At 36.2% G+C, this 72,089-nt stretch overlaps 1 protein-coding gene and 2 non-coding genes across 3 annotated transcripts; 2 read left to right on the plus strand and 1 right to left on the minus strand.

Annotated features, from left to right (window-relative positions):
* Window positions 1-19,423: 19,423 nt before the first annotated feature.
* LOC130952041 (small nucleolar RNA R71) lies at window positions 19,424-19,531 on the minus strand. The gene has a single exon (XR_009074223.1). It is a non-coding gene; the product is annotated as a small nucleolar RNA R71 (small nucleolar RNA).
* A 6,904-nt stretch (window positions 19,532-26,435) lies between these two features.
* On the plus strand, window positions 26,436-26,539 carry LOC130952224 (small nucleolar RNA R71). The gene has a single exon (XR_009074404.1). It is a non-coding gene; the product is annotated as a small nucleolar RNA R71 (small nucleolar RNA).
* A 19,020-nt stretch (window positions 26,540-45,559) lies between these two features.
* LOC130951682 (pyruvate kinase isozyme A, chloroplastic-like) lies at window positions 45,560-51,301 on the plus strand. Its single transcript, XM_057880385.1, has 6 exons — window positions 45,560-46,225; window positions 47,239-47,329; window positions 47,450-47,643; window positions 48,839-48,960; window positions 49,550-50,028; window positions 50,679-51,301. The coding sequence occupies exons 1-6, from the start codon at window positions 45,695-45,697 to the stop codon at window positions 50,978-50,980; spliced, it is 1,719 nt and encodes a 572-aa protein (XP_057736368.1). The 5' UTR covers window positions 45,560-45,694; the 3' UTR covers window positions 50,981-51,301.
* Window positions 51,302-72,089: the final 20,788 nt, after the last annotated feature.

Raw genomic sequence — 72,089 nt, forward strand, 5'->3', positions numbered from 1 at the left:
AGCACACACCAAGTGGGCCCGGAAGTGGATTTTTATGTCATTTACTCATCTATGTACTAGTTTTTCTATAAGTAGGACCTTTTACTATTGTATTTGAGAGCTTTTAGCTGGACTTTGGTAGCTATCTTTGTTTTATGCTATCTTAGACCTTGGGAGGCTGGCCATTCGGCCATGCCTAGACCTTATGCTTATGTATTTTCAACGGTGGAGTTTCTACACACCATAGATTAAGGTGTGGAGCTCTGCTGTACCTCGAGTATTAATGCAATTACTATTGTTCTTCCATTCAATTTCGCTTGTTCTTTATCCAAGATATCACTTGTTCTTCAACATGATGAAGGTGATGATTGACGCCCATCACCATTCTCACCCATGAACAAGGTGACTGACAACCATTCTTGTTCTACAAGCACCTGAGGCTTAGTGAATATCTCTTGGATTTCTGATTGCATGATGCATGGTTGATCGCCTGACAACCGAGTGCTCGCCTGACAAACGAGCCAACCATTCCGTGAGATCAGAGTCTTCGTGGTATAGGCAAGAACTGATGGCGGCATTCAAGAGAATCCGGAAGGTCTAACCTTGTCTGTGGTATTCTGAGTAGGATTCAATGATTGAATGACTGTGACGTGCTTCAAACCTGTAACCTACTGGGCGTTAGTGACAGACGCAAAAGAGTGATTCTATTCCGGTAGGGGAGGGAACCAAACCGGTGATTGGCAGTACTGTGACAGAGTGCGTGCATTAGCTTTCACTGCGCGGATGGGAGGTAGCTGCTGACAACAGTGAAACCCTACACGAGCTTGCCATGGAAAGGAGTAAGAAAGATTGGATGAAGACAGTAGGAAAGCAGAGAGACGGAAGGGAAGGCATCTTCATACACTTGTCTGAAGCTCTTACACCAATGATATACATAAGTATCACTATCTTTATCTTCTATGTTATTTTCGTTCATCATCATATACATTTGAGTTTGCCTGACTAAGATTTACAAGATGACCATAGCTTGCTTCAATGCTAACAATCTCCGTGGGATCGACCCTTACTCACGTAAGGTATTACTTGGACGACCCAGTGCACTTGCTGGTTAGTTGTGCGAAGTTGTGTAATGCCATGGAATTGAACCACCAAGTTTTTGGAGTTCATGACCAGGGATTATGAGAGTTGTGAAAAGTATTGTTCACAATTTCGCGCACCAGGTACGATCATGAGCTTTTATATTACTTTTTTAGTGTTCAGATCTTATATTTTTAGAGTACATACTACTTCCTAGTTTATGAGTTTTTTTTATCATTTACTATACTATTTTTTATGTGTATACTTTGTATGAAATTTTTTATTATTATTTTTATTTGATTTTATTCATATGATTTTTTTATTTATTTTTATTGTATCTTTATTCATATGACAAATATTCTTGTATAAATTCTTATTTTAATTAATTTTTATGATATTTTTATTATTTTTTGTTTATATAAATTTTTTTCCTATCGTTTATTGTACTATATTTATGTTGTGTATACAATTTTTTATTTTTTATTTGATTTTATTCATATAAATTTTATTTACTTCTGTAATATAATATTTATTAAATCTTCTAAACTCGTTGAAGGATTTACGAACAGTCCGACCTTCTTTTTACTATTGAACATTACACCCTCACTTGTGTTTTCATCAATTTTTTTCGGTGATGAACTAGCAAAAATACACTCTCATCCATCTTTCCAAAACCATCAACTCAACTATGTCTCGATATACATTGTTCTCGTTTATTTATAGCCTCTTTTAGCACATAAATCATTTCATGGTCATGAACTTTGTGTTTTTAAATGTAAATCGTTCCAACCTAATGGGTCTTACCATAGTAACACATAAATCGTGCTAGGGTCCTGAGGTGGCTAATTGCACGTAAATCGTACTAGAACAATGAGCTTTAGGATAAGAAAACGTAATTCATGGTGGTGTAGGACGATTTATATACATTTTGTAACACACAAAGGCCTGGGACAATTTATGTATTTTTGAGCAATCCATTTCATGCATAAATCGTCCCAGGGTAACATTATTAGTATATTATTTAAAACACAAAAGGCTAGGATGATTTATATATTATATAATTTAGAAAAATTACGTTTTTGAAATCCATTTAGGAGAATCAGGTAATTTGGTTCTCCTATTAATTTATTTAAATAAAAAAGTCTAAGGTTTCTGAGTTTCGGTTTTGCAATCAAATTACGGCATCCATCGGAAAATCATATAGTTTGGATTCAAGCTTTCATTCCCTATAATGAACTCCCAGATCCTTGCTCTCTGATGAAATCCGTTCTGAGCTGCAAATTTCTTAGTAAAAAAAGTTAAAGAAGAGAGAAATGTGTCTATTGCATTAGTGAAAAATCACACCTTTACAGAGATGAGAAGTACAGCTATATATAGCCAAAAGGAAAGAAAAAAAATAAAAATTATACTAGCTACCTCTTCATATTCTATTATACAGCTGTGATCTACTAATGTCACACAATACCCAATAAAAGAGAGAGTACTGGAGTACTAGTAATATTCATAGATTAATAGCCTCCCTTAAGCTAGGAGTGTACAAATTATACATTCCAAGCTTACTATATATTTCTTCAAAAGGATCGGGTAGAAGTGCCTTTGTAAGGACATCAGCAAGTTGTTCTCTTGATGGAATTGGCATGAGCTTTAAAGAACCGTCTTGAACTTTTTCTCTAACTTTGTGACAATCAATCTCAATGTGTTTTGTCCTTTTATAAAATACTGGGTTAGCTGCAATATATCTAGTAGACTGATTGTCATAAAATAATGTCATAGGACCTGGTACTTTAATTTTGAAGTCATTCAAGATATACATCAGCTAAATTCCTTCACAAGTTGCAAGAGCCATTGCTCGATACTCTGGCTCCGAAGACGATCGAGCAACAATTTGTTGTATTTTACTTTTCTAGGGCACCAAAGATTTTCTAAGAAAGAAGCAATATTCAGACACTGATCTTCGGGTATCCGTACATGTACCCCAATCAGAATCTGAAAAACCACGGAGGGACAAGTCATAAACAGACTCAAAAAGTAATCCTTTTCCAGGAGCTCCTTTCAAGTACTTCAACACATGTAGGATGCTTTGAAGTGCTCATCTGTGCAATAATCTAGAAGTTGACTTAACTTGCTAACAGCAAAGCTTATGTCAGGCCTGGTATTAGTGAAGTATATCAACCTTCCAATGAGTCTTCTATATGGCTTAGCATCATTCAACAATGTTCCTGATGACTTTGAGAGATGAATTGAATAATTCATCAGTGTGCTGGCTGATTTTGAATCTAATAGTCCATACTCTTTTAGGAGATCAAGAGTATACTTCTTTTGATATAAATCTATTCTCCTTTTGCTCATTGCAACTTTCATTCCCAAGAAAAATTTTAGTTCGCCTAAATCTTTGATTTTGAACAAAGTGTCGAATTTCATCTTCACACGTTGGATCTCTTCTATGTCATCCCCCACTAGAACCAAATCATCCAGATAAACAAAAATAGAAGTGAAACCTATTGAAGAAGATTTGGTGAAAAGAGAATAATCTACCTTTGATTGTGAGTAACCTGAAGCAATCAAGACATGGCATAACTTAGAGTTCCACTAGCGACTTGCTTGCTTAAGGCTATATAAGGATTGTTCCAGCTTGCAAACCATTCCTGGATGTGCATTTAAACCCGAGGAAAACTTCATATAGACTTCTTCAGGTAGATCACCATGAAGAAAGGCAGTGGACACATCTAATTGATGAATAAACCACTTCTTACTAGCTGCAAATGCTAAGAGTACACGAAGGATCGTCATTTTGATTACAGGATTAAAGGTATCAAAATAGTCATACCCTTGTGTTTGAGTGAAGCCCTTGGCCACAAGCCTTGCTTTGTGTCTCTCTATAGTCCCATTAGAGTTATACTTGGTTTTAAAAACCCATTTACATTCGATTGCATGCTTCCCTTTCGATAGAGTAGTAAGTTTCCAGGTCTTGCTTTCCTCCAATGCTTCAAGCTCAGCTTTGATTGCTTTCTTCCAACAATCACTCAAAATAGCCTGCTCATAGTTCTTTGGCTCCGAATTTGTGAAAATTGTAATAGAAAGTGCTTTGTGTGATTGTGACAGAGCATTGTAACTCAAGTAATTGGAAAGAGGATACCTTTTTGTGATTGATTATTGGATCATGCTGTCAGAGACAGTGGCTTGCATACATTCATAATCATCAAGGTATCTTGGCTTGTGTCTTTCTCTAAGAGATCTTCTTAGTGAATGAGGTGGATTAATATCAGTGGACTAGGAATTAGATAGATTTTCATCATATGATGGTATAGTACATGATGCTGGTGCTACTGTTAAACTCAAAGACATGGGTAAGATTGGTTGTAGTTGAACATCAATTGTCTTGGAAGGAGTATTTGGCAATGTATGTTGAATAGGATGTATCTAAGGTATGAAAAGATAATGTGCTGCTTGACGAATGGATTTTTGACGGTTTAAAATTTTCCAAATGAAATCTCGTTGTAAAGTATAGTTTCTAAACCAAACAATAATCCTTTCATACAAAAGATTGTTTGTCACAAGTAACAAACCCCTAAATTTATAAACCGAAGTATTCAAACCTCGGGTCGTTCTCCCTAGGAATTACAATAAAGTGTCTTGTTATTGGTTTGAGTTGTTTTGGGGTTTTGATAAGAGGCATGAAAGTAAATGGCAATAAAAATAAACTAACAACTATAAAAGGCTCTTGGCAAGGTATGAAAGTTAGAAGTCCTATCCTAGTTATCCTTCTCAATTGTGATGAGAATTGTTCATTGCTACCACTTAGTTAACCCTTACTAGATAAAGGAAAGTCAAGTGGATGAATTGACTTGAGCCACAAGTTCTAGCCAACTCCCAAGGAAAGACTAGCTTTAGTGCACTCCAAACCAATTAGCAATCTCTCCAATTATCAATCAACAAAGGAATTAGATAACTCAAGTGTCACTAATTACTCTACCTAGGCCAAGAGGAACAAAATCTACACTAAAACTAAAAGAGACATTTTAACAAACACATAGAGTGCAATAAAAGTAAACAACATAAATTGCAAGAATTAAAGAGAGATCTAACTACAAAGGCAAGAGATTAACAATGGAAAAGCAAAGAAGAACAATTATTATGAATTACCTCTTATTGAATTGAAAGAATGTAGAGGGAACAATACTAGATCTACAACAAAATGTAAGAACAACATAAAGGAAATTACAACAAAAGAGTATAAGAAGATGAATCTAACAACAAAGAATTGAAATGTAGAAGTAGAAGAAGACAAAGATTAAAATCTAGATCTACGAACTAAACCTAATCCTAATCCTAATTCTAGAGAGAAGTGAGAGCTTCTCTCTCTAGAAACTAACTCTAACTACTAAACTAAACTAATGGTAACTAACATGTAAAGTATGAGAGTATGTTGATTCCCCTTCAATCCTTGGCTTAAATAGCATCAGAAATGAGTTGGATTGGGCCCACAAGGCTTCTAAAATCGTTGGCCACATGTTGCTTTAAGTGAACTAGGTGGCAGCAACGGCACGTGCACGTACTTTGCGCGTGCGCGCCACCTTACGTGTAGCAACTATGGCAAATCTTATATCGTTTCGAAGCCCCGGATGTTAGCTTTCTAACCCAACTGGAACCGCATCATTTGGACCTCTGTAGCTCAAGTTATGGTCGTTTAAGTGCGAAGAGGTCGGCTTGACAGCTTTCCGGTTCTTTCATTTCTTCATGAGTTCTCCAACTTTTCATGCTTCTTTCTTCATTCCCTTGATCCAATCTTTGCCTTCTAAATCTGAAATCACTTAGCAAACATATCAAGGCATCTAATGGAATCAAGGAGAATTAAATTTAGCTATTTTAAGACCTAAAAAGCATGTTTTCACTCTTAAGCACAATTAAAGGAGAATATACAAAACCATGCTATTTCATTGAATAAATGTGGGTAAAAGGTGATAAAATCCCCTAAATTCAATACAAGATAAACCGTCAAATTGGGGTTTGTCAACCTCCCCACACTTAAACCAAGCATGTCCTCATGCTTAAGCCAAGAGAAAGCAAAGGGATCAACATTTATTCAATGAAAACTAACTAAATGCAATCTACCTATATGCAACTATCTACATGAATGCAATTGCTTGGTCAAAATAAATTAATTCCCAAGAAGCATATATAAGCACAAGGGCAAAAGGTATTAACAACCATGCCAAACCACAATTGAATTGAGCTATTAAATACTTTTACAAACTTGCATGAAAGGAGATGATCATTGGTGGAAACATGTAATTGAGCATCAAACCCTCACCGGATGTATTTGTACTCTATTCGCTCAAGTGTTTAGGGTTGATTCACTCAATTCTCTCCTAATCATGCTTTCTAAGATTTGTTTTTCTTCTAACAATCGACATATATTTCATGCATGCATACAAGTATCATGAGGTCTTTTCTTTAGGTTGTAATGGGGCTAGGGTCAAGGTAGGATGCATATTTGGTCAAGTGAGTTTGAAATTTGAATCTTTGATAAGCTTAAACTTCCCACCTAACCTATGACATCCTATACAATTAAATTCCAACCTAACTACCCATTTTTCACTCTTTCACATACTCATGTATTCCTTTTTAATTTCACAACACCTATGCATTGATTTTATTGGACTATTCTTTGATTTGGGGCATTTTGTCCCCTTTTTATTCCTTTCTTTTTTTTCTTCCTTTTTTTTCTTTCTTTTTTTTCTATATTTTTTTATTCTTTTCCATATTATTTTTTTCTTTTCTTTTTTTTTCTTTTGTTTTTCTCATTTTTTTTACAAGAGCATCAATGCATAAGGTCTATTCATTTGATCAATACACGAGCATGTACCCAATTTCCAATAATTTCAGTAAAAATACAAAACTACCCTTTTATTCACCCAATGTCCCAAGGTTCCCACACTTGAATGGTGCTCACACACACTAGCCTAAGCTAATCAAAGATCCACATAAGGACATTTATTGTTTTTTGCTTTAAGGCTTGTAATGTGCTAAAATAAGAACAAGTGGGTTAATCGTAGGCTCAAAGTTGGCTAACAATGGAAGATAAAAGGTAAGGCTATTTGGGTAAGTGAGCTAATGAAATGATGGCCTCAATCATATAAATGCATGAATATACAAAATAATGGACATAAAGAATCAAACAAATCAAAGATTACAATCATAGAAAGAGAATAATGCACACAAGAAGGAAAATAAATGGTTATAAGATGTAACCACACCATTAGGCTCAAATCTCACTTGCTTGTGTTCTTAGCTCAAAAACATGATCCACAATATATATATGTGATTCAAGCAAGTTTAATGAAAAATTTTCACTCAAATCAATTGAAGTGCCCTATAGATAGAAATCTTGAAAAATTCATTATTTTGACTAAGCTTATTGTGTATATATATACAATAAGAATCCTAAAAACCTAAAATGAAATGCAAAAGTGTTGGGATTAGAAGTTTGTCACCCAAGATCGCCGAACGGTCGGACGACCTCCCCACACTTAAAAGTTTGCACCGTCCTCGGTGCACGCAAAGGAGAGCAAGGTGGACGGGTTGCTACAATTGATGAGCTCCATCAAGAGATTGTGCGGATGACTTGTTTGTTGCCCCATTTAAAGCTATTCATTTCTCCCTTCTTGGTGGCCAACCTAAAAGGGAAGGAAAGAAGAACAACAATTAGGCCTACAACAAAGATATCAAAACAAGTAGAACGTAGGCCGGGGCTAATGCCAAATAAGAGTAAGGTTCTCACGACATGTTAGCTACGCATGTAAGTGAGAGAACAATATAAGTAAATGGCATATTAACTCATACTTGATGCAAGAGTAAGATCGAAGCATGAAGAGCATATGGCACATCAAGTTCACATAAGAAGGAGTGGGTCATGAAAGACAATATGAGGTCATATCAATGCACAAAGACATAAGAGTCATACAAGATGAAGCATTGATTTAAAAGTTTCATCACCCAACAATATCAAACAAATCAAGAGGCACCAAAACAATGCAAGAATTTCTCAACAATTGAGTGTAAGAATCCAACACCATTATTGAAATGACACTTAGAAAAAAACCGAAAACATGCTATAGAAACAAAATGAAAATGGAAAGAGTAGAAGTATGCGAATGCAGTGAACAAAAGAAAATGGAAGATGAGGAAAAAAACTCTTTTTTTTCTTTTTTTTACCGACGCGTGCGCGTCATGCACGCCTACGCGTCGATGTGCATATTGGTTGAAGGACGCGTACGCGCCAGGTGCGCGCACGCGTGCGTCGAGTTAGGCCGGAGGCATAGTGTCGGCCCAAGTCTGGCACAACTCTCGGGTAAAAGTACCAGGAGTGTGGATCGTGCAATCGGCGCGCACGCGCACAGTGTGCGTGCGCGTGCATTGCCAATTTAAGATCATGTGCGCGTACGCGCCATGTGCGCGCACGCGTGCATAGACTTATGCCTTAGGCCCAATGTTCGCACAGTGCAGGCCTAACTCTCGGGTTTTTGGCTGGAGTCGAATTTTTTTTTGCATCCACGCGTACGCGTACAGTGCGCGTCCGCGTGGGTGGTCGAAAAAATGCTCAGGTGCGCGTACGCGTTAGGTGCGCGCACGCGTGGATGGTGTTCTATTTTTCAAAAAATATTTTTCTAAGTTCTTACACCAATCCAAGCCTTTCAATCCTCTAAACAGCTACCAAAACGCCCTAGAACCTTATTCAACATACTATATTACTAACTAAACTTGATAAAACAATAAAAACAAGAAATTAAACTAATTCTACCAATATTTACAAAAGATAAAAATGAAAATGAGAATCTACCTATAATGGCAACTCAATTCACTTATTAACAAACTAAAAGAGTATGGAAAGAGTTTACCATGGTGGGGTGTCTCCCACCAAGCACTTTTATTTATTGTCCTTAAGTTGGACTTATGGGGAGCTTCTTATCAAGGTGGCTTGTGCTTGTATTCATCTTGGAACTCCCACCAATGCTTGGTTCTCCATTGTGCCCCAAGATTTCTCATGGATTGAGCCAAGTGTCGATGGAGTTCTTCACAAGCTTGGGGCTCCCAAAGTTGATCCTCTTCTTGTGATCCGGGGTCCCACACTTTGTTTTCACACCCGTCTTGAGGTTGATCATCATTATTAGTCCAACCGGGTGGTGAGTAAGATGAATTCTCTATGAAGTGCCCAACAATCCTTCTAGACCCATCTATTTGAGCACTACTCCATCCTTTATATCTCATGTTTGATGCATCAACCATAATGAGCCTTCATTTGCAACGCCCACCACAAAACCTTTTCCGCTTACGCTTCATCCCACAAACTTTCCTAAGTTGGCCATCCGTTTCAAGCAAATCATATTCAAGTGGGATAATAAAACTAATAGAAATGAATTTCACCCACTCAAATGAGGGTGTAGACGGCAACCTAGGCAAAGATGCTTCCAAAGATCTTGACAGAGCATAGCCAACCCTCGTTCTTCTATTTCTAGGGGCTTCCACCTCTTCACAAGATCTCTTGATCTCAATCCTTTGTTCAACAATTTTATCTAAACCTTTTCCTTTACTCGAATCATAATAGGGAGGGTGAGAAAAATTTACCTCCTCAATGATGTGTGGAAAACGATCCAACACAAAACTCACCGGCAAGTGTACCGGGTCGCATCAAGTAATAATAACTCACATGAGTGAGGTCGATCCCACAGGGATTGAAGGATTGAGCAATTTTAGTTTAGTGGGTGGTTTAGTCAAGCGAATCAAGTTTTGATTGAGTGATTTGTGTTTAACAGGAAGTAAATGACAGTAAATGTAAAGGGGGAAGGGAAAAGTGCAGTAAAATAAAGAACAGGAAAGTAAAAGTGCAGAAACTTAAAGAGCAAGAAAGTAAATGACTGAAACTTAAAGTGCAAGAAACTTAAATTGCAGTAACTTAAATGGCAAGAAAGATAAATGGCTTGAATGTAAAAGGGAATTGAGGAATGGGATTGCAAGATCTAAACAAAGAAGAAGTAAATTGCAGCAATTGATTGAGCAGAATTTGAATCAGAAGCAAAGAGCATTCAAACAGAAAGGAAATAAAATGCAGTAAAGGTTCACAGAAGAACCCAAAATGAACTATGATCTCAGGATCCCAAGGGCTTAGGTAGCAGAGCCTAAAACCCAATTTCCTTCCCAGATCTGAATTATCTAAGCAATTGACAGAAAATTAAAGAAGAAGCAATAGAAGAACAGAATTGAAACTGAATTATGCAGAAAACAAAGTGAGAAGAGTTTGAATGGGAATTGGGACAGAATTTCCCCAATTTCACACACCCAAAACTCAAAAACAGAAGAGTAGAATTGCCCAAGGGAAAATGAGGAAGGAGATCAGTCAATTCTCCCTTGATCCTCTTAGTGCTCGGTCAATTCTCTCAAGAAAACTCAAAGAAAGTGAAGCTCAAAAGTAAAAATTCAAAGCTCAAAGTAAAGGTAGCTAAAAGTTCCTAATTACATCAAACTAACTCCTATTTATACACTTTCTATTCTTGGATTTTGGGATTTGGATGGGCTTTTGATTTGGTGAAGAAATGAATTAAAATGGGAATTTAATTTGATTTTTCGGCCCATTAGATTCACTCCCAGGAGGCTGCCCTGCCCTTGTGGAGGGCAGGGCAGAAAAATGAAGCTTGGTGCGGCCATGGTGCGTCTGGCGCGAGTTTGGTGCGCCAAGGAAGAAATTTGGTGCGCGCGGGACAAGCGTGATGCGCCAGGAATGCCAAACGCTGCCCTGCCCGTGCCAAGGGCAGGGCAGGAACGGTTTGGTGCTGCCAGGGGATGTTGATGCGCGCGGTTGGTGCTGCCAAGGGAAATTTGGTGCGCGCGTTTTGCTTCTTGGTGCGCCAAGTCCATGCACCATTTCAAATGCTGCCCTGCCCGCGCCAAGGGCAGGGCAAGGTTCCCAATCTTCATGGCCCGTGTTCGAACCTGGTGGCTTGCAAACACGCTACTTTTTCTTTTGATTTCTTGGCACGCTAGTGGGTCTTAGAGCTTGGCTTCCTCATGGTTCTTTGTTCGAACCTTGTGGCTTGCATAGTTGATATTTTTACCTTGATTTTCTTCCTCATGGAGCCCGATCCTGCCCTCCACAAGGGCAGGGCAATGTTCTCTTCTCTTGGCTCCAAGGCACCATTTTGTGCTCTGCCCTTGGAGTGGGCAGGGCAAGGTTGCCTTTTCTTGTTTGGTCACCTAATGTTGCCCTCCTAGAGGGCATTCTGCCCTTGTGGAGGGCAATGTTGCTTCCCCCACCTTAATGCGGCACGCTTCTCTCCTCTTTGGCCACGCTTTCCTTTTTTTGTGTCACGCTTCTTAGGCCACGCTTTTCATTTTCTTTTCTTTTCTTCACCTATAATAAACCAAACAACCACTCAAAGTATCACTAAAATCAAGAGGCTTATAAATCAATTAAAATTCAATTAAAATTAGCTTAAACCTCATGATTTAACATTAATTTCATAGTGGTTGCTTGATTTAGAGAAGTTATGCATTTTTACTCCAAATCACTAACTTAGGATGCAAGAAAGTGCATAAATGCTAACAAAACAAGTGAAATTAGCTTGAAAAATGGGTATATGATGACTTGTCATCACTCAACGCTTTCAAATCCAACCGGAGAAGGTTCTTCATGCTCAAAGGATTCTTCACTACTAAGACTTGATGCTTGATCTTCATCACCAAGGGAACTCAATTCTTTCTCTATCCCATCCAAGTCTTCATATGTAATATGCCTTGGAAGGTGTGCACTTTCCTCCCTAGCATCAATTTCAATCATCTTGGAGGGGTTTTCATTAACTCTATGTTCCCATGGAGACTCCACATCTCCTAAGTCTTCTACCACTTCTTCCTTGTCTTCAACAATTAAAGCTTCCTCCAATTGTTCCAATACAAAGCAACTTCCTTCATTTCCCACCGGAGTTTCCAATCTCTCCTTCATGCTATGTTCTTCATTCGATTCTCCACATGTAGCCATGGGAGTTCCTTGAGTGTTCAAGCATTGGGAGGCTAATTGATTTGTTACCGCATCCAAGGCGGCCATGAAATTTTGCACATCCCTTTGCATCTCTTCTTGCCCTTGAACAAGAACACCAAGGGTTTCATCCATTAGAGATTGGGGTGGGTGGAAGGATTCATCATTTTGGGGGAAGGGTTCATAATAGGAAGGTGGTTCTTCTTGGTAGAATTGTGGTGGTTCAATGTTTTCCATTCTTTCCACTTGTTGCACAACACACTCCATGGTTGCTTGAAATTGATCCAATGCTTCCTTGAGATGATCCCTTGACTCTTGTTCCTCTTGGATAATATGATTAGGATCATGTGGCTCTTGGATCAATGGATATGAGTATTCTTCCGTGGGAGGTTGTGGTGGAAAGTAGTATTCATCTTGTGGTTAAAAATTTTTGTATATTGGAGGTGGTTCATCTTGGTAATAATATGGAGGGGGTGGCTCTTGAAAATATTGATGTTGGGGTGGTGGTAGCTCTATGTGTGGTTCATATGGCTCATATGGTTGTTGGTAGGATGGATATAGATTAGGGTCATATGAAGGTGGTTGGTGAAAAGAGGCTTGTGAGTATGGTTGAGAGTTATGTTGAGGATATGGTTCATAGGCATATGGTGGTGGTTCTTGAAAGTCACAAGGTGATTCACCATAGCCATTGGATTGATATGCATCATAGAATGGCTCTTCTTCATAGTGCATTGGTGGAGGTTGTTGCCATGAAGATTGATCATATGCACATGGCTCCTCCCACCTTTGATTATCCCATTCTTGATACACATCTTCATTATAGTCCTCATTTCCTACAACATGTTGATAACCAAACTAATAGCCAAGGTGAGAATTCATGATAGCAAGAGGAAAATGAAAACAAAATCAAATAAGAAGCAAGAAAATTAAATCCTAAAACTAGTAAGAGATAACAAAAGCAAACATATTCACACTATTCACATATGTACAATAACCAATAACACAACACCATTGCAACTTCCCCGGCAACGGCGCCATTTTGACGATTGGATTTTTGACGGTTTAAAATTTTCCAAATGAAATCTCGTTGTAAAGTATAGTTTCTAAACCAAACAATAATCCTTTCATACAAAAGATTGTTTGTCACAAGTAACAAACCCCTAAATTTATAAACCGAAGTATTCAAACCTCGGGTCGTTCTCCCTAGGAATTACAATAAAGTGTCTTGTTATTGGTTTGAGTTATTTTGGGGTTTTGATAAGAGGCATGAAAGTAAATGGCAATAAAAATAAACTAACAACTATAAAAGGCTCTTGCCAAGGTATGAAAATTAGAAGTCCTATCCTAGTTATCCTTCTCAATTGTGATGAGAATTGTTCATTGCTACCACTTAGTTAACCCTTACTAGATAAAGGAAAGTCAAGTGGATGAATTGACTTGAGCCACAAGTTCTAGCCAACTCCCAAGGAAAGACTAGCTTTAGTGCACTCCAAACCAATTAGCAATCTCTCCAATTATCAATCAACAAAGGAATTAGATAACTCAAGTGTCACTAATTACTCTACCTAGGCCAAGAGGAACAAAATCTACACTAAAACTAAAAGAGACATTTTAACAAACACATAGAGTGCAATAAAAGTAAACAACATAAATTGCAAGAATTAAAGAGAGATCTAACTACAAAGGCAAGAGATTAACAATGGAAAAGCAAAGAAGAACAATTATTATGAATTACCTCTTATTGAATTGAAAGAATGTAGAGGGAACAATACTAGATCTACAACAAAATGTAAGAACAACATAAAGGAAATTACAACAAAAGAGTAGAAGAAGATGAATCTAACAACAAAAAATTGAAATGTAGAAGTAGAAGAAGGCAAAGATTAAAATCTAGATCTACGAACTAAACCTAATCCTAATCCTAATTCTAGAGAGAAGTGAGAGCTTCTCTCTCTAGAAACTAACTCTAACTACTAAACTAAACTAATGGTAACTAACATGTAAAGTATGAGAGTATGTTGATTCCCCTTCAATCCTTGGCTTAAATAGCATCAGAAATGAGTTGGATTGGGCCCACAAGGCTTCTAAAATCGCTGGCCACATGTTGCTTTAAGTGAACTAGGTGGCAGCAACGGCGCGTGCGCGTACTTTGCGCGTGCGCGCCACCATACGTGTAGCAACTATAGCAAATCTTATATCGTTTCGAAGCCCCGGATGTTAGCTTTCTAACCCAACTGGAACCGCATCATTTGGACCTCTGTAGCTCAAGTTATGGTCGTTTAAGTGCGAAGAGGTCGGCTTGACAGCTTTCCGGTTCTTTCATTTCTTCATGAGTTCTCCAACTTTTCATGCTTCTTTCTTCATTCCCTTGATCCAATCTTTGCCTTCTAAATCTGAAATCACTTAGCAAACATATCAAGGCATCTAATGGAATCAAGGAGAATTAAATTTAGCTATTTTAAGACCTAAAAAGCATGTTTTCACTCTTAAGCACAATTAAAGGAGAATATACAAAACCATGCTATTTCATTGAATAAATGTGGGTAAAAGGTGATAAAATCCCCTAAATTCAATACAAGATAAACCGTCAAATTGGGGTTTGTCACTGCTATCAAAGACATCTGTAGGATCATAATTATGTAATGTAGGTTTAATGTCTTGATTAGAATTGGAAACATATTCAAATTGATGAGAAACTTGATCATTCTTATATGGAAAGAACTTTTCATAAAAAATTACATTTCTAGATATGAAAAATTGTTTATTATTTATGTCCATCAAAAGATATCCGTTTGTTCCTGTTTTAAAGCCAAGAAAAATGCATTTTCTTTCTTTTTTTATCCAATTTCTTTCTATTTGCAACTAAAGTTGAAGCAAATGCAAGACCTCCAAAGATTTTGAAGTGTTGAATATTTGGCATTTTACTAAAAGAATCTGATAAGGATTTTTATTATTAATAGATGAACTAGGCACTCTATTGAGAATATGTACAGCATGAAATGCAGTATGTCTCCAAAAAATTTTAAGAACATGAGCCTTAAAAATGAGTACTCTAGTAATATTTAAAATATTTTGATGTTTTTGTTCTACAATCCATTTTGTTGAGGTGTCTCAACACATGAAGTCTGATGAATTATTTCCTATTTTTCATAAAAAGAATTCCTGTTGAATTCAACTTCATTATCAGTTCTGATGTTTTTTATTTTTGTTTGAAATTGGGTTTCAATTAGTTGCACAAATTGTTGAATAAAAAAAAAGTTTCACTTTTATTTTTCATAAAAAATAGCCAAGTAAACCTACTTTTATCTTCTACTATTGTTAAAAAATATTTATGACTAGCAAAAGATGGAGTAGAAATAGGTCCCTAAATATCCATGTGCACTAAATTAAATAAATTGACAGATTTTGTTTGACTCAAATAAAAAGGCAATTTTCTTTGTTTTGCATAATGATATGGTTCACAATATTCGTCTTTTAATGGACATACAATAAAAGGATAACTCTTTTTCGTTTCTTGTAACCTATCAATTGAGACATGTTGATGAGCGGATAATTTATACACTTTTTGGCATTGTTTTTAGTATGTTTTTAGTAGTTTTAGTTGAGTTCTTAGTATATTTTTATTAGTTTTTAATTAAAATTCACTTTTCTGGACTTTACTATGAGTTTGTGTGTTTTTCTGTGGTTTCAGGTATTTTCTGGCTGAAATTGAGGGATCTGAGCAAAAATCTGATTCAGAGACTGAAAAGGACTGCAGATGCTGTTGGATTCTGACCTCCCTGCACTCGAAGTGGATTTTCTGGAGCTACAGAAGCCCAATTGGCGCACTCTCAATGGCGTTGGAAAGTAGACATCCTGGGCTTTCCAGCAATCTATGATAGTCCATACTTTGCCCAAGATTTGATGGCCCAAACCGGCGTTCAAAGTCACCTCAAGAAATTCCAGCGTTAAACGCCGGAACTGGCACCTAATTGGGAGTTAAACGCCCAAACTGGCATAAAAGCTGGCGTTTAACTCCAAGAAGAGTCTCTACACGAAAATGCTTCATTGCTCAGCCCAAGCACACACCAAGTGGGCCCGGAAGTGAATTTTTATGTCATTTACTCATCTCTGTACACCCTAGGCTACTAGTTTTCTATAAGTAGGACCTTTTACTATTGTATTATAATCTTCGGACATCTAGTTCTTAGATCATTTGGGAGGCTGGCCATTCGGCCATGCCTAGACCTTGTTCTTATGTATTTTCAACGGTGGAGTTTCTACACACCATAGATTAAGGTGTGGAGCTCTGCTGTACCTCGAGTATTAATGCAATTACTATTGTTCTTCTATTCAATTCCGCTTGTTCTTGTTCTAAGATATCACTGTTCTTCAACTTGATGAATGTGATGATCCGTGACACTCATCATCATTCTCACTCATGAACAAGGTGACTGACAACCATTCTTGTTCTGCAAGCAATCAAGGCTTAGTGAATATCTCTTGGATTCTTTAATCGGAATCTTCGTGGTATAGGCAGGACCTGATGGCGGCATTCAAGAGAATCCGGAAGGTCTAAACCTTGTCTGTGGTATTCTGAGTAGGATTCAATGATTGAATGACTGTGACGTGCTTCAAACCTGTAACCTACTGGGCGTTAGTGACAGACGCAAAAGAGGGATTCTATTCCGGTAGGGGAGGGAACCAAACCGGTGATTGGCCGCACTGTGACAGAGTGTATGAGCATTAGCTTTCACTGCGAGGATGGGAGGTAGCCACTGACAACGGTGAAACCCTACACGAGCTTGTCATGGAAAGGAGTAAGAAGGATTGGATGAAGACAGTAGGAAAGCAGAGAGACGAAAGGGAAGGCATCTTCATACGCTTGTCTGAAGCTCTTACACCAATGATAGACATAAGTATCCCTATCTTTATCTTTTATATTATTTTCGTTCATCACCATATCCATTTGAGTCTGCCTGACTGAGACTTACAAGATGACCATAGCTTGCTTCATACCACCAATCTCCGTGGGATCGACCCTTACTCGCGTAAGGTATTACTTGGATGACCCAGTGCACTTGCTGGTTAGTTGTGCGAAGTTGTGTTTATGCCATGGTATTGAGCACCAAGTCTTTGGAGCCATTACTAGGGATTGTTTATGTTTTGAAAAGTATTGATCACAATTTCGTGCACCAAGTTTTTGGCGCCGTTGCCGGGGATTGTGTTTGAGTATGGACAACTGACGGTTCATCTTGTTGCTTAGATTAGGCATTTATTTTTTTTCGAAATTCTTGAAGATGAATTCTAGAGTTTCATGATGATTTGCTGAAATCTGGCTGGCTGTAAAGCCATGTCTAATTTCATTGGACCGAGGTTTCAACTTATCATCACAAGAGCTTGTTGATCTTGCTTTTGGAGCAGTGATCTGCTAAGGCTTGGCTGGCCTTTGGCCATGTCTAGTGTTTTGGACCGAAGCTTTCCTTAAAAGCTTGGCTGGCTGTGAAGCCATGTCTAATTCCTGGACCGGAGTCTTAGACTAGCATTGCACTGATTCCTGGAATTCTCATTAAGAATTTTTATGTCTTCACTTAATTTTCGAAAATCACAAAAAAAATTAGAAAATCATAAAAACCAAAAATATTTCTTGCTTGAGTCTAGTGTCTCATCTTAAGTTTGGTGTCAATTGCATGCATTCATTCATGTATCTTAAGGATCTTCAAGTAATTCTTGATGATTTCTTACTCTGATCTTTGATTTCTTTTGACTTGAGTGTTTATGTGTCTCATGTAGTGTCAGTAGTATTCAAACTGCTAAGTTTGGTGTCATGCATGCATTGTTATTTGATGCTTGTTGCATTTTAATTATTAAAAATCCAAAAATATTTTTATTTTGTGTCTTTTCAAGTCAATAACACAAAGAATTGAAAATTCAGAACATACTGCAGAGGAATTATACAGAAAAAGCTGAGCATTCGAAAATGCCCGGTGAAGAAGGCAGACTGGCGTTTAAACGCCAGCCAGGGTACCTGGTTGGGCGTTTAACGCCCAAAAAGGGTGCATTTTGGGCGTTAAACGCCAGAATGTATACCATTCTGGGCGTTTAACGCCAGGATGGTGCTAGGGGGAAGATTTTGTTTTCAAATCAATTTTTTTTCAAGTTTTCAAAGTTTTTCAAAATCAAATCTTTTTCAAATCATATCTTTTCAATCAAATGCTTTCAAAATTAATTTCTTTCCTTTTTCAAAGATACTTACTAACAATTAATGATTTGATTGAATATTTTTTGCCTTTTCTGTTGAGGAAGGTTTTATGCTGAATCATATCTTTTCTTGTTAGGCAAGTCATTAATTTTTAAAATCATATCTTTTCAAATTGTTTTCAAATCATATCTTTTTAAAATTGTTTTCAAATCAAATCTTTTCAATCATATCTTCTTAACCACATCTTTTTCAAAATAGTTTTCAATCAAATCTTTTTAATTTCTAATTTCAAAATCCTTTTCAAAAATCACTTGATTTCTTTCTCACTTTGATTTTCGAAAATCAATTAATGTTTTTCAAAAATGTTTTCAAAATATTTTAATTAATTTTCGAAAATCTTCTTCCCCTCTTCCCACAACCTTCTATTTATGGAGTACCACTCCTTCTCAATGCACAATTCGAACCTTATCTAAGTAAAGTTCGAATTCTTCTTCTCCTTCTTCTTTCTATTTCTCTTTTCCTCTGACACCTCAAGGAATCTCTATATTGTGACATAGAGGATTCCACATTTTCTTGTTCTCTTCTCTTTCATATGAGCAGGAGCAGAGACAAAGGCATTCTTGTTGAAGCTGACCCTGAACCCGAAAGGACCTTGAAGAGAAAGCTAAGAGAAGCCAAAGCACAACTCTCTTTAGAGGACCTGACCGAATTCTTCAAAGAAGAAGAAGACATGGCAGCCGAAAACAACAACAATGCAAACAATGCAAGGAAGGTGCTGGGTGACTTTACTGCACCTACTCCTGATTTTATGGGAGCATCTCTATCCCTACCATTGGAGCATTTTGAGCTCTATCCCTACCATTGGAGCAAACAATTTTGAGCTTAAGCCTCAATTAGTTTCTCTAATGCAACAGAATTGCAAGTTCCATGGACTTCCAATGGAAGATCCTCATCAGTTCTTAGCTGAGTTTTTGCAAATCTGTGACACAGTCAAGACTAATGGGGTTGACCCTGAGGTCTATAGACTGATGCTATTCCCTTTTGCTGTAAGAGACAGAGCTAGAATATGGTTGGACTCACAACCTAAAGAAAGCCTGGACTCTTGGGAAAAGCTAGTCAATGCCTTCTTGGCAAAGTTCTTTCCACCACAAAGATGGAGTAAGCTTAGAGTGGAAGTCCAAACCTTCAGACAGAAGGATGGCGAATCCCTCTATGAAGCTTGGGAAAGATACAAACAATTGATCAGAAAATGTCCTTCTGACATGCTTTCTGAATGGAGCATCATAGGTATTTTCTATGATGGTCTCTCTGAACTGTCCAAGATGTCTTTGGATAGCTCTGCTGGAGGATCTCTTCATCTGAAGAAGACGCCTACAGAGGCTCAAGAGCTAATTGAAATGGTTGCAAATAACCAATTCATGTACACTTCTGAAAGGAATCCTGTAAACAATGGGACTAGTCAGAAGAAAGGAGTTCTTGAGATTGACACTCTGAACGCCATTTTGGCTCAGAATAAAATATTGACTCAACAAGTCAATTTGATTTCTCAAAGTCTGTCTGGAATGCAAAATGCACCAAACAGTACTAAGGAGGCTTCATCTGAGGAAGAAGCTTATGATCCTGAGAACCCTTCAATGGAAGAGGTGAATTACCTAGGAGAACCCTATGGTAACACCTATAATTCTTCATGGAGAAACCACCCAAATCTCTCATGGAAGAATCAAGAGAGACCTCAACAAGGTTTCAATAATAATGGTGGAAGAAACCGGTTTAACAATAGCAAACCTTTTCCATCATCTTCTCAGCAACAGACAGAGAATCCTAAGCAGAACCCCTCTGACTTAGCAACCATGGTCTCTGATCTAATTAAAACCACTCAAAGTTTCATGAATGAAACAAGGTCCTCCATTAGGAATTTGGAAGGACAAGTGGGACAGCTGAGCAAGAAAGTTACTGAACTCCCTCCTAGTACTCTCACAAGCAACACAGAAGAAAATCCAAAAGGAGAGTGCAAAGCCATTAACATGGCCGAATTCTGGGAGGAAGAAGAGGCATTGAACGCCACTGAGGAAGACCTCAATGGGCGTGCACTGACCTCCAATGAGTTCCCCAATGAGGAACCATGGGAATCTGAGGCTCAAAATGAGACCATAGAGATTCCATTGGACTTACTTCTGCCTTTCATGAGCTCTGATGAGTATTCTTCCTCTGAAGAGGATGAGTATGTCACTGAAGAGCAAGTTGCTAAATACCTTGGAGCAATCATGAAGCTAAATGACAAGTTCTTTGGAAATGAGACTTGGGAGGATGAACCTCCTTTGCTCACCAAGGAACTGGATGACTTGTCTAGGCAGAAATTACCTCAAAAGAGACAAGATCCTGGGAAATTTTCAATACCTTGTACCATAGGCACCATGACCTTCAAGAAGGCTCTGTGTGACTTAGGGTCAAGTGTAAACCTCATGCCTCTCTCAGTAATGGAGAAGCTAAGGATCTTTGAGGTACAAGCTGCAAAAATCTCACTAGAGATAGCAGACAACTCAAGAAAACAAGCTTATGGACTTGTAGAGAATGTTTTGGTGAAAGTTGAAGACCATTACATCCCTACTGATTTCATAGTCCTAGAGACTGGGAAGTGCATGGATGAAACCATCATCCTTGGCAGACCCTTCCTAGCCACAGCAAAAGCTGTGATTGATGTTGATAGAGGTGAACTGATCATTCAAGTGAATGAAGAATCCTTTGTGTTTAAGGCTCAAGGATACCCCTCTGTCACCATAGAGATGAAGCATGAAGAGCTTCTCTCAAATCAGAGTCAAGAAGAGCCCCCACATTCAAACTCTAAGTTTGGTGTTGGGAGGCCACAACCAAACTCTAAGTTTGGTGTTGAACCCCTGGTGCACGAATTTGTGATCACTACAACTTCGCACAACTAACCAGCAAGTGCACTGGGTCGTCCAAGTAATAAACCTTACGCGAGTAAGGGTCGATCCCACGGAGATTGGTGGTATGAAGCAAGCTATGGTCACCTTGTAAATCTCAGTCAGGCAGACTCAAATGGATATGGTGATGAACGAAAATAACATAAAAGATAAAGATAGAGATACTTATGTATATCATTGGTGTAAGAGCTTCAGACAAGCGTATGAAGATGCCTTCCCTTCCGTCTCTCTGCTTTCCTACTGTCTTCATCCAATCCTTCTTACTCCTTTCCATGGCAAGCTCGTGTAGGGTTTCACCATTGTCAGTGGCTACCTCCCATCCTCGCAGTGAAAGCTAATGCTCATACACTCTGTCACAGTGCGGCCAATCACCGGTTTGGTTCCCGCTCCTACTGGAATAGATCCCTCTTTGCGTCTGTCACTAACGCCCAGCAGGTTAAAGTTTGAAGCACGTCACAGTCATTCAATCATTGAATCCTACTCAGAATACCACAGACAAGGTTTAGACCTTCCGGATTCTCTTGAATGCCGCCATCAGTCCTGCCTATACCACGAAGATTCCGATTAAAGAATCCAAGAGATATTCACTAGAGCCTTGGTTGCTTATAGAACAAAAGTGGTTGTCAGTCACCTTGTTCATGAGTGAGAATGATGATGAGTGTCACGGATCATCACATTCATCAAGTTGAAGAACAAGTGATATCTTAGAACAAGAACAAGCGGAATTGAATGGAAGAACAATAGTATTTGCATTAATACTCGAGGTACAGCAGAGCTCCACACCTTAATCTATGGTGTGTAGAAACTCCACCGTTGAAAATACATAAGAACAAAAGTGATCATTGGTTTCGGCCCCAGAGAGGGAACCAGAAGAACCAAGATCTGATCTAAGAACTAGAAGTCCGAAGATGAAAATACAATAGTAAAAGATCCTACTTAGAAAACTAGTAGCCTAGGGTGTACAAAGATGAGTAAATGACATAAAAATCCACTTCCGGGCCCACTTGGTGTGTGCTTGGGCTGAGCATTGAAGCTTTTATGTGTAGAGACGTTTTCTGGAGTTAAACGCCAGCTTTTATGCCAGTTTGGGCGTTTAACTCCCAATTAGGTGCCAGTTCCGGCGTTTAACGCTGGAATTTCTGTAGGTGACTTTGAGCGCCGGTTTGGGCCATCAAATCTTGGGCAAAGTATGGACTATCATATATTGCGGGAAAGCCCAGGATGTCTACTTTCCAACGCCGTTGAGAGCGCGCCAATTGGGCTTCTGTAGCTCTAGAAAATCCACTTCGAGTGCAGGGAGGTCAGAATCCAACAGCATCTGTAGTCCTTTTCAGTCTCTGAATCAGATTTTTGCTCAGGTCCCTCAATTTCAGCCAGAAAATACCTGAAATCACAGAAAAACACACAAACTCATAGTAAAGTCCAGAAAAGTGAATTTTAACTAAAAACTAATAAAAATATACTAAGAACTCAACTAAAACTACTAAAAACATACTAAAAAAATGCCAAAAAGTGTATAAATTATCCGCTCATCACAACACCAAACTTAAATTGTTGCTTGTCCTCAAGCAACTGAAAATCAAATAAGATAAAAAGAAGAGAATATACTATAGACTCCAAATTATCAATGAAACATAGCTCCAAATTAGATGAGCGGGACTAGTAGCTTTTTGCCTCCAAACAGTTTTGGCATCTCACTTTATCCTCTGAGGTTCAGAATGATTGGCTTCTTTAGGAACTCAGAATCCAGATAGTGTTATTGATTCTCCTAGTTAAGTATGATGATTCTTGAACACAGCTACTTTATGAGTCTTGGCCGTGGCCCAAAGCACTCTGTCTTCCAGTATTACCACCGGATACATACATGCCACAGACACATAATTGGGTGAACCTTTTCAGATTGTGACTCAGCTTTGCTAAAGTCCCCAATTAGAGGTGTCCAGGGTTCTTAAGCACACTCTTATTGCCTTGGATCACAACTTTATTTCTTTCTTTTTCTTTCTTTTTCTCTTTCTTTCTTTTTCTTTTTTTTTCGTTTTCTTTTTCTCTTTTTTTTTTGTGTTCACTGCTTTTTCTTGCTTCAAGAATCATTTTTATGATTTTTCAGATCCTCAGTAACATGTCTCCTTTTTCATCATTCTTTCAAGAGCCAACAATTTTAACATTCATGAACCACAAATTCAAAAGACATATGCACTGTTCAAGCATACATTCAGAAAACAAAAAGTATTGTCACCACATCAAACTAATTAAGCTAGTTTTAAAGATGAATTTAAAATTCTGTACTTCTTGTTCTTTTGTAATAAAAACAGTTTTCATTTAAGAAAGGTGATGGATTTCATAGGACATTCATAACTTTAAGGCATTGACACTAAGACTCTAATGATCACAAGACACAAACATAGACAAACATAAGCATTAATTTTCGAAAAACAGAAGAATAAAGAACAAGGAAATCAAGGAACGGGTCCACCTTAGTGATGGCGGCTCTTCCTTCCTCTTGAAGGTCCTATGGAGTGTTTGAGCTCCTCAATGTCTCTTCCTTGTCTTTGTTGCTCCTCTCTCATGATTTTTTTTTATCTTCTCTAATTTCATGGAGGAGGATGGAATGTTCTTGGTGCTCCACCCTTAGTTGTCCCATGTTGGAACTCAATTCTCCTTGGGAGGTGTTTAGTTGCTCCCAATAGTCTTGTGGAGGAAAATGCATCCCTTGAGGTATCTCAGGGATCTCATGATGAGAGGGGTCTCTTGTTTGCTCCATCTTCTTCTTAGTGATGGGCTTGAGGTCATGCCTTCTTAGTTGAACCGGCTTTGGATGCCATAAATGGTTATGGAAAAACAAAAAGCAATGCTTTTACCACACCAAACTTAAAAGGTTTGCTCGTCCTCGAGCAAAAAAGAAAGAAGAGAGTAGAAGAAGAAGAAATGGAGGAGAGGGAGATGGCTTTGTGGTTCGGCCATAAGGGGAAGAAGTGGTGCCTTATGAAGGATGGATGTGAGTGGTGAAGAGAAAGAGATGTTGAGGTGATTGGTGAATGGGTGAAGAAGAAGAGAGAGTGGTTGGGTTGGTGGGGATCCTGTGGGGTCCACAGATCCTGGGGTGTCAAGGAAAAGTCATCCCTGCACCAAATGGCATCAAAAATCACGTTTTGACCCATTTCTGGCGTTAAACACCGGGCTGATGCCCATTCCTGGCGTTTAACGCCAGGTTCTAGCCCTTTTCTGGCGTTTAACGCCAGTCTGGTGCCCCTTTCTGGCGTTAAACGCCCAGAATGGTGCCAGACTGGGCGTTAAACGCCCAACTGCTAACCTCACTGGCGTTTAAACGCCAGTGAGTTCTTCCTCCAGGGTGTGCTGTTTTTCTTCCTGTTTTTCATTCTGTTTTTGCTTTTTCATTGGATTTTGTGACTTCTTATGATCATCAACCTACAAAAAACATAAAATAACAAAAGAAAATAGATTAAATATATCATTGGGTTGCCTCCCAACAAGCGCTTCTTTAATGTCAGTAGCTTGACAGATGGCTCTCATGGAGCCTCACAGATACTCAGAGCAATGTTGGAACCTCCCAACACCAAACTTAGAGTTTGAATGTGGGGGTTCAACACCAAACTTAGAGTTTGGTTGTGGCCTCCCAACACCAAACTTAGAGTTTGACTGTGGGGGCTCTGTTTGTCTCTGATTTGAGAGAAGCTCTTCACGCTTCTTCTCTATGGTGACAGAGGGATATCCTTGAGCCTTAAACACCAAGGATTCTCCATTCACTTGAATGATTAGTTCACCTCTATCAACATCAATCACAGCCTTTGCTGTGGCTAGGAAGGGTCTGCCAAGGATGATGGATTCATCCATGCACTTCCCAGTCTCTAAGACTATGAAATCAGTAAGGATGTAATGGTCTTCAATCTTAACCAAAACATTCTCTACAAGTCCATAAGCTTGTTTTCTTGAGTTGTCTGCCATCTCTAGTGAGATTTTTGCAGCTTGTACCTCAAAGATCCTTAGCTTCTCCATTACTGAGAGAGGCATGAGGTTTACACTTGACCCTAAGTCACACAGAGCCTTCTTGAAGGTCCTGGTGCCTATGGTACAAGGTATGGAAAACTTTCCAGAATCTTGTCTCTTTTGAGGTAATTTCTGCCTAGACAAGTCATCCAGTTCTTTGGTGAGCAAGGGAGGTTCATCCTCCCAAGTCTCATTTCCAAATAACTTGTCATTTAGCTTCATGATTGCTCCAAGGTATTTAGCAACTTGCTCTTCATTGACATACTCATCCTCTTCAGAGGAAGAATACTCATCAGAGCTCATGAATGGCAGAAGTAAGTCCAATGGAATCTCTATGGTCTCATTTTGAGCCTCAGATTCCCATGGTTCCTCATTAGGGAACTCAGAGGAGGCTAGTGCACGCCCATTGGGGTCTTCCTCAGTGGCGTCCACCTCCTCTCTTTCCTTTCCAAATTCGGCCATGGTTATGGCTTTGCACTCTCCTTTTGGATTTTCTTCTGTATTACTTGGGAGAGTACTAGGGGGGAGTTCAGTAACTTTCTTGCTCAGCTGTCCCACTTGTCCTTCCAAATTCCTAATGGAGGACCTTGTTTCATTCATGAAACTTTGAGTGGTTTTAATTAGATCAGAGACCATGGTTGCTAAGTCAGAGGGGTTCTGCTTAGAGTTCTCTGTCTGTTGCTGAGAAGATGATGGAAAAGGCTTGCCATTGCTAAACCTGTTTCTTCCACCATTATTGTTATTGAAACCTTGTTGAGATCTCTCTTGATTATTCCATGAGAGATTTGGGTGATTTCTCCATGAAGAATTATAGGTGTTTCCATAGGGTTCTCCTAGGTAATTCACCTCTTCCATTGAAAGGTTCTCAGGATCATAAGCTTCTTCCTCAGATGAAGCATCCTTAGTACTGCCAGGTGCATTTTGCATTCCAGACAGACTTTGAGAAATCACATTGACTTGTTGAGTCAATATCTTATTCTGAGCCAAAATGGCGTTCAGAGTGTCAATCTCAAGAACTCCTTTCTTCTGACTAGTCCCATGGTTCACAGGATTTCTTTCAGAAGTGTACATGAATTGGTTATTTGCACCCATCTCAATGAGCTCTTGAGCCTCTGTAGGCGTCTTCTTCAAATGAAGAGATCCTCCAGCAGAGCTATCCAAAGACATCTTGGATAGTTCAGAGAGACCATCATAGAAAATACCCATGATGCTCCATTCAGAAAGCATGTCAGATGGACATTTTCTGATTAATTGTTTGTATCTTTCCCAAGCTTCATAGAGGGATTCTCCATCCTTCTGTCTGAAGGTTTGGACTTCCACTCTAAGCTTACTCCATCTTTGTGGTGGAAAGAACTTTGCCAAGAAGGCATTGACTAGCTTTTCCCAAGAGTCCAGGCTTTCTTTAGGTTGAGAGTCCAACCATATCCTAGCTCTGTCTCTTACAGCAAAAGGGAATAGCATCAGTCTATAGACCTCAGGGTCAACCCCATTAGTCTTGACTGTGTCACAGATTTGCAAGAATTCAGCTAAAAACTGATGAGGATCTTCCATTGGAAGTCCATGGAACTTGCAATTCTGTTGCATTAGAGAAACTAATTGAGGCTTAAGCTCAAAGTTGTTTGCTCCAATGGCAGGGATAGAGATGCTTCTCCCATAAAAATCAGTAGTAGGTGCAGTAAAGTCACCCAGCACCTTCCTTGCATTGTTTGCATTATTGTTGTTTTCGGCTGCCATGTCTTCTTCTTCTTTGAAGAATTCGGTCAGGTCCTCTAAAGAGAGTTGTGCTTTGGCTTCTCTTAGCTTTCTCTTCAAGGTCCTCTCAGGTTCAGGGTCAGCTTCAACAAGAATGCCTTTGTCTTTGTTCCTGCTCACATGAAAGAGAAGAAAACAAGAAAATATGGAATCCTCTATGTCACAGTATAGAGATTCCTTGAGGTGTCAGAGGAAAAGAAAAGTAGAAGACAGAAGTAGAAAATTCGAACTTATCAAAGAAGATGGAGTTCGAATTTTGTATTAAGGAATAGTGTTAGTCCATAAACAGAAGGATGTGAGAAGAGGAGAAGTAATTTTCGAAAATTAAGTAAAAAAAATTTTGAAAACATTTTGAAAAACACTAATTGATTCTCAAAAACTAAGAATAGAAAATGAATCAAGTGATTTTTTTGAAAAAGATTTGAAATTAGAAATCAAAAAGATATGATTGAAAACTTATTTTGAAAAAGATGTGATTGAAAAATTATGGTTTTTAAAAAGATATGATTGAAAAGATATGATTTGAAAACAATTTTAAAAGATATGATTTGAAAACAATTTAAAAAGATTTGATTTTAAAAATTAATGACTTGCCTAACAAGAAAAGATATGATTCAAACATAAAACCTTCCTCAACAGAAAAGGCAAAAAATGTTCAATCAAATCATTAATTGTTAGTAAGTATCTTTGAAAAAGGAAAGAAATTGATTTTGAAAACATTTGATTGAAAAGATATGATTTGAAAAAGATTTGATTTTGAAAAACTTTGAAAACTTGAAAAAAAATTGATTTTGAAAACAAAATCTTCCCCCTTTGCCTTCCTGGCGTTAAACGCCCAGAATGGTGCACATTCTGGCGTTTAACGCCCAAACTACTACCCTTTTGGGCGTTAAACGCCCAACCAGGCACCCTGGCTGGCGTTTAAACGCCAGTCTGTCTTCTTCACTGGGCATTTTTGAATGCCCAGCTTTTTCTGTGTGATTCCTCTGCAGTATGTTCTGAATCTTCAATTCTCTGTATTATTGACTTGAAAAGACACAAATTAAAAATATTTTTGAAAATTTTTTATAATGAGAAAAAATCAAAATGCAACTAAAGTCAAATAACAATGCATGCAAGACACCAAACTTAGCAGTTTGTATACTACTGACACTAACAACATGAGAATGCATATGAGAAACACAAAACACTCGAGTCAATAGAATTCAAAGATCAAAACAAGAAAATCATCAAGAACAACTTGAAGATAATTGAAGACACATGCATAAATTCGAAAAATGCAAGAAGAACAGAAACATGCAATTGACACCAAACTTAAAATGAGACACTAGATTCAAACATAAAATATTTTTGGTTTTTATGATTTTGTAATTTTTTTGGCTTTTTTCGAAAATTAAGTGGAAAAGAAAATAAAGATATCAAAATTCTTAATGAGAATTCCAGGAATCGTGCAATGTTAGTCTAAAGCTTTAGTCTAAAGGAATTAGACATGGCCGGCTAAGCTTCAGCAGGACATTGCATTCAAGAGCTAAATTGATGATGATCAATCAGCTTTGGTGATGATAAGAACATCACCTTGAAACACTAGAGTTCATTCTTAAGGACTCTGAAGAAAAATAATACCTAATCTAAGCAACAAGATGAACCGTCAGTTGTCCATACACAAGAACAATTCCCGGCAACGGCGCCAAAAACTTGGTGCACGAAATTGTGATCACTACAACTTCGCACAACTAACCATCAAGTGCATTGGGTCGTCCAAGTAATAAACCTTACGCGAGTAAGGGTCGATCCCACGGAGATTGGTGGTATGAAGCAAGCTATGGTCACCTTGTAAATCTCAGTCAGGCAGACTCAAATGGATATGGTGATGAACGAAAATAACATAAAAGATAAAGATAGAGATACTTATGTATATCATTGGTGTAAGAGCTTCAGACAAGCGTATGAAGATGCCTTCCCTTCCGTCTCTCTGCTTTCCTACTGTCTTCATCCAATCCTTCTTACTCCTTTCCATGGCAAGCTCGTGTAGGGTTTCACCATTGTCAGTGGCTACTTCCCATCCTCGCAGTGAAAGCTAATGCTCATACACTCTGTCACAGTGCGGCCAATCACCGGTTTGGTTCCCGCTCCTACTGGAATAGAATCCCTCTTTTGCGTCTGTCACTAACGCCCAGCAGGTTAAAGTTTGAAGCACGTCACAGTCATTCAATCATTGAATCCTACTCAGAATACCACAGACAAGGTTTAGACCTTCCGGATTCTCTTGAATGCCGCCATCAGGTCCTGCCTATACCACGAAGATTCCGATTAAAGAATCCAAGAGATATTCACTAGAGCCTTGGTTGCTTATAGAACAAAAGTGGTTGTCAGTCACCTTGTTCATGAGTGAGAATGATGATGAGTGTCACGGATCATCACATTCATCAAGTTGAAGAACAAGTGATATCTTAGAACAAGAACAAGCGGAATTGAATGGAAGAACAATAGTATTTGCATTAATACTCGAGGTACAGCAGAGCTCCACACCTTAATCTATGGTGTGTAGAAACTCCACCGTTGAAAATACATAAGAACAAAAGTGATCATTGGTTTCGGCCCCAGAGAGGGAACCAGAAGAACCAAGATCTGATCTAAGAACTAGAAGTCCGAAGATGAAAATACAATAGTAAAAGATCCTACTTATAGAAAACTAGTAGCCTAGGGTGTACAAAGATGAGTAAATGACATAAAAATCCACTTCCGGGCCCACTTGGTGTGTGCTTGGGCTGAGCATTGAAGCTTTTATGTGTAGAGACGTTTTCTGGAGTTAAACGCCAGCTTTTATGCCAGTTTGGGCGTTTAACTCCCAATTAGGTGCCAGTTCCGGCGTTTAACGCTGGAATTTCTGTAGGTGACTTTGAGCGCCGGTTTGGGCCATCAAATCTTGGGCAAAGTATGGACTATCATATATTGCTGGAAAGCCCAGGATGTCTACTTTCCAACGCCGTTGAGAGCGCGCCAATTGGGCTTCTGTAGCTCTAGAAAATCCACTTCGAGTGCAGGGAGGTCAGAATCCAACAGCATCTGTAGTCCTTTTCAGTCTCTGAATCAGATTTTTGCTCAGGTCCCTCAATTTCAGCCAGAAAATACCTGAAATCACAGAAAAACACACAAACTCATAGTAAAGTCCAGAAAAGTGAATTTTAACTAAAAACTAATAAAAATATACTAAGAACTCAACTAAAACTACTAAAAACATACTAAAAACAATGCCAAAAAGTGTATAAATTATCCGCTCATCAACCCCCTCATTCAAACTCTAAGTTTGGTGTTGGGAGGTTCCAACATTGCTCTGAGTATCTGTGAGGCTCCATGAGAGCCCTCTGTCAAGCTACTGACATTAAAGAAGCGCTTGTTGGGAGGCAACCCAATAATTATATTTTATATAGTTTCTTTTGTTATTTTATGTTTTTTGTAGGTTGATGATCATAAGAAGTCACAAAATCCATTGAAAAAGCAAAAACAGAATGAAAAACAGGAAGAAAAACAGCACACCCTGGAGGAAGAAGTCACTGGCGTTTAAACGCCAGTGAGGCTAGCTGTTGGGCGTTTAACGCCCAGTCTGGCACCATTCTGGGCGTTTAACGCCAGAAAGGGGCACCATACTGGCGTTAAACGCCAGAAAAGGGCTAAAACCTGGCGTTAAACGCCAGGAATGGGCATCAGCCCAGCGTTTAACGCCAGAAATGGGTCAAAACATGATTTTTGATGCCATATGGTGCAGGGATGACTTTTCCTTGACACCACAGGATCTGTGGACCCCACAGGATCCCCACCAACCCCACCACCACTCTCTCTCTTCTTCCCCCATTCACCAATCACCTCAATACCTCTTCCCCAAAACTCATTCACCTATCAAATCCCATCTTTCTCTTCACCACTCACATCCACCCTTCATAAAACCCCACCAACCTCACCCTTCAAATTCAAACCACTTTCCCTCCCAAACCCAACCATAATGGCCGAACCTCATCCCCCCTCCCTCCTATAATTACCCTTCTTCATTCCTTCATTTTCACACAACCTAAACACCACTTCTCCCCCTCTTTGGCCGAATACACCACCATCTCCCTCTTCCTCATTTCTTCTTCTTCTACTCTCTTCTTTCTTCTTTTGCTCGAGGACGAGCAAACATTTTAAGTTTGGTGTGGTAAAAGCGTTGCTTTTTCGTTTTTCCATAACCATTTATGGCATCCAAGGCCGGAGAAACCTCTAGAAAGAGGAAAGGGAAGGCAAAAGCTTCCACATCCGAGTCATGGGAGATGGATAGGTTCATCTCAAGGGTGCATCAAGACCACTTCTATGAAGTTGTGGCCTTGAAGAAGGTGATCCCCGAGGTCCCCTTTTCACTCAAAAAGGGTGAATATCCGGAGATCCGACATGAGATCCGAAGAAGAGGTTGGAAAGTGCTCACCAACCCCATTCAACAAGTCGGAATCTTGATGGTTCAAGAGTTCTATGCCAATGCATGGATCACCAAGAACCATGATCAAAGTATGAACCCGGATCCAAAGAATTATCTCACAATGGTTCGGGGGAAATACTTGGATTTTAGTCCGGAAAGTGTGAGGGTGGCGTTCAACTTGCCTATGATGCAAGGAGATGAACATCCTTACACTAGAAGGGTCAACTTTGATCAAAGGTTGGACCAAGTCCTCACAATCATATGTGAGGAGGGCGCACAATGGAAGAGAGATTCAAGAGGCAAGCCGGTTCAATTGAGAAGGCATGACCTCAAACCCGTGGCTAGAGGATGGTTGGAGTTTATCCAACGCTCAATCATTCCCACTAGCAACCGGTCCGAAGTTACTTTAGACCGGGCCATCATGATCCATAGCATCATGATTGGAGAAGAAGTGGAAGTTCATGAGGTTATAGCCCAAGAACTCTACAAGGTGGCGGATAAGTCCTCTACCTTAGCAAGGCTAGCCTTTCCTCACCTCATTTGTCACCTCTGTTATTCAGTTGGAGTTGACATAGAGGGAGACATCACCATTGATGAGGATAAGCCCATTACCAAGAATAGGATGGAGCACACAAGAGACCCCTCTCATCATGAGATCCCTGAGATACCTCAAGGGATGCACTTTCCTCCACAAGACTATTGGGAGCAACTAAACACCTCCCTAGGAGAATTAAGTTCCAACATGGGACAACTAAGGGTGGAGCACCAAGAACACTCCATTCTCCTCCATGAAATAAGAGAAGATCAAAGAATCATGAGAGAGGAGCAACAAAGACAAGGGAGAGACATTGAGGAGCTCAAGCACTCCATAGGACCTTCAAGAGGAAGGAAGAGCCGCCATCACTAAGGTGGACCCATTCCTTGATTTCCTTGTTCTTTATTCTTCTGTTTTTCGAATTTTAGTGCTTATGATTATCTATGTTTGTGTCTTGTGATCATTAGTGTCTTAGTGTCTATGCCTTAAAGTTATGAATGTCCTATGAATCCATCACCTCTCTTGAATAAAAACGTGCTTAAATTGAAAAGAAAAGAATTGCATGAATTTTGAATTTTATAACAGTTTAATTATTTTGATGTGGTGGCAACACTTTTGTTCTCTGAATGTATGCTTGAACAGTGCATATGTCTTTTGAATTTGTGGTTCATGAATATTGGCTCTTGAAAGAATGATGAAAAAGGAGACATGTTACTGAGGATCTGAAAAATCATAAAAATGATTCTTGAAGCAAGAAAAAGCAGTGAAAAAAAAAAGAGAAGCAAACGAAAAAAAAAAGGGGAGAAAAAGAAAAAGAGAAAAAGAAAGAAAGAAATAAAGTTGTGATCCAAGGCAATAAGAGTGTGCTTAAGAACCCTGGACACCTCTAATTGGGAACTTTAGCAAAGCTGAGTCACAATCTGAAAAGGTTCACCCAATTATGTGTCTGTGGCATGTATGTATCCGGTGGTAATACTGGAAGACAGAGTGCTTTGGGCCACAGCCAAGACTCATAAAGTAGCTGTGTTCAAGAATCATCATACTTAACTAGGAGAATCAATAACACTATCTGGATTCTGAGTTCCTAAAGAAGCCAATCATTCTGAGTTCCAAAGGATAAAGTGAGATGCCAAAACTATTCAGAGGCAAAAAGCTAAAAGCCCCGCTCGTCTAATTAATACTGATCTTCATAGATGTTTTTGGAGTTCATTGCATATTCTCTTCTTTTTATCTTATTTGATCTTCAGTTGCTTGGGGACAAGCAACAATTTAAGTTTGGTGTTGTGATGAGCGGATAATTTATACACTTTTTGGCATTGTTTTTAGTATGTTTTTAGTAGTTTTAGTTGAGTTCTTAGTATATTTTTATTAGTTTTTAATTAAAATTCACTTTTCTGGACTTTACTATGAGTTTGTGTGTTTTTCTGTGATTTCAGGTATTTTCTGGCTGAAATTGAGGGATCTGAGCAAAAATCTGATTCAGAGACTGAAAAGGACTGCAGATGCTGTTGGATTCTGACCTCCCTGCACTCGAAGTGGATTTTCTGGAGCTACAGAAGCCCAATTGGTGCGCTCTCAACGGCGTTGGAAAGTAGACATCCTGGGCTTTCCAGCAATATATGATAGTCCATACTTTGCCCAAGATTTGATGGCCCAAACCGGCGTTCAAAGTCACCTCAAGAAATTCCAGCGTTAAACGCCGGAACTGGCACCTAATTGGGAGTTAAACGCCCAAACTGGCATAAAAGCTGGCGTTTAACTCCAAGAAGAGTCTCTACACGAAAATGCTTCATTGCTCAGCCCAAGCACACACCAAGTGGGCCCGGAAGTGGATTTTTATGTCATTTACTCATCTCTGTACACCCTAGGCTACTAGTTTTCTATAAGTAGGACCTTTTACTATTGTATTATAATCTTCGGACATCTAGTTCTTAGATCATTTGGGAGGCTGGCCATTCGGCCATGCCTAGACCTTGTTCTTATGTATTTTCAACGGTGGAGTTTCTACACACCATAGATTAAGGTGTGGAGCTCTGCTGTACCTCGAGTATTAATGCAATTACTATTGTTCTTCTATTCAATTCCGCTTGTTCTTGTTCTAAGATATCACTTGTTCTTCAACTTGATGAATGTGATGATCCGTGACACTCATCATCATTCTCACTCATGAACAAGGTGACTGACAACCATTCTTGTTCTGCAAGCAATCAAGGCTTAGTGAATATCTCTTGGATTCTTTAATCGGAATCTTCGTGGTATAGGCAGGACCTGATGGCGGCATTCAAGAGAATCCGGAAGGTCTAAACCTTGTCTGTGGTATTCTGAGTAGGATTCAATGATTGAATGACTGTGACGTGCTTCAAACCTGTAACCTACTGGGCGTTAGTGACAGACGCAAAAGAGGGATTCTATTCCGGTAGGGGAGGGAACCAAACCGGTGATTGGCCGCACTGTGACAGAGTGTATGAGCATTAGCTTTCACTGCGAGGATGGGAGGTAGCCACTGACAACGGTGAAACCCTACACGAGCTTGCCATGGAAAGGAGTAAGAAGGATTGGATGAAGACAGTAGGAAAGCAGAGAGACGGAAGGGAAGGCATCTTCATACGCTTGTCTGAAGCTCTTACACCAATGATAGACATAAGTATCCCTATCTTTATCTTTTATATTATTTTCATTCATCACCATATCCATTTGAGTCTGCCTGACTGAGACTTACAAGATGACCATAGCTTGCTTCATACCACCAATCTCCGTGGGATCGACCCTTACTCGCGTAAGGTATTACTTGGATGACCCAGTGCACTTGCTGGTTAGTTGTGCGAAGTTGTGTTTATGCCATGGTATTGAGCACCAAGTCTTTGGAGCCATTACTAGGGATTGTTTATGTTTTGAAAAGTATTGATCACAATTTCGTGCACCACATGTCCTAATCTACAATGCCAAGTTTCATGATTTATAGTGTTTGTGATAGCAGCAACACTAACTGAATTGCTGGTGTTGACTAGTTCTCTATTCTTTGCTTCTAATTTGACATAAGTTGCATCTGTATTGAAGATATACAAGCCACCTCTTTATCTAGTATGACCAATCATCTTCAAGAAAAGGTTTTCATGTATCTCACAGTGTGCATTGTTAAATAAAAATTGACAAGGTAAAAAATTAGTTGCTTCAAACACAGATATGAGATTAAAATTGAAAGAGGGCACATATAACACATTTGTAAGGTAAAAATCACGGGTTGAAATTATAGTTCCCCTAATTGTTGCTGTGGTCTCAGTTCTATTTGGACATTTGATTAACACAGGATCTATTGTGTGATGAGAGTGAAAAGTATCAAGAGAAAAAGTAACACATGCAGTGGCACCAGTGTCAATTATCCAGTCATGTGTGTGCAAAGAAATGTCAGAAGCTGATAAAATATGGTGTATATCTGCTGAAGGAGCTATCACTGTGTTTATGACTTGTGTTTGAAGAGAACTATGAGCATGATCACCTTTATGTTGTTGGAATAGAGAAATCAATACTTGTTTTTTATCTTCGAAAAACAAGTTGTCTAGACTTTTACTTTTCTCCTCTTGAGTTGAACACACATCAAGTATGTTGCCATCTCCACATGTTTTCTTAGTAACAATCATATTGTTCACATTTTCTACTCCAAATTTCTTTTGCAAATGAGGAGAAAATCCATTCTTATGGTAGCAGGTCTCTATGGTGTGTCTAGTCTTCGTGCAATGAGAACAACTTCTCATCATTCCTCTTCCACTACTAACTTTGCCTCGGCCTCGGTCACGTCCATCTCTGCCACCTCGATTTGTGATACCAGAATTTTCATTCAAGGTCATACCAAATTCTCTATTTTTTTCATTATCAGTTCCTCCAATATTGACAGCATTAACTAGCATCCTTTCTTCACTTTGATCTGAGTTGGTTAATTGTCGTTCTTATTGCAAAAGTAAAGAATAGATGGAATTCACACTGGGCATTGGCACCATTAATATAATATGTGATTTCACTGTTGTGTACTGCTCATTTAACCCTCTCAAAATTCTAACAGCATGTGTCTTGGTCTCTATATTCTCTGATGATCTTCAGTCCACATGAGCATGATGCTCCACAGGCACAGGATGGAATTGGTTTAAACTCATCAAGTTCTTCCTAAATTCCCTTAAGTTTAGTGAAATATGCGGTGATGGATAGATCTTCCTACTTCATCGCAAACATCTCTTCTTGAAGATCAACTATCCGAAACAAATCACCTTCATAGAATCTGTGCTTGAGATCGTTCCAGAGTTCCGAGGCCACGTTACACCAAAGAACACTCTGAAGAATCTCTGTACTTATAGAAGAATGCAACCACGATAGTACAAAGGTGTTGCATTTGTCCCGGGCTTCATAGGTTGAGTCAGTTTTATCAGGTTTCAGAATGCTTCCATCAATGAATCCCAACTTGTTCTTCGATTTGATGGATAGCCAAACCGATCTCACCCATGAGTGATAATTTCGAGTTGTAAGAGGAGTTTGAGTTAGTGATAAACCTGGGCTTCTATTTGGATGAAGGTAGAAGGGACTTGTCGGGTCTTAAATCGGGTTCAATGTTGATCTTCCTACTTGCGTTTGAAGGCTGACAAGTTGATTCATCAATCTTGTGAGATTTTGTAAATCACTCACTGAAAATGTTTGCAGTTGCAAATTTTTTGGATTATCCACTCCAACTTCTCGATCTGCCATAGATGTTGCAGAAGGAAGGGGCAAAGTTCACAATTCTTGCTTAACAATATTTGCAGCTCTTCCACGCTCACCGCATGATAAACCACTATTTTATGGTTCATCTTATGCTCAATTGAGTGGTTTTTATCAACTCTTTACTCACTTATTCATACAATTCGCATGTTTTACATTTTCCTTCTTGATTTTCTGCTATGATTGAAAACATGCTTCTTTGATCTTATATTTACTTATTATTAAACCTCTCTTATTACCATTAGATGCCTTGATATGTGTGTTAAGTGTTTTCAGATATTATAAGGCAGGAATGGCTTGGAGAATGGGAAGGAAGCATGCAAAAGTGGAAGGAATACAATAAGTTAGAGAAATTGCTAAGCTGTCCAGCCTGACCTCTTCGCACTCAAATGGCTATAACTTTAGCTACAGAGGTCCAAACGACGCGGTTTCAGTTGCGTTGGAAAGCTAATGTTCGGGGCTTTGATTTGATATATAATTTGCCATAGCTGCCCCGACGTCAGGCAATGCGAACGCGTGACCTGGCAGGAACGCAACCCGTGAGGCCGCGTGAGCCATGTGGCCGCGTCACTTTTTCGCGACCTGTACGGACCAGAAAGCGCTGGAAGTGACTTCTGGGCTGTTTCTAACCCAGTTTTCAGCTCAGAGAACACAGATTAGAGGCTATAAAGTGGGAAAAAGCATTCATTCATAACCATGCTTTCATAATTCAATTTTTATTATTTTAGATGTACTTTTTAGAGAGAGAGGTTCTCTCCTCTCTCTTAGGATTAGGATTAGGATTCCTCTTAAAGGATTTAGGATTTATTATTATTCCAACTTACAATTTTCTTCTGAATTCCAGGTTTAATATCTCCTTTACTTATTTTCCCAATTTAATTTATGAACTCTTTTATGTTGAATTTGAATTTATATTTAAACGTAGTTTGATTGCTTTATTTACATGAATGCTTTTAATTTAATTTAGATATTTTCTCTTTTGGCTTTGGTTGATTAATTGGTGACTCTTGAGTTATCAAACTCATTGTTGATTGAAAATTGGAATTCTTCAAGAATTAATTCGAGATCCAATAACTCTAACTTTTCCCAAGAAAAGACTGGACTTGAGGATTCGAATTAATTCATTTACTTAACTTACCTTCATAGTTAGAGGTTAACAAAGTGGGTGAAAAATTTAATTCTCATCACAATTGATAAGGATAACTAGGATAGAATTTCTAATTTCTCATACCCTGCCAAGAATTTATTTTACAGCTATTATTATTTTATTTTACTTGTCATTCAACTAACCTTTTACCTTAATCCAAAACCCCAAAACACACTTTTTCATAGCCAATAATAAGAACATACCTCCATGCAATTCCTTGAGAAGACGACCTGAGGTTTAAATACTCGGTTATCAATTTTAAAGGGGTTTGTTACTTGTGACAACCAAAACGTTTGCACGAAGGGATTTTTGTTGGTTTAGAAATTATATCTACAATGCGACTATTTTTATAAAATTCTTTACTAGCAAAAATCCCAACGTCAAAATGGCACCGTTGCCGGGGAATTGCAAACGTGTGCCTTATTATTGGTTATTGTAAGTATTTTTCAAAAAAAAAATCATATCTTTTTCAAAATCCTATCTTATCTTTTTCAAAATCTTATCTTTTTCAAAATATTTTCTTTTTATTAGTTTTTGTTTCTATTTTTTTTCTACTACTATGAATTCTCACCCCTCTGGCTTCAAGTTTGATTCCAATGTTATTGTTAGGAATGGACACTATAATGAGAACAAAAATATGCATCAAGGTCAAAGCAATCAAAGATGGACGGAGCCAAGAGGATCTGATCAACCCTTTAGGCAACAACACCTTCCAATATATCATGGACTAAGACCATTCTGCAATGCATACCAAAATGATAGATATCTTCAACATGACTTTGGACCACCATACTCACAAGCCTCTTTCAACCAAACACGTCCATATGACCCTAATCATTATCCACCACACCAACCACCCTACGAGCCATACTTAGAACCACCACCTCAATATTCACCATCTCCATATCCTTATCAAGATGAACCACCTTCCTACCATGAACCCTTTCTCCCAACAAATGAACCATCCTATCCACCCCAAACCTCCATGGAGAAAGCATTTACCGATCTAAACTCTACTATACAAGCTCTCGCCGCCCGAATTGGACCATCAAATACCTTCAACAATCAACCTTCAAGCTCTAGTGCACTTCCTTTTCAACCACATAATGATCCACCCATCCCATCACCACAATCCATGGAAGAGCACCCACATCCATCAATCCAAGAGCAAGATGATCCCCATGATGCTATTGATATGGAACAAGAGAGAGGATCGTCTTTGCAAATCCATACGTCATAAGGAGCTAAAGGAGGCACTAAAGGTGAAGGTAGAAGAGACCCTTGAAGGTGAAGGAGTAATTGAAAGGAATTGTCATGGAAAGGTAATCGTCAAGGAGGAACAAGAGTCAAGGGATCATTTCAAGGAAACAGCAGATCAATTTCATGCAACCCTTCATCAACTGGAGCAAGCAATAAATCAATTATCTTCCAGACGTTCAGACATCCAACAGACTCCCATGGTCCCATGTGGAGAATCCAATGAAGAACGTAGCATGAGAGAAACAATAGAGACTCCAGTGGACAATAAGGAGCAAGACTTTATACTGGAACAAGTGGAGAAAGCCATAATAATTGCAGAAGAAGAAGTGGTTGAGGATTTAGGAGATGCAGAACCTCCACGGGAACCTCAAGTCACAGAACCCTCTTCTAAGAAGTTTGAATTTATTGTTGAGGAAGGTGTACAACCTCCAAGGCATGTCATGATAGAAGACTTGGAAGAGGTTAATCAAGATATGGAGATTCAAGAAGAAGAGGCACAACCTCTCATGCCCTTGGTGAGCAATGAAGAAGAGATTGAATTGGCAGAAAGCTACCAAGAGGAAGAGGTTGAGATTGAAGAAGCTTACAAAGAGGTGGAAGTTGTCAGAGAAGAGCACAAGGGAGTGGAGCTTGCAAATTCATTAGAAATATCTCTCCCAAGACCATTACCGTCCAACACAACGTTCAAGTGGGTAAAATTTCTATCCTTATCCTTTACTTTCCCACTTAAATATGGGCTACTGGAGACGGATGGTCAACTCAGAGCTCTCTGTGGCATCAAGAGTAAGAGGAAGATGGTTAGTGGTAAGTATTGTCCTGCAAGGTTCAACATGATTATGTGCTCAAAGTTTAAACGTGAAGGTTGGTGTAGAGCTCAGTTGAATGGGTCTAGAAAGTTATTTGGTAACTCCCCTGAGGATTCTAGAAAGTTATTTGACAGCTCTCCTGAGGATTCAGATTATTTGCTACCGGATGGAATCATGATGATCAACAAGAAGACGGGTGCACAAGCAAAGTTTGGGATCCCGGAGGATATTGGACGTACAAACATTGGTGGGGATTCCTGGATTAGTACAAGCATAAGCCACCATAACAAGGAGCTCGTCAAATGTCCAACTTAAGGACTTTAACTAAAAGTGTTAGGTGGGAGACAACCCACCGTGGTATGATCGTTCCTTTTTCATTTTTATTTAGTTTTATTTATTTTCGAGTTTTATTTTATTTTATTATATTGAACCTGGTGTTTTGCATCACATTCATATTAACACTGCATTCTGCATTTTTTTTTTCAGATTCAAAAAAAAAACATGCACGCGACGCGGCAGCGTCGCTGACGCGTCCGCGTCACCAGTGCAATGGGAAGAAAAGAAAACAAACAGAAAGTCACGCGAGAGCGTGGTTGGAGGCGCGCCTTTAGCATAATTTGACCCCACGCGACCGCGTCACTTACGCGATTGCGTCATGTGGAATTTTGGCCTCCCACGCGACCGCGTCACCCACGCGGCCGCGTGCCATGAAAATCGACGTCAAAAAAGTGCATGGCCGAAAGTTGTGCTGGAATTTTGGCCATCCACGCGATCGCGTCACCCACGCGACCGCGTCACCCAGATTTTTGGCAAAATGCAATTCAAACAAAGAGTTGTGCGAATGCGAGGCTGCACTCGCGCCACTAGCACAAATCAAGTGACGCGACCGCGTGACCCACGCGTCCGTGTCGGTTGACCTTATTGCGCACCACGCGGCTGCGTCACCCACGCGACCGCGTCGCCAACGTCGCACACCTTAACCTAATATGCCAAAATATTTTATCTTTTATTCCCCAATCCTAATTTTTTCCTCCCTTCTTTCTTACTCACTTCTTTCCCTTCTCATTCTTCTTATCTTTCATTTTCTCTTACTTAATTGCATACTTTCATTCATTGCATTATTTTCATTGGTGTTAAACTTTCTTATTCAACTGTTACAACTTTTCTGGTATTATCTGGTGCTTAGTAACTTGTTTACACTGTTGGGTAATATTATTTAAATCAATGCTATTCTTCTATGATATTTGTATTCCTTTTTGCATTGACATGAGCTTACACTGTCTTTCATTACCCACACTTTCCTCTCCTATGTTTCAAATCTTGCACCAACTATCATGCCATGGCTTCTATTATTTTCTCACTTGCATGTTGTAGCTACCATGTAATTGAGACCCTTATTATTTGGCATTAACACCCATACTTTATTTATTTTTTTATCTTTATTTCTGGGTTACTTTTTCTTCCTTTTCCTCTTCTTTCAGGATGGCCACCGAGGAAGGGAAAACGAGAAACTTCTAAAAGGGAAAACAAACAAGTCCATCTGCACAATCTTTGGAGAAATGCATCAATTGAAGACACCCGTCCACTTGCACATCTCAGCATGCACCGAGGACGGTGCAATCTTTAAGTGTGGGGAGGTCGATACCAATCTCCATGGGTTAGCTATTTTCTTCTTCTCAACACCAATGTTTTATTTTATTTTCCTTGTTCATTGTTGCATTTGCATGATTGATTGCATGTTTGTTTTTTTGCATATTTTACCACTTGGTTAAAGTAATATTTTCTTTTTCAATAAATTTCTATAGTATTTCACTAATTTGAATAAACTTTTTGAAAAATTTGTTTGAAGAAATATTATTTTGGAACATAGTTTAGAGCCCGAACAAACAAAACCAGTGAGATTTTGAGCCTATTTGATTGGTTGCATTTTATCATCTAATATTTTATTTTTGGTGTGTGTTTTTCTCTCTAAAATTGTGATCTTTGTCTTGCTTAATTCTATATTTCCATTGTTTAATGTATGCATGCACTGATATGATTGAGGCCTTTGTTTCACTAAGCTTACATACCCATATGGCCTTACCCTTTCATTATCCTTTGCAAACCAATTTGAGCCTAATATACCTATTTATTCTTTACTTTAGCTCATTACTAACTCTAAGCGGAAAATAATAATGTCCTTAATTTGAATCCTTGGTTAGCTTAGACTAGTAAAAGTGCTCATGATTTAAGTGTGGGAAAGTTGGGTTTGAAATTATTTGGTTTGAATAATTGGGTGTTGTATATTTTAGTGAAATTGTGCAAAATAATAGTTGAGCACATATTATTGCATTCAATAGCTTAATCATATGCATTGAAAAAAAAAGAGAGAAAAAGAAAAGAGCAATTAATAAAAGGGGACAAAATGCCCCAAAGTAAGTGTTGGTATTAATGCATATGTACTAAACTCAATGTTAGGATGCATGAACATGTGGAAAGCACAGTTAATGGGAAGTTAGATTTTGCATTTTAATTAAATGGATTGTCTTAAGTTAAGTGTGAAGTTTATGTTATTAAGGATTCAAATTTTAGTCCACTTGGCCAAATACAATCCTACCTTGACCCTAACCCCATTACAACCCTTAAAAGACCTCTTGATTTGTGTATTGATGCATTACATTTTTGTTGATTGTTAGATGAAGAGCAAGTTAGAGAAAGCAAGATTAGTAGAGAATTGAGAGAATTGACCCTAGACACTTGAGAGTTAGAGTGATATACACTACCAAGTAAGGGTTCAGTGCTTAATTCTATGTTCCCTGCTTTTATGAGCTATCTTCTTCTTGCAAGTTATTTGTATTGTATTTTGTGATTTGAATTAGTGAAATCCAGTTCATATTTATTCTTGAAAGATTTATTTACTTTTTCACCAAGTAGGTAGAAACATTTTTGCATTTAGTTGCATTCATAGGTTGCATCTCATACATTCTATCATTCCTCATCATCTCTTTATAGTTTCTCTTGAGTTTAGCATGAGGACATGCTATTGTTTAAGTGTGGGGAGGTTGATAAACCACTATTTTATGGTTCATCTTATGCTCAATTGAGTGATTTTTATCAACTCTTTACTCACTTATTCATACAATTCGCATGTTTTACATTTTCCTTCCTGATTTTGTGCTATGATTGAAAACATGCTTCTTTGATCTTATATTTACTTATTATTAAACCTCTCTTATTACCATTAGATGCCTTGATATGTGTTAAGTGTTTTCAGATATTATAAGGCAGGAATGGCTTGGAGGATGGGAAGGAAGCATGCAAAAGTGGAATGAATACAATAAGTTGGAGAAATTGCTAAGCTGTCCAGCCTGACCTCTTCGCACTCAAATGGCTATGACTTTAGCTACAGAGGTCCAAACAACGCGGTTCCAGTTGCGTTGGAAAGCTAACGTCCGGGGCTTCGATTTGATATATAATTTGCTATAGCTGCCTCGACGCCAGGTGACGCGAACGCGTGAGTCACGCGGACGCGTGACCTGGCAGGAACGCAACCCGAGCGGCCGCGTGAGCCATGCGGCCGCGTCACTTTTCTGTGACCTGTACGGACCAGAAAGCGCTGGAAGTGACTTCTGGGCTGTTTCTGACCCAGTTTTCAGCCCAGAGAACACAAATTAGAGGCTATAAAGTGGGGAAAGGCATCCATTCATAACCATGCTATTCATAATTCAATTTTTATTATTTTAGATGTAGTTTTTAGAGAGAGAGGTTCTCTCCTCTCTCTTAGGATTAGGATTAGAATTCCTCTTAAAGGATTTAGGATTTATTATTATTCCAACTTACAATTTTCTTCTGAATTCCAGGTTTAATATCTCATTTACTTATTTTCCCAATTTAATTTATGAACTCTTTTATGTTGAATTTGAATTTATGTTTAAACGTAGTTTGATTGCTTTATTTACATGAATGCTTTTAATTTAATTTAGATATTTTCCCTTTTGGCTTTGGTTGATTAATTGGTGACTCTTGAGTTATCAAACTCATTGTTGATTGAAAATTGGAATTCTTCAAGAATTAATTCGAGATCCAATAACTCTAACTTTTCCCAAGGAAAGACTGGGACTTGAGGATTCGAATTAATTCATTTACTTAACTTACCTTCATAGTTAGAGGTTAACAAAGTGGGGGAAAAATCCAATTCTCATCACAATTGATAAGGATAACTAGGATAGGACTTCTAATTTCTCATACCCTACCAAGAGTTTATTTTACAGCTATTATTATTTTATTTTACTTGTCATTCAACTAACCTTTTACCTTAATCCAAAACCCCAAAACACACTTTTTCATAGCCAATAATAAGAACATACCTCCCTGCAATTCCTTGAGAAGACGACCCGAAGTTTAAATACTTGGTTATCAATTTTAAAGGGGTTTGTTACTTGTGACAACCAAAACGTTTGCACGAAGGAATTTTTGTTGGTTTAGAAACTATATCTACAACGCGACTATTTTTATAAAATTCTTTACTAGCAAAAATCCCAACGTCACCGCACCATGATGAAATCCGTTTTGAGCTGCAGATTTCTTAGTGAAAAGCAAGTTAAAGAAGAGAGAAATGTGTCTATTGCATTAGTGGATAATCACAACTTTACTGAGACAAGAAATACAGTTATATATAGCCAAAAAAAAGAAAAAAATAAAAATTATACTAGTTACCTCTTCATATTCTATTATGCAGTTGTGATATACTAATGTCATACAATACCAATAAAAGAGAGAGTACTGGGAGTACTAGTAATATTCATACATTAATACTCTCAACTACTCCAAATTTGGGGACTACAACAAAGTCAAGAATAAGATTCTCTCCTTAAAAGAAACTGCCAAAATAAAAGTAACCACTAAAACTTTTTGAAATTGAACCTAAATTGTTTCTTCCAAGAGCTTAAGTAATTCAATTAGAAATATACAAAAGATATATCCAATATTTATATCGAACTTGTTCATCTCTACAAACATTTCTAGCAAGAGTAGTTTTTTCTGAGGCACCAATTTCAGAAATGCCGACAACCTAGAATCAAACAAGGAAAAAGAGCGCCTAAGAGAGGAAAGGAGAATCGCAACGTGCTGGAGACAGAGGAATAAATATTTGCGTCACGTCAGAGAGAGAGAGGGAAGGAGAATCGGATGTTCCTCTTTGAATTTGGATCCTCTAAAATTTGAATTTTTACTTTAGAAAGTAAAGTTTGATCTCTCACACTTGAATGATTTCTCTTTCATATTTTCTCTTAGTCCCACCTATAAAATAAATAGTGAGAGATCACACTTCTCCCTCTAAAGTGAAATTCAAAATTTAGAATATTCAAATCCTTCATCTTTCTAGCTTCTCTATATTTACAAGAATTTAATTTTAAAGTATTAATAATGATTTTACATAATTGTCTGATTATAATTTTTTTTATAATTATTTACGTAATCAAAATAAAAAATAATTATTTTTATTAATATATTATTAATGCATATGTAAACATAAATCGTTTATTAAAATTAAATTCTTTTTACAAGAGAATATTCACCGTGGAACACAGTAATTAGTCCCTAGCTGGACTGCTGGAGTTTGTAACATGGATAAAATACCCAAAGAAACAGTGAATTTGAGGCATTGGATAAACAACAAAGTTACAAATCACAAATCACATGTGATTGTGTCGTCGATTTTGATTCGGAGGGCGATAACTCCCACACTCTACTTCGGTCTCTCCGCCCCCCAAGAAAAAGATACTCTTGTCTCTCTACCGTCCCCGCCACAGCCACCATGTCACACTCCCTCCAGCTCTTCGCCCCACCACTACCACCGCCACTCTCCTCCACTCGCCAAACTCCCCTCCACACCACTCCCCACCTCTCCCTCCTCCCCCGCCGCTCTCCCCACCTACAATTCTCCCTCCGCGCCTCCTCCGACCCCTCCGTCATCGTCTCCGACAGCAATGGCGTCGCAATGTCCCCCTCCTCCGGCACCTCCGATCTGAGCTCGATCGAGGGGGACGCCGTGACGGAGGCAGAGCTCCGGGAGAACGGGTTCCGAAGCACGCGGAGGACGAAGATAGTGTGCACCATTGGGCCCGCGACGTGCGGTTTCTCGGAGCTTGAGGCTCTGGCGGTTGGGGGAATGAACGTGGCGAGGATCAACATGTGCCACGGCACGAGGGAGTGGCACAAGGAGGTCATCGATCGCGTCAGGAGGCTCAACCACGAGAAAGGCTTCGCCGTCGCCATCATGATGGACACTGAAGGCAGCGAGATTCACATGGGTGATCTTGGTGGTGCTTCCTCTGCTAAAGCTGAGGTTTATATCTTTATATCTTTTGCATGGTTCTACTTCTTCTGTTAGCGAGTTCTTACTTAAAAAACAAAAAGAATGTTTTTTTTATTACCTATTTGTTATTTTATTCTTTTGATTAATCACAATTGTGGGTTACATTGTACTCCCCCATGTCCAAAGGAAACTCCCCCTTTGTATTAGGAAGGAATTTAAATCCTAAAGAAAATGATTTCTATACTGAAAGATCGCTTTCAAAAGGAAAAAAAAATGTTTTTTTTAACTCCTGAATGGAAGTTGATATGAATAATTTATCTGGAAAGCGATATCTTTTTGGAAAGAGTTTCAAAATGATTCATATGAGCATGTTTTCTGCCTCTATATGTAAACTCTGCATAGTGTGGGTGCAAATTATACTGATTATCTTTGCATTCCTGTGTGCAAAAATTGATAGAATGTTAAAAGGTCAATTGTTTCAAAGAATCATTGTTCTTCTGGAATTTATTTTATTATAATTATTAGTTTTTTTAGTTAGAAGATATCACTTTTTAATCAACTTAGTCTTAGAGAAATGTACCCTTAATCTCTTTGACTGCTTTTCTGGACAATTGTTGGAAGCTTTTCTCAAGCTATTTTGCAGTATTATTAAATAATTATCATATTATACTTCCACAATGGGTTGGTCTTGCTGGTAAATAACCTTCATTTCAAATACAAAGTTAAATCCAAGAGAAACATCTTTTGCTGCGAGATTATATAAGGCTCATGTTCTTCTTGTTGAAAGAACATTAGTCCTGTAGACAATTTATCAACATTACAATGTGTGTATAAATTACTTAGTCAGAAAAGTAATGCCATATAAATTACTCGTCTGTCTTGTAAAGTTTCAGGGTTAATACTTTTTTTTTCTCAACATTACAATGTGTGTAATTTGTGCAGCTTTGATTAATGCAAACTTAAACAGTTTCATAAACCTTGTTGTTTATGGATCTACTTCAAATGATGAGTTGTTGTCGTGTGCTTTGAATATTCTCGTGCAGGATGGTGAGGTATGGACTTTCAGTGTAAGAGCCTTTAATTCAACTCTTCCGGAACACACCATCAATGTGAACTACGATGGTTTTGCTGAAGGTTAATATTTCTGAATAAACTCTATACATTTAGTTTCTTTTGAGGAATTGTGTTTCTGGTTTTATTTGTCAACTGCTGCTGAAGTTGTTAGTTCATTCCTTCTAAAATATGATCTACCAGATGTTAGAGTGGGCGATGAACTTGTAGTTGATGGAGGAATGGTTAGGTTTGAGGTGATCGAAAAGATAGGCCCAGATGTCAAGTGCCTTTGTACAGATCCTGGGCTGTTGCTGCCAAGAGCCAATTTGACATTTTGGAGGAATGGCAGTCTAGTACGTGAAAGGAATGCCATGCTACCGACAATTTCTTCAAAGGTTCTCAATTCTTCAGCCTTCTCACATTGGTTGTTTTACTTATTTGCTTGGTTTTAATCGGAATGATGGAAAAACACATGGTTCATGGAATAAGAACACATATATTATTCACATTCACAGTTGGAAAGCAGTAAGTGGATATAGTTCTGTCGAAGTTTTGCAACTATTACTTTAGGAAGACCATACAAAATTTTGATGTTTGTTTGGCTAATTGACCCAGACAATAAAAGTCTTCAAATTGTTTGCTGACTCTCTAATTTATAAAAGGGTTCAAATTCTAATCTTGTTAGTGATAGTGTTCTTTTCCTTTGATCTGTTCCATAACTCCATAAGATAGATATCAATTCCACTCCTTGAACACTTCAGCTCTTGCCTGGATAACTTTCTTATTGGTATCTTCTGAGCTACTTGCCACTTGTATAATTTTCAGCAGTTTACAAGAATGAAATATTTTGAGCGCTTAAAGTAATCTTATTATAACCTTCTCCTAAGAAATTTTTGTTGTACCACTGTGATTCTTTAATATAGTTATGCTTGTCTTTTTGCATATATGAGTAGCATTAATTTTAATTAAGTAGCTAGAATTTGTTCCCTTGTCTTGACTTATATATGAAGTTATGATCATCCAATTCTTATTCCTGCACTACTTTTCTTCCCATTTTTTTTTCTTAGTTCAAAAATTTATTCTGGAGCATTTGAAAATATATTACAATTTGGTTGTGATGATTATAAGTGTATTGATAAGTCGGTTTCTTTTTCTATAGGGGGTTTTCAAAATTGATTATTTCCTTAAAATTAATCAAATTCAACTGCTCCACAAGATCAAATTGACTAGTGAATGCTACATGGCACTACTACTCCCCATATAACATAAGCCTTGAAGGAAACATGTTCACTGTGGTTAGGTTGATATCTATTCAAGTTAATTAGAAAGTGGTGCTTAAGGTCATAGTAACTTTGAACCATGTGATGCACATGCTGCTGGGAAATGGTTTACAATGATGCATTGTGTGGTGGGATCTACAATTCTACATTTCCATTATCATATTTTTCTTTAGGTTTTATGATTTTAACTGTTCATATTGAATTTCAGATTATTGGATTTTTCATGATAAATTTCCTCGGATCAGAAAGTCTCCATACCTATTTATATTAATTTTCATTTTTCTAATTCGTCACGATTTTCAATGTCCAGGATTGGTTAGACATTGATTTTGGTATTGCTGAGGGCGTTGATTTTATTGCTATTTCATTTGTCAAGTCTGCTGAAGTTATTAAGCATCTTAAAAGTTATATTGCTGCACGATCTCGTGATAGGTATGTATTGAGAAAATTTTAAACCTGATACAAATGTATATTATTATCGTATACAAGTGACAAGTAGGATATCACTTATTTACCTGCTTGGGTTTCTTTTACCTTTGGTCTTTGGGTGACAAAATGATTTTATTGTTGTTTGTGCTTTACTTCTCTGTCTTAGGAATAGCTGTGAACTACATTTCATAAAATGTTTGAGAAAAAGAAAAATGAAAAAGAGCTATTGATCTCGTCCAATACTTAATGTCATACTTGCAGGCTTGCAGTGTGTATCTGCATATTTTAATATCAAACATGTGGGGGATTTATTCTGTCTATGTAATTGAATATTACAGTTGTTCAACTAAAAGAGAGAGTGATTTTATTTACGGGTGTATAAAATTAATGCAAAGCTTGGACAGAAACAAGGATTTTTAGACTGTTTCCGTTAGAATAGGATATCACATTTTTGTGAAGTTACACCAGCAAGTAGGTAGAAGATTGTTTATGTCTGCGTGCACGTGCAATGTGCTCTCATTGCCTCATCCACTGTTTAGTTTTTGACTTTCATACAATGTGGAATGTGCTAAACTTGGCCTTATCAATGCAGCGATATTTCTGTCATTGCAAAGATAGAAAGTACGGATTCGCTGAAGAACTTGGAGGAGATCATTCAAGCATCTGATGGAGCTATGGTGGCACGAGGAGACTTGGGTGCCCAAATACCCTTAGAACAGGTTCCGGCTGCCCAACAGAGGATTGTTCAACTTTGCAGGCAGATGAATAAGCCTGTCATTGTTGCCTCTCAACTACTTGAATCCATGATTGAGTACCCTACACCTACGAGAGCTGAAGTAGCAGATGTTTCTGAAGCAGTCCGACAACGTGCTGATGCATTGATGCTTTCTGGTGAGTCGGCCATGGGACAGTATCCTGAGAAGGCTTTAACTGTTTTAAGGAGTGTTAGCTTGAGAATTGAAAAGTGGTGGAGGGAAGAGAAACGCTATGAAGCTATGTTACTTCCCTCAGTTGGGAATTCATTTGCGGAAAAAATATCTGAGGAGATCTGCATTTCTGCTGCAAAAATGGGTAAGTTATCTTCAAATCTTGACTCTTGCTGTTTGTTGGTTTTCATTATCTTGTCCCTGCATTATGTGTGATTTGTCAATACTGCATATTTGATTGATCTGTAGCATCAGCATATACTGTCTAAGGTTGAAAAAATACTGTAGGGTATCATATTATGGCCTCCATTTTCAAATAGTTGCTCACAATTTTGTTTTTCACAAGGAAATGTAGGTCATACTTCTTTTTTCTCCTTCTAGTTATATCCCAAGAGCTGATAGTAGTGCAGGACAAAGAATAGATAGAAATAGATAATTAGAAATGAAGAGGAAGTACTGATGGTTATTTATTAATACAACTAGATTTCTGTAATGTATAGACTTTTCTAATCATGTCCTTAAACCCTGAGCATATTTTATGCTGAAATTTGAGAACGGAGACTGTACTATCCAATTGGTATATTTGATAAGGTGACCATGACCCTATAACCATGATATTGTGGCTTTAAGAATATTAATGCTTAAAGTGACTCATGCTGATAGCACTTTTGGATAATTCATCACTGTTGTCTTCTACAGCCCTTGCTGTGTTCTTGACATTATTTGATTTAGTAAGGATCTTTTCGCCTTAGATTGCGTAATACGAATCTTAATTTGGGTTTTATTTTTTTGCAGCCAATAATTTAGAGGTGGATGCTCTTTTTGTTTACACGAAGACTGGGCACATGGCATCTTTGTTATCACGCTGCCGTCCTGATTGCCCAATATTTGCTTTTACTACCACGACATCCGTGCGAAGGCGTCTGAACCTCCAGTGGGGCCTGATACCTTTCCGGCTGAGCTTCTCCGATGATATGGAGAGCAATCTCAATAAAACCTTTTCGTTGCTTAAGGCCAGAAATCTGATCAAATCAGGCGACCTTGTTATCGCTGTCTCGGATATGTTCCAGTCAATACAAGTTATGAATGTTCCTTAAGAACTCCGAAACAACACTTCTCTCAACATTTCCTGTTTATATTTCTATGTCGTCCCGAATTCAAAAACTTGTGATGCTGCTATAGAGGTCTGATATGGGAGCAGAAGCAACATGCAGTGAAATTCAATTGTGTTTTATGTCATTTTAATAATGAGCTTGGATTAGTGTTTCAAAAGAGTGCAACCAAAAACTTGGGAGAATTTTGTGCTTTTGTGCTTAGTTGAGTTATATTGCAGTGCATGTAGAGAGCAATATTTTACCCTTGTAAGGAACCTGAAGTTTTTGTATGATTGTATCTAATGTTATAGTTACACTGTAGCATTGCATAATTAATAAATATTTCACTGTTGCCACTGTGGGCCTTGTCAGATATGCTCATTGTTTTCATGAATCACATGAATCATACAATCATATGTTGTGGCCAATTTCCTTGGTTGCTTCACATAACAATGGATTTTGGTAATTGTGATTGAAGAATGTAAGCATTCTATTGTTGATTGAGGAAGGGAAATAAAGTGTGTTAGCAAAGCAATATTCTTTGTTGTTCACGTATACTTTATTTATTTTCTTTTTATTTGGTTACTTGAGGGATAAAGCATGAAGAATGCACGGCACAATGTCATCAAGTGATTGAAGCATTAGCTAATATTTCATATTTGTATCTGTATTTCTCTAAGCTATTTAGTCTTTTCCCAAAGAAATTCCTCTTTTAATTGCGTTTAAATACATCTAAGGTATGGCATTTATTCTTGGATGAAATAAGTAATAAAGAGCTTGAATTTTATACATACGTGGAATTGTGGATGTATTAATGCTTGTTTTGAAATAACTTATGCTGGTAGAATTGAAATAGTGAAACTGTGTCTCATCTATAAACGCTGTTTACTAAATAAGGAGTGTTATACTTATTGTTAGTTAAGTAGACCTTAATTTTCTATTTATTATATTTCATATCAATGATAATAATTCAGATTTAGGATTTAAGTTTACAATTTAGTATTTTTAGTCTAGAGTTTAGGATATAAATTTTTTTTCTTTACCTTTAAAATAGCAAAGTTAATTTTTAAGATCAGTGCAGTTCTTATTTTCTTCGAAGTGCATAAACATTTGCCGTGAAACTACAACTATGCATACTATTTCTATATTCAGATCAAGCTACTAGCATTTGGTTAAATTTAAGTGGTTTAACACTTTTTTTCCTTCTTAAAACAAAGTTTTAAATTCAATTTTTGAGAATGAAAAAAAAAAAAAGTTACTGTAGTAAATTGATTTTTGAGTTAGATTAGTTAAAGTTTTGTCTAAGCCAACTATATATATATATATATATATATATATATATATATATATATATATATATATATATTCACTCTTCCATTACTTTTGTTTCAAAACTTGCTTCTTAAAACAGTGAGATTCATAACTGAAAATCTTAAATCAGATTTGGAAGCAAGATGATGTTGAGCTTTCTTGCATTCAAAAGGCATCCTAATATGGCAACTAATGCAAACCGCTGTTCAAATTTAATGGAAAGTTTGTATTATCTTGCAAGAATTTTCATGATTTTTGGCATCTGTCAAAAAATAAAATAGAATAAAATAAGAATAAGATAGGGAGGAAGTTATCTCATACACAGAATTTGCATTTTTTTTTAGGAAAAAAAGACACATACAAGCAAACAATGGGAGTGGTAAAACATTAAACCATTTACTATAATATAATATATATATATATATATATATATATATATATTTCCAACTGTGACATTAATGAGTACTATAATATAAATATATGAACTGATTTAAGTTTCAGCATTCAACAATGTCAACAGACTCCTAAATGAACTTAATTATTCCTGCAGTGATGAGTAACTTTAATTTTGACTGGATCATATCATATTCGTAATTTCCTTTATGATCCTTTGAACAGGTACCTTCCTTGCCTTGTTTGCCTTCCAGGAAGATGCAAAAAGCAAGACTGAGATAGTAAATAAATATTTGTAGTACAAATGAACTTTAAGTGACAAATTAAAGGGTTATGGAAAATCTTTTTGCACTACTACATTGATAGAAGACTTATGGTAAAGTAGTTATTTTAAGTCTTTAATTTTATGTTGCTGCAAAGCAATGCAAGAACTCCATATGTAACTCTTTAGTTAAACTTTCACAATTATAATTAAAATTTAAAATTTTTGATAGTGTCACAGCTGCTCTTTTTGTTTCTTCTTTCTTGTTCTTTTCTCTTTAACTTGAATCCTGAAAGAGCATAAAGATAACGCACAGAATAAATGAAAGAAGAAAAAAGTAAAGAAAAGAAAAGCCACATGGACTAAGAAAAAAGAAAGAAAATATATAAAGAGATCCACCGCCTTAAAAAAAATTTACCATATATTATTGATAAATGATAATGCAACCATGTACGTGTTTAAAATCTGTCAGTGATGTAGTAGACAGTAACAAAGAGATATGATATATGAGGTACCTAATACTATTCACGCATTCACATACATCATCATATATTTACAAGTCACATTATTTAACTTAGGTGCATAAATACTAGCATCAATTTCTCTGAATTTTCTGACTTTACTTATACTCAATTAACTCTTCACCCCACCCTGCATAAATGCTTTAAGCAGTGCAAAAAAATTACTTCCTCCCTACATTATTAGGGTGCCTTTTTTTTAATAGTAAAAAATGAATTTTTAATTAAAAAAATAAACCAAATAACCTCCAATTAACATTAGTATAAGATTTTATTATATATATATATATATAAAAGAGTAAATTATAATATAAAAGAGTTTCATAAAATCACTTCTCTAAAAATTTTAAGCACATCAAAAAAGACAAATAAATAGTTATATTTTTAACACGTCTTTCATATATTATCTCTTTTTTCTTTTGGTTTGCTTAAATTTTTTTGCATATATTTTTTTATTTATTTTATATTAGAATTCTTTTTTTATTAACGATCGAATTTTAGATTTTTTTCATATAAAAATTATGATACTATATTATAAAATCAGTTTTCTCAAAAGATTAAACTGATAGTATGTGAATAATTATATAACTATATACTAACAAAAAGAGCCTTAAAAACAATGGTTTAATTGTTCTTATTATGAGACTTTAAGATCACGAGTTTAAATTGTGAAATTAACTGATGATGCATTTTTTAGATCTCCGTCATAAAAACAATGGTTTAATTGCACTTGCACCGGATTATTTTTTCCTAAGATCATGTGAATTTAATACTTTTTTATCATTTTGTCATTTCTTTTATCTTTTATGAATAAAAATAATATTTTATTTATTTAAAAATATATATGTTTCTATTCTAAAACGGGTAATAATACATTTTAAAAAGAAGTAATAATAACTCCAATTCTTTTATATTTTGTAAATATAACACTAGGCATTTCTACATATCAAAAAATAACACTACCTTTTTTGTATTTAAAATTTTTTTGAAAGATATTATTATCTAAAAAAGGGGCGAAAAAAAATACCATAAATTTGACCACATCCAATTATCCAAAGGGTATTAGTGTGAGACTAAGAAGCATCCAAGTAGTGCAGTCAATTGAAACCAGAAAGTAAAGTGGCTTTGAACTTAATACCAAAAAAAAATGGCTTTGAACTTACCACACAGATTGCCAATATAGACGGCTATTTTTCTTTTCATATCAAAAGTGAGACCAGGGTATATTTTAATATTATAATTTTTGATATTTTTAAAATTATAAAAAAAATAAAATTAGAGAATTTAATTTTTATATTCTGATTTCTATATTTTAAATAGTGTCACATTTGAGATTAACATTTCAATCATCCACAATTCTAAAGCAATATTAGAGTAAACTATTAAAATGGTATTTGAAAGTTTGTATCTAACAAAACAAATTCTAAAATATGCTAAGGACAAATAAATTTCCGAAAAATTAAAAAAGACGACAAAAAGAACTAGATATTAAATATATATTCTAAAAAATAATTTTAAAAATTAAATTTTGATGCAAATTTTTACAATTATGATTAAAAAAAGATCTTTTCATTTTTAAAATTTGACAATTTTTTTAGCAAATGAATTCTTTTAAAAAAAATATTTTGAATGATTGCATTTTTTCAAAAAAAATTTAGAGATCAAATTTTGCTCCAAATTTTTTTATGCACCTTTTAAATATTTATTCAAATGTTACTGCAAAAATTTAAATCTAATGGATAAGTTATTTGTTAAATATTAAATTTTTTATCATTTATAAAAAATATAATATTTATTGATTTTTTATATTGTATTTTCAAATTATTCAAAAACTATTTTATTGATAATATTTGTTAGAAATCATTTTGTCGTGGCTGAATTTTTTAAATATTAAATTGATAGTTAAACCAAAATATTATTAAAAAATTTTAGAATATAATGATATATCGATGTTTCAGTAATTTTTAAACATTAATCTTAATTATATATATTTTATAATTAAGATCAACAGTTAAAAATTACTGAAACACGGATATAATGATATACTTGAAAACTTTCCAATACTATTATCAACCCAATAAAAAAAGAATGGGCTCCAAACTTCATAATTTAGTGGACCCACCTTTACAAAATGCAAGTTGGGAGAAAATGATATATTTGTGAATGAAGGTGACTTTAAAACTTGAAAGAACCATATAACACCAGCTACTCTTACTCTACCCCCCAAAATAAATAAATAAATAAATAAATTATTATAGTCACTGACAAATGACATAACTTCCTATATAGTCTTCAAGGTAATCCCAACTTCGTTTCAGTTAGTAAAAATATCTTAAAAATCATAGAGAAACTGAAAATTCTGATCATCACACGTGAGAAAGATGTTCCCTTTTGCTAAGGTTAAAATAAAATCTCTTACTTGCATTATTGATTCAAACGGGTGGTTACTAAAATCATCTAAGAAAATATATATTAATTTTTTGATGTAACATTTTATTTTTGTGAAATCCATAAATATAGCATCATCATTATTATGTGAGATTTTTTTTATTGTTAAAAAAAAAAAGAAAAGAAAAGAAAAGAGGAAACATTGAGTAGCACATAGATTCATCATCATCCATGACTCTTTCAACCCCATGTGTGTTTAACATCATCATGGAACAGTTTCAGTTGTGCCATTATTTGAGCACAATAATCTATATAGAGCCCAAACCAAATAAAGGTAACAACGTTAATGTGAAGCCTTAGCCTTTTTAAGCTTTTTGAAATGGTAAAACCACAAAACGCAAAGACAAGAACGGTTTTGGTTTTAGTGACTATAGAATAGAGTCATAGGTTAGGAGAAGGGTAATGGGGTCTTAGGCATTATGCCCTGTATGCCCTTCCTTATCATACACTTTATGTCCTCATCAATCATCATCTCTATTTTTTACTTTATTTTTATATATTAACCTAGAAAAAGAATTTAGAGTATTATTGATGAGGCACCAACTTTTGTTGCAATTGATAAAAACAAATACAAGCTTCTTGGCAATTTTATTATCATGATCATAGTCCACATATTTGAATGTGGTGTGTTACTTATCTTCACAACAAATACATTATACCTAAAAGAATAATAATATCAATCATACTATTTAATTATGATTTGATTAATTGAATATGGAAAGCCAAGCATAGCTAAGCCATATATATAATGTAATAAAAAGATGAGATCAAAACATTGTTTAATAAATGAAGATTGAGCCAGCATAATTGGAATGATTGGTTTTAGAACTATTATATATTTTAACCCTCCACTCATCATTCAAAAAATTATATAATTAACATAATACACAATAATGTTTAGACTGATAAGATAGAGGGCAGGGTTTGAATTTAATAAACATTATACTTGGATTATAGCTGCTATTTCCGTATCAAATAGTGAAATTTACAAGGTCAAACAATGCTTACCCTATCTTAACTTATTTTATATTACAAAATTCTATATATAGAGTACCTCTAAGGTAGCCAATTAAATCAAATCAAATAACAATTTTTTTGTCGTAATATTTTATCATTCGGTAGATTAAAAATTAATGTATCACCTATCAAAATTTTATTTAATAATTTTTGTTAGTTAATAGATTATTATATATAAAATAAAATTTAAATTTTTAATATTTATTTAAACAGATAAGTGAACTAATTACTCGCCTATCCCAAAATTTGATGGAGCAAATTAAAGGGGTTGGTGGGTCCAATTTGATGTGGGCACATATTGCATCAAATTATATAAAGATGAGATTGCAAATAGTTTCACTTAGGTGAGGAAGATATATATACACTTAAGACTTGACTAGGTATATGGGTAACTACTAAACGGTGGTGCTGTGGTAGGCCAACCATTGAGGTACTTTGGGTGAATATGGACAGAGACAACCATATCTGACAATAACCTCTCTATTTTGGCTAACTTCTTAAATAGTGCAATGTTTTCTTTTATTTATTTATTTATTTTTGGTTGCTTGAGTGGGGGTGGGGTTGGGTGGTCACCCACATTTTCATTGGCTCTTTTTTCTTCAGCATATATTTTGAACATGACTTTGTATCATGATTGGTGGTTGTATCACATTAAAATAGTATAAATAAGGAAAAAATCAGTAATATAATAGGAAGAAATAAAAATGTTTGGGAAAACAAAGTATGCTTTAAATGTTAAAAACAAAATTAAAATTTTGCTCAAATAGAAGAAGCTAAAACAGTATTTTATTTTATTACATAATGCTTATTTTTTGCTCTCACGTGCATTCTCAAATAAAATTAGGAAATATTATAATTTATTATAATTTTACATTTTTCATGAATAAAATTTTTAAAGAGTTTAAGTGTGAGACATATCATTTACCTCATGAGCCATTTTTTGTAGTTGAGTTAGTTTCATTCAATTTTAGTTTTAATATGGTATTAGAATCTATCTTATCTAATATTATTAGGTCACCTATCTATAAATATTCACACTCCAAACCATTATTTCTGAGTGTGAAGGAGGTATATGTATTATAAATTTCACATAGACCACTAAATTTCAACTCTAATATAATTTATTCAATATATTTATATATATAGCATCAAAAAATAATTCAAATAGTCTATATATATATATATATATATATTATATATATATATATATATAGTAATGAAAGATTTCATAAAGCTTGTAATTTAAAGCGACCAGATTTAATTGTCTTCAATAATTTTCTTAAGAATTATTTTTACAGTGTCTTGCTCAAAAATAAGACGCTGCAAGTAATTCTACAAAAAATTAAATAATCTTTACGAATTTTGATTATCTAATAAATTATTTAACGATGCGAATTCTCTTTTTATTCATTTTAAAATTAAGGTCAGATATATTTATGTTTTCTATTCTAAATTATTTTTTTCTTGTTATATGGGAAAATAGGCACTTTTTAAGTTTAAAAAGATAGATGTGCCAAAAAAAATAATTTGTGATTTATCTATATATTGGAGAAGGTCAACTTACCAATAGATTGCAAGGGGAAGCAAAAGATTTCAATCTATTGTGACATCAGTGCTTATTTTGGTGTTATTAAGGGTGTGATTTTTTTTTTAGTGATGAGAAAAACGAAATAATTAAAATATGAAAGTTTTCTTTTTGTGAAAATTAATGAAGTCATGAAAGCGCCATAGAAGTTCACTGAGGATTCATGTTAGTTTTACTTTGATTGATCTTTGACCTATTCCATGGAAAATATGACATATGATCTTCCTACGCAATAGTTAAAAGAGGTACGCTTGTTGTTATTAATAAAGAAGAGAATTGAAAGAAATGAAAATAATAATAATAGAAAGCTAACTTTGGCCTAAATGATAAAGAAAATTGAAAACAAGAAGTCCCAAAAAGAATTTGATGCATGAAAATTACCTACCGTTCTCCTATATATTCCTTTAAAATATTTTACTATATTTTTGTTATTCTTTTTTCTGCTGGTAAGTTGATGCAAATGAAAGAATAAGTCGTAATAGTTATATAATTGGAAAAATACTCTAAAGAAATGTAATAAAAATAATATTTAGTATTAAAATTACTAAAATGATTAATTTCTGTAATATTTAAAGATAAAGACCAATTTTTTTAATAAAAAACAAATATATTTTTAGATTATTTTTCATTTTTTTTTGAAAAAACTCCAATCTCTAAAACTCATGATCCTTGAAATCAAATTAAATGAGAGATTGTTCAATATTTTTATAGGGTTATATTATACTTCTCACAAGTAAATTCCTATGCCAATACCATGACTCATTTTTCAGAAATTCTTGAGTCTTAATAATGTATCAAATTAAGTACATATTGAGTGTCACTGGGAAAGTGAAAAACAAAATTTTGAAGTCAATAAAAATAGTTAGAAGTACCAAATAGTACACGTGGAGTAAGTTAAAAGTTTAAAAAAATTAAAAAATATTATAAAACTTTAACTAAAGTTTAAGTATAATATTATAACTTGATCAACTTAAAGATGATATGCATACATAACTTACATATGAAAGTTTAGAATATTTAGTGATAATTTTGACCAAAATTAAAATTGGATAAATTAACTTAGTCATAATTTTAGACTTAATCAAAGAATGAGTTATTACTTAATTATGTGTTGAAAATAAGTTGTACATAATGATAACATTAAATTTGATATTTATCAATTTGTCATATAATTTTTTGATAAAGTTATAAAATTGTACAAGATGACAACGTGACAAGATCAAATTGATCAACTTGATATCATGACAATTTGAACAAGTAGTGATTTGTTTGTTCGCATATCACTACTTTTAGAAAACTAATATCACTACAAGATTTAAGTGGATTTGTGGTAATTTTTTTCTTAGTTTGTGACGGTCTGAAACTCCTACAAAAAGGTTTGTGGGAGTTTTTTAAATTTCTAAAATTTGAGGTGCCACAAGTTTATTTGTGGCAGTTTTACAAAACTTTTACGATAAAATTTAGTGGCAGTTCTTTGTCTGCTTTGTGAAAACTTTGAATTGATATTTTGGCAATTTTTTGAAATTTTTGTGACGATTTAAAATTCCTACAAAAATTAAATTTCAAATAAAAAAAATTGCAGCAAAGTGAACGGTTGCAAACCATTTAAAATTGAAACTAAATGGATCTGAAAACTATAAATCACTATTATTGATTGAACAAATTACAACTTTGTTCCTTGTTCTTGTTTGCTTTTCAGCTTCAGTTTTAGCAATACCACCACCAATTCTAGCCTTCTGCAACCTCTGTCTTTCACTAACACCCTCTTCTCTTCTCTTCTTCTGTCTCCCCCTCTTGCTTTTTCAACAGTACCTTGCTCCGCACTCTTCTTATTTTGACCACTCCTCTGTGGCATACTACTTTTGACTTCTCTTGTTTTTTCTTTAAGTTTTTCTTTACTCTTCAATTTCTCCACATTATGACGTTGAGCTTGAGCTCTACTACCTCTCATTGCTCCATGTTCACCGCCACCATTTCACTTTGTTAACAAGGATCTCAAATTGTGCATCAAGGACAAAGTTATATGCTATGTAACCTAACAAAAAAATAAATAATGAAAATGAGACATGGTAAAAGAATAAGACTTTAAAAACATGAATATGACATGAAAGCTTCTGATAAATTTACCAGTAAAATAAGTCAAATTTTATGTAAGCGGTTGAAGCATAGAGGATATTAGGATATCAATGGAGAAAGAAATACCTAGAACATTGACAACATAAATCTTATCACCCAATTGATTTATCTTTGGAAAACAAGTACCTTTTTCCGAATAAGTAGGAACAAAACATATATAAACAACATTAAAAAAAACAACAAAACAGTTTTTGCATGAAATTGATAGAAGTGTCGAGTGTTCACCTTTTAACTGTAAAAGCTTCATAACAAATCCAGTAATAGCAAATGCAAGCATCAATATTGATTCTATCCAAAAAGTATAACACCAACCAATATAACTTTCAACTTGTTACAACCACAACCAAACAAAGATAAAATCAACGAAGAGAGGTGTTAGTTTTAGTATTTAATAGTGTTATGAACTAACACAAGATAAAACTCACCAAACCTTCATAAACATAGCCAATTATGTATCCAGTTGGTATACACATGTAAAACATTGCAAGCTATGCTATTTTCTGATACATATCAGTATTAGACTTATGTTTTCTATTACATTTAGCATTGAGAAAAAAATAAAATTCAAATTTAAAAGTCAGAAATGCATTCAACAAAAAGGTTAAATGAAAATCTGAAAAACTCGAGCATTATCGTTGATGAAAGGTGCTATAAGATTTATAAATGAAGCCTCTCCAACACCAACCAGTCTATAAAGAATAACAAACAAATGAAGGAGAGTAAAAAAATTCTCATCTTTTGTACTATTATTTAACTACTCAACATGAAAAGAAGGTGAAAAAATAAGGGATTAGACCACTTACATGCGAGAGACTAAAATGGATCAGAAATTAAAAACAAGGGATTAGACCGAAAATTCTCATCTTCTGTACTATTATTTAACTATTCTCATCTTCTTGTATATACCTGGATTGGCAGGTGCACATTGTCTTTTCTCTGCACTTATAATCTCTGCACAAAGCTTTTTCATCTCACGAGCTATGGAGATTAATTTCTTCTCTATCACTTGACCATGGGTTGAGAAGTAATTAAAAAGAAGTGATTACAAGAAATTAAAGATGCAATACAACCTTATAAGTTAATAATTAGTACCTCTTTTCAGAAAATCAATAATAAATCTCCACGCGCACAAACAAATATGATTTGCAAGTAGCTAAAATAATCAATAAATTAGTTCTTACTCACTTTACTTATTTTACTTGTTTCCCTTGTTAATAGAGGTAGCGATTCAGGTTCTTATATAAAGGATAGAGCGACAAAAGAAAATATCTAAAAGGAGTAATAAAATATTTCATTTTTTTTTCTATTAATCAATAGGTCATTAATAAAGTAAAAAATATCATTATGTAACATTTGCTTCAAAACTTTCTTAGTCCCTACATCAATCAAAATTTTGTGTCACTTCATCAAAGTTAGTGATATATTCCTCCATCGGATTCTCTATATACAATAGATTCTTAGAATTATTCTTTTTCTGCAACGATTTGAACCAAGCGACAATAAAAATATAGAGTTAAATAAAAAAGAGAATTAAGTTTTTAATATATCTTTAGCAGAAAAAAAAAGCAATCAATCAGCTCTATATTATCATTCCATATTGAAATTGCATCAACAAAATTAAATCAACAAAGATAAAAGCATATTTAATTATTTACAAAATCAAACGGAGAGAATAATAAATTTTCAATAGCATAAATCAGAGAAAACAAAATTTATCCATAGAAAATAAAAGAAAAACTAAAAAAGAATCTTGAACTTTTCTGAGGATATCATTGAATATTTTTTCTGAGTTAACAAGGACAACATCCAAGAAATTATACGTTAGCTTAAAATAAAAGATATCATATTAAAAAAAGAGTGTCACGCACATGTATAGATATCAAACTTCAAATATTATTGAAAACCAATGATTCCTCTAATAGCTAGATAAAAAAAATTTTTTTCGCAAAATCAGTAAGTAAAAATATCCAGACTAATTGTGTTGCCATCAAGTTCACTGAATAATCGCAAAAGTAACAAAAGCTAAATCCAAAATAAGAAGTAATTGGAAAGATTCCACAAAGAACAAGGAGAGAGAGAGAAAGAGAGAGAGAGAGAGAGAGAGAGAGAGTTATCACGTCATGACTAAAGGAGACGATGCGTCGACGGAGGAGACAACGAGAAAAGAGATTATCGAAGCATGTGGTGGCGGTGGCGGCAAGGAGACAAATGGATATGGCGGTGGTGATGGCAGTGGCAATGGAGGCGACGACGGCTGCGAGCTTTAGGGTTTTGACGAGATCTTCTCTTTCACACGAAGCTAGCCTCTTGCACGTTTTCTGATACTAGTTTTGAGGATTTGTTTGGAGGGTGTTTGAGAATTTTAATTATGTGCAATAGTGAGGAGATTTTTAATAATTATGCAGGAAAGTTTTATAATTTGTCACAAATAAAATATTTTACGTAAATTTTTAAAAATTTTCACTAAAAAACTTCCACTAATTATTAAAAAATTTGTAGTGTATATAAGTAATTAAAGTATCTGTTAATGTATGTTACATTTTACATAGAATTAGTGGATGAAAATTAAAAAAAAATTAATAAAGATTTTTATATGTGTAATTTTTTTGTATAAATTTTTATAATATATAAGAGAGTATCATAATTTTTTTTATGTATTTTAAAAAATTATAATTTTATCATTTTATCATATTATTTCTATTATTATCTAAATTTTTATTCAATTTTATTCATTTCTTGTCTACAAATTTAATTACACTATTTTATTCCTATTAATTCTAATATCTAACATACGTTCTACAATATTACTTCTAGATCTCAATACAAAAATTTTTTTACTCATATAAATTCAACTAGTTTTAAAATATTAAAAATTTAATTAGAAGCTACCAAAAACATTCAAATGCAGCACTATCAACCTATCATCACAAAAAAAAAAAGAAATAAATAAAAAATAGAAATATTAAAAATCATAATTTTCATTCCTCCTTTTACAACTATTTGAAAACTAGAACTAAGCGCCCCGACATTACCCTAATAGCAGATTAAAATATGTAATAGAATATAACTAATCAAATCTAAGTAAAGACTAAATTTAAATATGATAGAGAATTAAAAATAAAAATATTTTAAAAGAATAAAAAATCATTTAAGAATATGTTTTTTTTATAAAAAGATTGATTTTTTCTTTTGAATATTATATAATTTAATTCTTTTTAATAATTTTATCACTAAACATCTTTCTTAATTATCAAATCTCTTTAATAGTCTTTTAGAATAATTTTTCTAATATAATTTCTCTATGATATTATTCTTTTCACACGTTATAATAATAATAAAGGTTAAGTATGATTTTAGTTTTTAAAGTATAAGCTAAAAAATTTTTTCGTCATCAATCTTTTTTTGCATACAAAATCGTCCTTAAGGTAACATTGGTTTTAAAATCGTCCTTATCTTATAGACTAAAATCGTACAGAGATGGCAGCGGAAGTGGAGGTAGAGGTGGATCGAGGACAACATTTTCTTCTTCTTCCCTTTCTCCTTCTTCTTATTCCCTTTCTTTTTCGCAAGAGTAGAAACACTCTCTTTCTCTTATTTTTTTTCTTTTTTTATTTTATAATTTTTTTGTTATGAGTAATTTGGTTCAAAATTTTAATATTTAAGTAAAAAAGACAATTTTAAAATTTGATTTTGAATCTTAGAGACGATTTTGTATGCAAAAAAAAGTTAAAAACAAAAAAAATTCGATCTATACTTTAGAGACCAAAATTGTACTTAGTCCTAATAATAATAATAAATTAGGTTAATTAATTATTAGTATATGAAAAATTATGTGGGCGTTAATTTGGTCTCCAAAATATCATACTTTAAATTGTTTAAAAAAAAAAACAATTTTGGTTTCCAAAACAAAAATAGTGTTGTTGCTTTCAAGGGTACACGATTTTTGTATTTACTATTTTATTGTACCCAATAACGATCTTGGCATGTGGAAGGCGTTAAGAACTTATAAATTCGCTATATAATTAATCATATCTAGACTTTGAATTAGTAAACTGTATTGATCATCTCCAAATTGAATGGTCAAGGTCCATAGGCCTGTCTTTTAATAAATTCGCATATTTTTAATAAACCAACCTTTTCTATATTACTTTTGTACACAATAATTAAGAACTAGCAGTTATTCTAGTTTATAAGTTAGCTCGATTTAATTATATTTTTAAGGAAACTTGTTATAGTATCTGTGATAAAGTATCTAATCAAGAAAATACATTTAGAAGAAGTAGTGCAGTACTTAGAGCACAAGTTAGTTATTCTGTTATAAAAAAAATGGATGCTTAGCCTATATATAAAAGCAGCATCATGTATTTAAAATTACACAACTTTACGCATTCAATTTATTTTTAAACAAATTAAATCTTAAAGTGGTTTAATTTGTAATTGAGTTTTTAATTTATTATTAAATTTAAAATTATTTTAATTTTTTTTCTAAACTTAATAATAGTTGTCTCTGAGATATATTTTGGCGAATATTCATAAAATAAGTGATAATATATGTCAGGAGATACACAGAGGACAACAACGACTATATATATTATATGGCATATACAAGTTTTTAATTCAATTTGATCCCTATTGTTAGGTTAAAAACTTAATCCCAATTTGAGCTCCAAAAACTCTTTTGTACCATTAGAAGCCATTTTCGTTTTCCTTTTCCTTTTAAAATTCTAAACTCCAAATTATCTGCCTCACTCTTTTTTTTTCTTTTTCATTTTTTATTTTCACTCTTTCAAATTCAATCATCAGCAACAACAATAATATCATCAAAAAGATCAAAGATTATTATTTTAAGGTTAAGACAATCATACAAGATCACACAAAAAATTAGACCTGCAACAGTCAGAAAAGATCAATCAATCTAATCAGCAAGATCATTAACCTAAACAATAACAATCACAAAATTTAATAACAATTAAAAAAAATCAGCATCAATTACAGAATAAAAAATAACTAAAAATTAATCATTAGTAAAGGATATTTATAAATTTTATATATATTAATATTAATTTTATTAATAATTAATATTAATATTTAAGTGACCGGTTAAAAATCTTAACCAATTTTAAATTAGTTAATTATTAGCCGGTGATATATGTATGTATATGATGGTTAGTGTGTGAAATGATACCTTGTGTCTATTCACATAACGGTTGTGACTATTCACACAACAACAAAGGGTCATAACCATTCAACACGGTACGTGACTTCTGGTAATTCATACAACATATATATATCCCTACTACTCAAAACAGACAGAGTAAGAAAATTGTAACACCCTACCATACAGAGTCTTATGCTTAAGTCATAATTCAGAGATGGCAAGGTATTACGACATCTAAAATAAAAATTTAGTACGTATAGTAGTATGAATGATTGATTATAACTAGGAGCCTTTGTAGAAAAAGGGGGTAAACAAGAAAAAATCGCATCTCAAAAGCGCAACACTCCGATCGTTAACGTAACGAACAAGGATAAACCAACGCGAGATTATATATATACAAAGGAGTGTCAAAAACAGGAATATCAAGACTCAAGATCCAGTTGCGAAGATAACCGGTCCGAGCATAGCAATATATACATATGATAAAATAAGGAAAACCCCAAAGGAAACCCAAAGGGACACAAATACATAAAACCTATTCTCCAAAATCTCCCATAAGAGGAGTCATCACAGTTTGTATTATTTAATGGAGATAAAAGTATCTAAGCAAAACATATAAACTAAACAGAGTCCCCAAGAACAAGGAATCTTCGCGAATCTAGAAGTCTCCAGCATGCTTCAGCGGGAAACCTCACGTCCTGCATCTGAAAACCACAAAATCCGCATGGGTGAGAACCAGAGATCCCCAGCATGGTAACAGCTTCCACATATATAATACATAATAATAGAGGAAAGCCAAAGACAATCCTAGAACTTCCTCCAGATAATTCAAAGCTTATAAACAAGCTAAACCATATAAGGGCATCTGACTAAAGATTCTTCAGTCTAACTAATACTTCCCTTTCCAATTCCTTCTCACCTCCCAACCACCAGCAGGAGTATAATGTAGCAAACACAGTTATATCAGACAAAGAATATACAAATAGGAGCAGTTAAGACATTTAGACAATTAGCAAGTAATATGCAGTCAAATAGGCAATCTCAAACAATTCACATAGTATGCATATGATGAATGCCTGTCCCTAGTGGCTGATGATATCATCTTGTCGGTTATAGAGCCAACCCGACAAGTCCTGGTCACTAACCATTGGACTGTCCCTCTGTCGCGCATCCCCAACTCGAGTTATACTCGTTATAAACTTGATCATAAATATGATCCATATCCATCACCCTCACTGGTGAATATTTTGGGGGCGAGCTCATCCGGGTCTTTCACAGTGCCCGGCCACACTTACGACATAGGGTCAACAGAGTCTTGAGCCTCCACCTGGAGCACGTGGTGGCTAGCCACTGCTTTCTCCCAGGGATCTTGTGCCTCTGATAGTGGAAGTGCAAATCTCAATCATCAATAATTCAGCATAAACATGCATGAATTCTCATCCATGGATCATCATCCATATCAGCCATCCGGCTCACGGTTCAGTCCAGAACCAGCCAATATTCATATCATACACAGCCTTTCTGGCTCACGGTTAAATCCATAACCAGCCATCCGGCTCACGGTTAAATCCATAACTAGCCGTTTCATTAACAATTATAGCCTTTCGGCCCATGGCATAACAAGCACTTCCACCACCATCCTCCGCATCTCACATAATCATCTTGATCCTCATTGATCATTCATTTTTCCCTTGCTTCACTCGCAAGTTACCTCATTCACTAGCCCCTTTTTAATAGCTAGGCAGATCATAGTGATTTAAGACATAAATGGTGAGATCGGAGGCTTAGAAGTATGAGATTTGGCTTTTAAAACTCAAAAATCAACTTTGGGATGAAAACAGGGCCACGCGTACGCGCACTCCACGCGCACGCGTGGATGGCCTCAAAAACTCATCGACGCGCAAGCGTCATGCACGCTAACGCGTGGATTAAAGATTTGCCAATCGACGCGCACGCGCCAACCACGCGTACGCGCGGCTGTTCTCGTGCCCTAGGCACAACACTGGCACAGTTCTGGCATAACTCTCTGGAAAATGACTGGGCATTGGGTGCAGCACAATCGGCGCGCCCGCGCACATCACGCGCACGCGTGGATGGCGCTTTCTGGAAGATCGGTGCGTACGCGCCAGGTGCGCCCACGCGCAAGGGGTCATTCTGCTAAAAATTTTCTAAGTTAAAAGCTGCAGAATTCACAGATTTAAACCCCAATCTTCCAACGGACATAACTTCCTCATTTTAAATCGTTTTTCACCCGTTCTTTGAACGGCATGGACATCCCGGATCCGATTTCATTTCTAAACAGATTTGGTACAAAACGGAGATCCGTAGTCCAAGTTATGTCCTGCCAGAGTGTGCCCAAAAACCATATTTTCATACAAAACCACAAAGTGCCAATTTCAAAACAAGCCATTTCCAACTCTTTTCAAAACCAATCAAAACATGCCAAGTTCATCCCTTTTCTTTGAAATCAATCAAAATATATCAAATTCAACATCAAGCCTCCTCAACTCACACATTGACACATTACCACAAATTACCAAAATCACTATCTCATCATTTTACCCCACTTCACCCAAGTGGCTCAAACTCAAACACATTGACATATCATATACTATTCCTCATGCCAATTCTCAACAACACCAATTCCAATAAATCATTATTGTACACAATCAACATCATACTCACCATCAACATGGTTCAACCCACAATTCAACCATAACCAATCATCAAGCATATATCACAACATGCATATTTCTCATACATCATACCACCAAGGCATCAATAATCATCATCACATATATGACCACATCATATATCTTAATCATTCAACAACATCAACAATTCAATGCCTATCTTAGGGCCTCTAGCCTAAGTATTTCCTACCACATTACATATTAGATACGGGAAACCGAAACCATACCTTAGCCGATTCTCCCAAGCTCCCCCGGAGCACTTCCAAACCACTTATCCACAAGCTCTCAAGGCCTCAACACCTCCAAGAACAGATTTTTTCACCACCAAACCCTTTCCAAGCTTTTCAAAGTCACCAATCAAGCTCTAATATCCACACATACACAACCTAAGCCACAACCATCATACCCATACACAACATCTCAAAACCCAAACATCATAAAATCACAAATTACACTAGGGTTGAGAGTCTTACCACACCCAAGTTCCAAGGAGACAAGATTAACCTTCTCCTTCAAGAGAGTTGGGTCCTATAACATCAAAGAACCCAAAATCTCAACATTTTACCCATGAAACTCGAAAATAAGGGCTGGAATTTCGAACAGAAACACGTGGCTTATCTCAAGATTAATTATATGGGTTTTGTAGAGCTCTCCGCGGTGAACGCGTGGCCGCAAACGGAGCGGCAATCGGAGCTCTAGATCAAAAGTTATGGTGGTTTGAAGATCAAGTGAGAGATAGAGGTTTGAGAGAGTGTTCTTCTCCCATTTCCTCTCTTTTCAGCGTGTTTGGTATTGTGTGAGGAGAGAGAGTGTTGAAAACTAGGGTTTTGGTTTAGTTATGTTGGGCCAAAGGCCCACTTTGGGTCCGGTTGGCCCGGTTTGGCCCGTTCGGTCCAATCTTGGTCCGAATTCTATAAAATTGGTACCGAAATTCTCGTCTCAGTCTCCTCTATCACATTTAGCCATAAAAATCATATTTTAGGCTTTCTAGAATAAATTCTCATTTATGGGTTAATTAGCCGTTAATTAACCGGGTTTTACATTCTACCCACCTAATTGGGAATTTTGCCCACAAAATTCAAATGCAATTACCCGAGAATAAATGCGGATAATCCGTTCGCATCTCCGACTCAAGTTCCCAAGTGTGTTCCTCAACACCGCCTCGACTCCAAGCCACTTTCACTAAAGAAACCTCTTTTCCACGCAACCGTTTGATACTAGTATCATCAATTCTGACTGGAACCACTGGAAGCGTCAAATCTTCCCGTAACTGAACCGACTCAGGTTCTAACACATGGCTAGCATCAGGAGTGTACTTCCGAAGCTGCGACACGTGAAACACGTCGTGCAGGTTCGAAAGATGAGGTGGTAGAGCCATCCGATACGCCAACGGTCCAATCCTCTCTAGGATCTAAAATGGACCAATGTATCGAGGATTCAATTTCTTTGCCTTAATCGCCCTACCTACTCCTGTAGTCGGAGTAACCTTAAGGAAAACATGGTCTCCCTCCTCACATTCTAAGGGCTTTCGCCTTTGATCGGCGTAACTCTTTTGACGACTCTGCGCCGTAAGCATCCTATCACGGATTTTCTTGACTTGTTCAGTAGTCTCAGCTATCATTTCTGGCCCCAACAAGCTTTTCTCTCCAGCTTCATACCAACATAGCGGAGATTGACATTTCCTTCCATACAAGGCCTCATACGGAGCCATTCCGATGCTCGCATGATAACTATTATTGTATGCAAACTCCACCAATGGCATATACCGATCCCAACTTGCCGGTTGGTCCAAAACACAAGCTCTCAACATATCCTCTAGTGTTTGGATCGTCATCTCAGATTGACCATCTGTTTGAGGATGGTAAGCCGTGCTCAAGCTTAATCGGGTTCCAAAAGCTTTCTGAAATGCACCCCAAAACCTTGAAGTGAAACGAGGATCTCTATCAGAGATTATAGTAGCAGGTACACCATGGAGTCTCATAATCTCCTTTATGTATAACCGTGCTAGCTCCTCAAGGGTGTAAGTCATACGAATGGGCAAAAAGTGGGCTGACTTCGTCAGTCGGTCCACAATCACCTAGATAGCATCAAAACCAGCCCTAGTCCTTGGCAATCCTGACACAAAGTCCATTGCAATACTTTCCCACTTCCATTGTAGAATCTCTAAAGGTTGCAACATCCCGGAAGGTCTTTGATGTTCAATCTTTACCTTTTGACAAGTTAAGCACTTTGAAACTAATTCTGCCACATCATTCTTCATACCCGGCCACCAAAACATCGCCTTTAAATCATGGTACATCTTAGTACTTCCCGGGTGAATGGAGAATCCACTTTTGTGTGCCTCCTTTAAAATATCTTGCTTCAAAGTGCCAACATCCGGCATAATAATCCTACCCTTGAATCTCCATAACCCATCTTTTTCTTCCGACACTCTCCACTGTTTTCCTTGCTCAATAGCCGGTATCACCTCCCATAACGCTTCATCATTTTGATGAGCCTTTAGGAGTTCAGACTTAAAGTCACTTGAGATTTATAATCGGCTCAAACATAAAGTTCCGGATACTTCTCGAGCACCAATTTTAAGACTCTCGAATCCCTTGAGCAACTTCTCCTCTTGAAGCATCATCCAAGCCGCATATAATGACTTCTGACTCAACGCATCCGCCACTACGTTTGCCTTTCCCGGATGGTAATACAACTCAAAGTCGTAGTCCTTTAACAATTCCATCCACCTTCTCTGCCTCATATTAAGCTCTTTCTGATCAAAGAGATACTTCAAGCTCTTATGATCAGAGAAAACTTGGAACTTAACCCCATAGAGATAATGCCTCCACACCTTCAAGGCAAACACAACCGCAGCGAGTTCCAAATCGTGCGTAGGATAACTAACTTCATGAGGTCTCAACTGTCGTGAGGCATACGCCACCACATTATGGTGCTGCATCAGCACGCACCCTAGACCCTTCAATGAGGTATCACAATACACCTCAAATGGCTCATTCGGCTCGGGTAACACTAACACAGGTGCAGTAGTTAACTTTTTCTTCAATGTCTGAAAGCTATCCTCGCATTCAGGAGTCCAAACAAACGGAGTGTCTTTGCGGGTTAACTTTGTCATTGGCAAAGCTATCTGTGAAAAGCCCTTGATAAACCTTCGGTAATAGCCAGCTAAACCCAGAAAACTCCTTATCTCTGTTACGGTGGTTGGTTGTTTCCAATCCATCACAGCCTCCACCTTAGTTGGATCTACTGCTATTCCCTTCTTACTCACCACATGGCCCAAAAACTTCACCTCACTCTTCCAAAATTCACACTTAGACAGTTTTGCATAGAGTTTCTTCTCCTATAGAATCTGCAACACGGTCCTCAAGTGTTCCGCATGCTCTTCTTCAGTCGTGGAATAAATTAATATGTCATCAATGAAGACAACAACGAATTTATCCAGAAGCGGACGGAAAACTCTATTCATGTAATCCATGAATACCGCAGGAGCGTTCGTCAACCCAAAGGACATCACAGTGTACTCGTAATGACCATAACGAGTTCTGAAAGCGGTCTTAGGGATATCCTCACCCCTCACCCTTATCTGGT

This window comes from Arachis stenosperma, chromosome 9 (assembly GCF_014773155.1).
Source record: "Arachis stenosperma cultivar V10309 chromosome 9, arast.V10309.gnm1.PFL2, whole genome shotgun sequence".
Classification (NCBI taxonomy): Eukaryota; Viridiplantae; Streptophyta; class Magnoliopsida; order Fabales; family Fabaceae; genus Arachis; species Arachis stenosperma.

Bases quoted from the DNA above. Each gene is read 5' to 3' on its own strand.
- LOC130951682 (XM_057880385.1), top strand. From the start codon at position 45,695: ATGTCACACTCCCTCCAGCTCTTCGCCCCACCACTACCACCGCCACTC. The intron at 48,961-49,549 runs GTATGTATTGAG...TTATCAATGCAG, and splicing joins GCTGCACGATCTCGTGATAG to CGATATTTCTGTCATTGCAA. The intron at 50,029-50,678 runs GTAAGTTATCTT...ATTTTTTTGCAG, and splicing joins CATTTCTGCTGCAAAAATGG to CCAATAATTTAGAGGTGGAT.